The sequence below is a fragment of the Salvia splendens genome, chromosome 19, assembly GCF_004379255.2.
Source record: "Salvia splendens isolate huo1 chromosome 19, SspV2, whole genome shotgun sequence".
NCBI lineage: Eukaryota > Viridiplantae > Streptophyta > Magnoliopsida > Lamiales > Lamiaceae > Salvia > Salvia splendens.
The window spans coordinates 7,429,309-7,491,549 of NC_056050.1; the positions used below are offsets into that span (position 1 = coordinate 7,429,309).

At 37.2% G+C, this 62,241-nt stretch overlaps 3 protein-coding genes across 6 annotated transcripts; all 3 read right to left on the reverse strand.

Annotated features, from left to right (window-relative positions):
- Positions 1-22,146: 22,146 nt before the first annotated feature.
- Positions 22,147-24,910, reverse strand: LOC121778596 (lipoate-protein ligase LplJ-like). 3 transcript variants are annotated; one of them, XM_042175965.1, is made up of 4 exons: positions 24,525-24,910; positions 23,919-24,157; positions 23,630-23,687; positions 22,147-22,544 (listed from the first exon to the last, which is right to left on the reverse strand). In XM_042175965.1, the coding sequence occupies exons 1-4, from the start codon at positions 24,701-24,703 to the stop codon at positions 22,271-22,273; spliced, it is 750 nt and encodes a 249-aa protein (XP_042031899.1). In that variant the 5' UTR covers positions 24,704-24,910; the 3' UTR covers positions 22,147-22,270. The 3 variants fall into 3 exon arrangements, with proteins under 3 accessions (XP_042031899.1, XP_042031898.1, XP_042031900.1); XM_042175964.1 differs by having other exon boundaries at positions 22,147-22,549; positions 23,539-23,687; XM_042175966.1 differs by having other exon boundaries at positions 22,347-22,544; positions 23,539-23,687.
- Positions 24,911-27,566: 2,656 nt separating this feature from the next.
- Positions 27,567-28,013, reverse strand: LOC121778952 (zinc-finger homeodomain protein 9-like). The gene has a single exon (XM_042176329.1). It carries the CDS (start codon positions 28,011-28,013, stop codon positions 27,567-27,569), a length of 447 nt encoding a protein of 148 aa, XP_042032263.1.
- A 6,092-nt stretch (positions 28,014-34,105) lies between these two features.
- Positions 34,106-45,512, reverse strand: LOC121779549. 2 transcript variants are annotated; one of them, XM_042176892.1, is made up of 5 exons: positions 43,743-43,855; positions 43,136-43,237; positions 42,946-43,047; positions 42,733-42,822; positions 34,106-34,221 (listed from the first exon to the last, which is right to left on the reverse strand). In XM_042176892.1, exons 1-5 carry the CDS (start codon positions 43,824-43,826, stop codon positions 34,174-34,176), a joined length of 426 nt encoding a protein of 141 aa, XP_042032826.1. In that variant the 5' UTR covers positions 43,827-43,855; the 3' UTR covers positions 34,106-34,173. The 2 variants fall into 2 exon arrangements, 1 of the variants encoding a protein (XP_042032826.1); XR_006045844.1 differs by lacking the exons at positions 34,106-34,221; positions 42,733-42,822 and having other exon boundaries at positions 42,869-43,047; positions 43,729-45,512.
- Between the last annotated feature and the right edge of the window lie 16,729 nt (positions 45,513-62,241).

The following is a 62,241-nucleotide window of genomic DNA, read 5'->3' on the forward strand; positions in this document are numbered from 1 at the left end:
ATTAAAATTCATTTTATACTATTTAAACCTAATTTATAAGAAATTAAAAAAGTAAAGTAATATATATTTTTTTAAATAATATTAAAAATAATAATATTATTTCTTAATGGGTTACCCGTATCCGACCCGCATCCGACCCGAACCCAACCCAAATTATCGGGTTCTTAATGGGTCAACCCGATAAGGACACGGATCCAATAAGACTTGACCCAAACCCAATAATTTAGTGCGGATTCGTGTCGGATTATCGTGTCGTGTCGAAAATTGCCAGCCCTATATAGGAGGCTCACGCAGAAAATTCACACTTCTTCGCCCACCCGCGCAGGAGCATCTTCAGATCAGAGGGATCTTTCATCCATCCGATCACCAGTTCGGGATCATATTCAGTTTGATCCCGTTTCTCCTAGTCTGATGGAGAACGAAAAAGGTAACAACGACCCACCACCCCCTCCTCCCACTAATGCTGAGCTTCTACGACAGCTGGAGGAGTTGCGCCAACAGGTCAATCGTGGACCACCTGTGCCTGTGCAAAATCAGTATGTATACTAAGGAGTGGCAAACCCAACTGTCCATAACAACATCGCGACCAACACTTTTGAGCTGAAAAGAGGACTGATCCAGATGGCGGAAAACATTGCTTTTAGGAGCAAATCCACAGATGACCCTAACAAGCATATCACCAAGTTCATTCAGATCTGCAACATAACGAAGTTGAATGGAGTGACAGATGAACAGATTCGACTGAGGTTGTTTCCTTCTCCCTGGAGGATTCAACAAAGGACTGGTTGGAGAGTTTGGAGCCGAGTTCTATTAGAACATGGGATGCTATGGTGGAAAAGTTTTTAGAAAAGTTCTATCCCCCGAGTGAGGCTATTAAGAGGCAACATGAGATCATTGCCTTTCAGATGAACCCTGCAGAGAATATTAGAGAAGCATGGGGGAGGTTCAAAGCCTTGATGAAACGGTGTCCCAACCATAGGTTAACCCCGACAGTGCAAGTCATTACATTCTTCAAAGGGTGCGTGCCTGAAGCACAACAGGAGTTGAATTTGAGCTCAGGTGGAAATCTTCTCAAGAAAGGAGTGAATGAGGCTATGGAAGTGATTGAGGAGCTCACCTATAATGATGAAGGATGGAGTAATGAGAGGAGCAAGGTGCATAGGGTGGCTTCCACTACAGATCATGATCAAATAAGCACCTTATCCAACAAGTTGGATGCTCTTACAATGAAATTTGACTGCATGGTGATGGGGCAGCCCTCTCAAGGACCCTAAAGAGGTGTAGAAGATGTGAACTACGCGCAACAAGGGGGCAACAATAGGTACTATAATAACCCCCACCCCAACTATCAGGGTGGAGGTTATAATCAGTACGGGAACATGGGGCATCCCAACATCTCTTATGGGAACCCCAATAATGCTCTGCAACCACCTCAGGGGTTCACAGTTACTGATGGAATGGTTAATGGTCAAAAGAAGATGACCACATAGGACATACTCAAGTCCTTCATGATTCAAACTAACAAGGTCATGGAACAAAACAACCAAAGGATGGAGAAAGTTGAATCAGACGTGCAAGGAATGGCCACTCATCTGAAGAATATTGACATATAGGTCAGCCAGATTTCCCGAACTGTGAGTGCTAATACTCAACCGGGAAAGTTTCCATCAAATACTATCATCAATTCCAAGGACTGCAAAGCTATACATCTGAGGAGTGGAACAAGCTATGAGGGACCTCCAATGCCATCCGAAAATGAAGATAGAGTAGCAGAAAAGAGAGCTGAAGAGAAGGAATTGGTCGAAGAAAATGAGACTGTGCAGATTTCTACTCCACCTAAGGAGAACACGGCTATACATTCACCTACACCACCTACAGCTCATAGTCCAGCTGAAGTGAGGATCCCTTATCCTCAACGTGTTCAGAAGAAGAAGACAGATGCTCAGTTTTCAAGGTTCTTAGACATCTTAAGGAAGGTTAACTTGAATATCCCATTGGTGGAGGCACTTCAAGAAATGCCTACATATGCAAAGTTCCTAAAAGATGTGCTCTCCAAGAAGAAGAGGTGGACTGACTATGAGACGGTGAACATATCTGAAAACTGTAGTGCCATAATTCAGAAAAAGCTACCGGCCAAGCTTAAAGATCCTGGCAGTTTCAACTTCTCATGCGTCATTGGAAATGACAGACAGACAAATGCACTTTGTGATCTTGGGGCGAGCATAAATTTGATGCCATTATCGTTTTTCAGAAAGATGAAGATCGGCACTCTCAAGCCGACAACAATCACACTGCAGATGACAGATAGAACCATCACCTATCCTAAAGGAATTGTTGAGGACGTTCTTGTGATGGTACACGACTTCATATTTCCCGTCGATTTTGTAGTGTTGGATATGGAAGAAGACGTGAATGTACCGTTTATCCTGGGGCGTCCATTCCTTGCAAAGGGAAAAACATTGATAGATATAGCAAAGGGAGAGCGCACTCTTCATATGGGCAAAAAATGCCACATCTTATCTATCTACAATGCTATGAAGAGTCGTGAGGAAGAGGAACTTGTTATGAAGAATGAGTGCAAAGTTGTGCATGTTGTAGAGGTCCAAAAGGCACAAGAAATTGAATCCACATTTGGGGATTTTTCTTTGCCGCAGTGGATGTTTGGTTCATGTGGTGGATCAAGTTCTAAAGAAGAGATTGCATTAAATCCTAAAGTGAAGGAGAAGAAAACAAAAGCTGAAAATTCACCCAAAGTGGAAACCAAAATTTCTGATGGAGCTCTGAAAAATACTTGGTGGAAGAAGAGATTGGCTAGATCATATGCTTCCAAGATTGACAGAAAGTCTAACACCACCAGTTATGGCGTGACATGATGCGGCTCATGGAGGACGTCGAGCCAACGACGATAACCAAAGGCACTGTAGGGGAGGTAACCCCCAGTAGGTAACTTTTAATTTTATCGTTTCAGTTTGTTTTTGGTGTGTTTTTTATTCCTTGCATACCATGTAAGTCTCCCTTCTCCACCAACTTTTCAAACTTATTCTTTGCATAGCTTTGAATAAGTTTGGGGGGATGATATGGTGGATAGGGACACTAAGAGGTACTTATCTTATTGCTTTATTTTTGCTTTAGATTGATTAGTTGTCTTTTGTTACTTTTTTATTTTGTTTAGGATAGAATTGCTTTGTCTTGAATTGAACTTTTTTTTTGGTAGTAATTGGGGTGAAGACTAGTTTTCTATGATAAAAGAACCATCCATTTTGATCTATCACTTGACCATTGACTTGAGAGTTTGAGTAATAGGGTGCATAAGCAACGAATTGCTTGTTTGCCTTGATTCATGCTATTTACCCAAGTGAGATTTTTGAGCCTTCAATTCTTTCATGTGTGTTTCATCATCAATTGTGCATAAGTTTCTAGAACTTGCTCTTGGTCTTCTTGAGTCTACATAGTGACCTTAAAGATAGGGGAAGACGTTAGGCCATCGTTGTTAGCCTCATTTTTACCCAAACACTAACCTTAATATATAACATCCTTGATAGCCAAATTTGAGCCTTAAGCCTTTTCTTTTATCAAGCTAATCAAGTGGGTTGGGAATCCTAGACTCTAATTTTATTGAGATATGAAAAGAAGAGTTGGGAGAGTATAATTGAAAAAAAAAGTTGGTTGAGTTTGTACTAAAAAAAGCGTGAACGAGAAAAAATAAAAAAAAAAGAAAAAAAGAGAAGAAAGAAAGAAAAAAATTGTATATAGAGAATAATTTGAGGTCTTTGGAAGTTGGGAAGAAATTAGACAAAGTCTAGTTATTATCGAGAAGTGTTTTGAGAATGGTTGAAGTTAAAAGTTGATTGTTGTGATTTCTTGGGATTTTATGTTTTGGGAATTTCAGTCACTTTAGCCAAATATTTCCTCACCTTACCAAAGAGCCTACATTATAACCTAAATAAAAGACCGTTCGGACTCTTGATTTATTGTCACACGAGGTAGCGGAGAGGTTAGACATTGAGCAAGCTTATGGTAAACCATGCATTTTTGCTTGATTTGAGTGACTACTTGATATCTTATACACTTTTTAGTGAGGTGAATATACACACATATATACATCCCGAGTGAAGCATGGATCCAAGGTGATATACGAGTTAGTAGTAAAAGTGCATTCGACGGCTTAACTTGATGGAATTTGTATTGTGATATGTTTTTTTTCATTCCGTATTCTTTGAGAAGATGATGATGTCTAAAACTCCTTTAAATCCAAGTCTTCTTTTAGTTCTTTTTCTTCATTGCTCGAGGACTAGCAATTATGTAAGTTTGGGGGAGTTGACATACTTGGATTTTACATGGTTTTAGAGGGTGGTTTTTATGAATTTGATCATATATCGTATATTATTAGGCGTTTTTATATCTACTTCTCTATTATGTTGGTATGTTGACCATTTTTGTTAAGAATGTGTATAAAAATGTGCAAAATAGGTGGATGTGCAGCAATCTTAGTTTAAGACAATTTTACTGGAGATTTTGAATTCCAATCAACCTTCAATGCATATTATTCTCTTCGTCTTCGAAAGAGCTTTGCGTGGGTATCTTAAACACCTCAATCGGAGCTCTGTAGAAGAAGTTATGGCCGTTTTACAAACACTGCGCTGTCCAGAAAATCTCACGCGGCCGGGTGAATTGTTACCCTCTAATTCCACCCGGCCGTGTGTCGCAAATTGAGCGCTGGAAGGTCAGAAACTGGTCGAAAATCATCACCCGGCCGGGTGATTTTTACCCTTTATAATTCCACCCGGCCGGGTACGTTGTTTTGGCATATTTTTATGCCAAAACGCGATTTTTGATGGGGATTAAAAGGAGAAAAAGCCTAGGGTTCAGATGATTCTACACCCACCGCCAAACACACATTCTCTCTCTTTCCGAAGAACTCTTGGAAGAAGATTGAAGATTCAAGTTTCAATTCCTCCGCCAACTGTAATTCGTATCATGAATTCCATTGTTTTTCTTAGTTTTGGTTTGTTTTCTACCATGAACATGAGTAGCTAAGCACCTTTCATGTAGAATTCTTGGTGAAGATGCATTGATTCATAGTTTTAATCCAATTGACTTCGGTTTATCTTGCTCTTGCAATTGTTTGAATTATTCTTGTGCTTTTTCCTATCAATTACTTGATCCCCAACTGGGAGTGTTAGGGTTTCTTAGAGTAATCGGGAGATGAAATATTTAATCTTGAAAGAGGAATAATTCACACCTTAATTCAATAGAACTCGGGAGAGTTGAGATTTTGAGTGGGATCATTAATCTAATCAAACTGTTAGGAGTTAGGTCTAAGAATTAGAAGGGGACTTCAATTATTACACATAATCTACGGATTTCTCACCTCGGGAGGGGGTTTAATCTACAATCGTGATTGATTCACCAATTCTGGAGACTTTAAATGGTAAATCTATTTCAATTGGGTTAGACTATGAGTTGCTCATCGGATCCCGGAATTCTGCATATTTCTCCATCATCTTATACAACTAGCTTAATTGTTTTCTTGTTTAAGTGTTTTAGTTTAATCTTTGAATTTATATGCTTTTAGTAGTTGTTAGTTTCAAAACCCAAAATTTCCCGATTGTTTGAATAGTAGTTGAAATTTGTTTGTGGTACTTAGGTTTACACTTAATTGTCTCTGTGGGATACGATATACTCTTGCTTGCTAAATGCTACAATAACCCCGTACACTTGCGGGTATTAATTGGGTAAAATAAAGTTGAGTCACTTCTTCCTTGCGCTGCAGCTATTGTTATTCTCTGTCCTCTGCAACTTTTTGTTCCCATGTATTTCAGCCTTCCCTATCATTTAATTTTCGAATATTCAACCTTCATTAGAATTAGTTAGGTGAGGGCTGGTGATGGTTCTCGAGAATTTTGAAAATTTTAAAAGTAGAAAAAAAGATAGAAATTTTTTTCGGTAAGGGCTTAAGCCCTCCCCCACCTCTTATCGGGTCCGCCCCTCGATTAGATGATATGCCTCTCTCTTGTAAAATATACTCCCTCCGTCCCCAAAGAATATGTACTTTGGGTTCGACATGAGTTTTAATGTACAATTGGTAAAGTAAAAGAGAGGTAGAGAGAAAAAGTAATTAAAGTGCATATTTTCGTGGGACGGACTAAAAAGGAAAGAGTGCATATTTTTGTGGGACGGAGGGAGTAGTATAAATTTTGATATTGAAAAAATTAGCAAAAATTTAGATATAATGAATATATAAAAAAGATACCTAGAATATATATGCAGAGTGTGAAATATCTATAATATATTATAAAAGAGTAAAGTTTTAGAAAATGAGAAGAATGTTTATATAAAATGTAGATATTGTATATAAAAACAAAAGAGTAGAAAGTTTTAGATTATGGGAAAAATATATCTCTATATATATGTGAGTATGTTAGTGATGTAAATCAAATAATGATAATTCTACTCAAAGATTTCTCCTGATATTTATATGAAAATCATCTATTAATTAATTATTGAAGTTTAATTAAAAAGAAAAGAAAAAGATTAGGTGTTGCAATGTGCGTCGAATGCCTAGAAGAGTAATCCAAACACAAGGTCAATTCTAAATTTGATTTCCTCCAATTTTCTATTCCAACATTTTAAACGATCGATCACACACACATGTGCTCTCTTTGCAGATTAATGGGGAGATTCGTTTCAGCATAGGAAACCTACTAAAATTGGGAATTTGAGGCTGCTTTGAGTTTTTCTCTTTTGAAGCAAATTATGCAAAGGGCCCATCATTTATGTGAAAAAGGAAAGAAGCCCAATGTTCAAAAGTGGAGTGACCTACTTGTAAATGGAGGAAATAAGAATATAAAAAGGGGAGTAAGAGAGAGCAGACAGACCTTTTTGAGAGAGAAAACTGCAGAGACTACAAGGAGCAATTGAGGAGAGGAGAGAATCTGGAGGAATTCAACGTGAGAAAGAGAGAAGGAAAGGAGATAATTCCAGCCATCATCTACTCCAAATTTACTCTATGGTTTCTAGGGTTTTATCTCCATTTATCATTGTTCTTGGTTTAATTATGTTAGGCTAAGAATCTTGTGTTACTCCAAACACGTAGTATGACATTTTGATTTCGTGATTTATTCTATGCTCGTTTTTATCTCATGTTCGTTATTACTACTTATTTGATTGAATGAATTTATTACTTTAGGTGCATCTTTAGTGATAATTATATAGTCTTGATTTAATGCCTCTTTAGCTTGAATTAAGATGGATTGTGGTGGTAATGAATTATCAATTGGAATTGTTTAGATGACAACTTGATAATGGATGTTGATCTTAATTGCAATTGTACTTTGAATCTCGCGCTTCCGTAGGGTTCTTAAGATTATTGAATTTAGTTTAAAGAGTAAGTGTTTATCTATTCTTTGACTAGTTGATGCTTAGCATGTTTAGTGCTTGCAGGTTGAATAATTTAAAATTGTCCCGAACGTATGAGATAGAATTGAATGCATAGGATTAATCCGTGTCTTGTTTACAAGTGTTTGGAGTAGCAATTATCTCACTTGTGTTCATTTGAATTCAACTTTATTTTTCATTATTTTCAGAAAACAAACTTCAAACAAAACCCTTCATCTTTACTGTTATTTTTATTTATTTGGAGTTAAACGAACTTACCTTCCCTGTGGATCGACACTTTAAATTACTACACACGAAGCTGTACTCTTGTAGTGAAGTGGTAATATTAGGGATAATTTTGTGAACTTGAGTGCATATCTATTCTGATTTAAAAAGACCTAAAATTACACATCAAGTTTTGGCGCCGTTGCCGGGGAGGGCAATAGGTTGTTTAACTTTCTGTTTTATTTTTATTTTTATTTTTATTTAATCTTTTTAATTTTATTTTATAGGTACTTAATTCGTGTTTTTACGGGTGATAGCCATCAATCACGTTTGGACTCGAAGACGAAGGAGTGTTTTATTTGTGGTGGTATCTTTCTAACTCCTTGTGTTTTTTTGTTTTTTTATTTTATTTTATTTATTTATTTATTATTTTTTTTTGCTAGTACACATTCAAGCACACACTTTTTCTAAGACTAACCCCGAAGTTATCGAGATGTCTCGCTTTCTGTAGAATTGGTATATTTGAGTTGTGCTTGGTTTCTTTTCTGTTGTGTAGGTGTTCTAAAAAATTGAAAACAAAAAAATAAAAAAAATAGTGGATGCGAACCAGATCTAAGGGTACACCACAATTTGGGTTATTGATACATCATAGAAGTGGACAGAATTCAGCTGTGGTTGATACACATCAGGACTATCACAGTCTAGTGAGAGAAAATCCACTTCTTGAAACAAATTTTGAGAGTAGTAGCAGTGAGTCAGAAGCTGAGTCAATGGCCGAAAACAATAACAATGCTCCTCATGTAGAAAAGTTCGGCAATACTGTCAGATCGGGAGTTGATCACCCGGGAAATTTCGCCTATGCTACGGATAACATAAGCATCCCACCTCACTTCATTAGCTTGGTGAATGGTGGCACCTTGTTCCATGGTCGTGAAGACGAAGAGCCCATAAGCCACCTCAATGCATTCTATGAGTTTACCATGAACCACAGACCTGCGAATGTGCCACATGATAATATCAAGAGAGCTCTCTTTCCTTTTTTGTTGAGAGACAAAGCATGAGAGTGGTACGACTCACTTCCGGGGTACAATGTGGCGACCTTTGAAGATCTGAAATCCAAGTTTTTCCTGGAATATAATTCACCAATGAAGATCGAGAGATTGAGGGATGCCATCATATCTTTTCGGTAGTAAGATGATAAATTTTTTGCTGAAGCATGGAAAAGGTTTACTGAGATGTTGAGAAAGTGTCCCAGCCATGGTCTTGCTCCTGACCGTGATCTTGTCAAATTTTACCAAGGCTTAAACAATGAAAGCATGAGACTTATAAATGCAAGTACTGGTGGAGATCTTGATACTAAGACACATGAGGAAGTGAGGACCTTGTTTCAAAAACTAGCAGATAATCAAAGAAACTAGTACAATCCAAGGAGAATGGTTGTGAATAAAGGAAATACCTTCGGAGCTTTAGTAGAATCTGAAAGAATGACAGTGGTTGAGGCACAACTAGCTAATATTAGCACCCAAATGACATCGGTGGTTAAAGCAGTATCTTCCGTATAGCTGAACCCATAACCTAAAGTTGTTGCAATGGTTAAATGTGGACTCTGTCAAGGTGGACATCACACAGATCAATATCAAATGGTCCAATCCCAAGAAACAGTTGAAGATGTGAATTACATAGGCAATAACAGCCAAGGTTTTAGCCAAGGGGGTCAGTTCAACAGAAATCATCAGAACTGGAAGCCTCAACAACAAGGGAATTGGAACCAAGCTGGGTCAAGTAACAATGGTGGGAACCAATGGCGAAACAACTCCCAACGCCCTGGTTTTGATAAGAAACCGTCACTAGAAGATCAGATGGGACAGATATTCTCTTTCATGTCAAAGAGTCAAAAAGAGAATGAGTTCTTCAAAGAGAAAACAATTGAGAAATTTGGACAGCTCGAGGCTTCTATGAGGAATTTGGAAACACAAATAGGGCAGCTTGCTACAGGTTCTCATACAAGAACTCCCGGCACCATTCCAAGTGATACAGTGCCCAACCCCAAGGGAAATGAACATTGCAAAGCAGTCACCCTGAGAAGTGAAAGAAATTTGGATTCAATGCCTTTAATGGACGACCAAGGTACTTTCGACATTTTGCACGCAGGGGCGGATGAGATGTTAGGCTTGCATTCATCGCACGCAGGGGCGAACGAGGCATGTAAGGGAAGTCCCGCGTTGGTGCAGGATGCCCAGCATGGTCAAGAACAGGCTGCATCCGACAGCAAGGAATAAGGCGATGAATCTCAGTTAAATGGAAGACTTACAGCAGGAGAGAAAGACAAAAATGTCAATGAGACAGAACCTAAGAAGAGCAAGCCCAGTATTCCTAACTACATTCCACTGCCTCCATATCCATTCACGAGAAAGAAGCGAGTGCGGCAAGAAAGGAGTTTGAGTGGATGATGAACGTGATTAGAAAGGTGAATGTAGTAGACATCTAATTGGTGGATCTTTTCACCAATTTCCCGAGATTCTCAAAGTTCTTCAAAGACATGATGGCGAACAAGGAGAAACTTCAGGATGAGGGGATTGTTGCATTGAGCACGAATTGCTCACAGCTGATATCTGGAATCATGCCGACGAAGAGAAGAGATCTAGGAGGTTGCATCATACCATGTGAAATTGGTAACACGATTTTCACAAAGTGTTTATTGGACCAAGGTTCAGGGATCTCACTGATGGCATTGAAAACTACTCGTGCCATTGGTTTGGAAGAAAGAATGGAGCCTATCGACATCGCTCTACAATTGGCTGATCACTCCATAGTGAAGCCCACTGGAATTGTTGAGGATGTCTTGGTTAAAATCGATAAGTTCATGTAACACCCCGAAAAATTTGCGACTTTTGTTTTTATTAGTGTGGATGTTGAATTGGAATTTCTTTTATGGAAATTGATTTTCTATGTGATTGAGTTAATTATGAGGAATTAGTTGTTGTGAGTTATGTGGAATAATACGAATTATGTTCCAATGTGTAAATTAAATTAAATGGGATCATGCGTATTTTTCTAGCCATTTTATTTGATATTTTTCGGCCCTCCTAATTATTTGAAATAGTATTTTCTGTCTTGGATTTAATTAATTGTTTTGGGATAATTATCCAAATTAAATCCAAACCAAATTATCCCTATGTTATTCTACATAATTTCCGATCCCTTGCCCATTTCTTAGTTTTTTTTTTAAATCTCCTATTAATTAGGAGGATAAATTATTTTGTAGATTTAATCGGCACCTTACTTATTTCCTTCCTTGAATTAAAAAGTCAATTAAATCTCTCCATATCCTATTTTAATTAGGATTTGACTCTTTCCTTCATTAAGATCTCATAAATTTTCGCTCCTTATGCCTTTCAATTACCTTGTGGGATTAATTTAATTGTTACCTATTTTATAGGAGCCTTTTTCCACAAGAAATTACCAAATTTAAATCCTATTCCTATTTAATTTGGAGATTTAAATATTTCCTTTGACTACTCCCTATTTTACACCCCCCCTTCCTACTTGGAGAACTCTTGAATTATTTTGTTACCTTATTTATGAGATGCTCAATATCTTTTTACCCATTTTTGTGAGTATATTTCTCTCCAAGTAATACCATAATTTTCGAAAAATTCCCCCCACACTACATGCCTATTTCTTTTAATTTTGGAGCTTATTCATTGACCTCTATTTTATTCTTCCACAATTTTAATTGTTTAATTAAGTGTGGGAATAATTATTGAATATAAATTAAGAAAAACTCTAACCCTAATCTTCACTCAACACGCATCCCTCTCATCTCCCACACGTTTTTCTCCTCCCCTCCTCTCTCTCAAGTGATCCAAATCAATCCTTCATTGTTGCTTCGATTTGGAGTTGGAAACTCAAGATCCTTTGAGGAATCGCACCAATTGTCTTTTCTACCGATTATTTTCAAGAGAAAGGTATAATTTTTGATCAACCTTTCCCCTTCTTATCATTGAATCCATGATTCTTGAACCCCTCATGCATATAGTGAGTGGAGAATCGTAAATCTAAGAATTTAATGGTTGGAAAGGATGGTTGCACATGAATGGTGTGTGTGTGTGCGTGTATGTACGTGTGTGTGAGTGTGTGGATGAATCGTTGTGAATGTTATGTGCGAATAGGAAAGGATGGTTGTAATCTCGTTTTTGAAGCATGACTATGTGTTGGAAGCATGAATATGTAGTGTGAATGTATGATAGACAAACTAGGGTTTGTGAATGTTGAGCATGAAAACTGTTGCGTTCGGACAGTAGGTTCCGACGAGTTTTTGACCAATTAAACTATATTATTTCGACATGAATTTTTAACTGGATGAAGTTTCAGATTTCTTCTGTGTTGTGTCAAAATTTCAGCTTCAATTGATGACGGACAAATTTATAACGAATTTTTCAATTTAACTGCGCAGTCCTGCCAGAAATTGTGTTTCGTCTAGTGAGTTTCGTTTTTGTTTTGACCGATCAAAGGATATGATTTTTGTGTGGAATTTTAACTGGACAAACCTTTATGTGTCTACTGTGTGTTTACCAAATTTTAGCTTCATATGAGATCGGTTGGAATTTTAATGATTTTTACAAAAATACTGCGCTGTTCTGCCAGATCCTAGTTTTGTTGAAACAGGCTTTGTTGACAAGCTTTGAATGCATTACATGATACATGTGTGAATAAGGAACGTATCCTATGATGTGGTTATGTGTTACACGTTGATGTATGCTAGAGCGTTCGTTTTGTTTATGTTGGTGAACGTTTGTGATGGGCAATATAAGAAAACGATGAAAGGAACGATAGGGCATGCATGATAAATGTGTTGATGGAAAAACTGATTGTGTTATGGTGTTGACAAGGGTTGTTGTGCGTACGTGGGTACAAAGAGCAAGGGTTGCATTAAAGTTGTGAATTGTGTTATATAAGCAAGCGAGGTGGGCTTTCTTTTACTAAACTCTTTTATTCTTTCAAAAGTATGATATGTGTTATAAGGGTAGTTTAAAGTGTTATGCCATGCCATGATTGTTTTGATGTTGAGATTGTTGTCTGATGCCTAGTTCGTTTGAGCTTGCTCCGTTAAGCTATAGGGCTGTGTTAAACGAATTCGGGTCTGAGTAGGGCCACAAACCCTATCAGGCTGTGTACACTGGTGGGATCGTGATCCTTGCTAGTCGGTCGGTCTCGTGGGCGAATAGTGTGGCCACACTTTCGTCGCACTATGGTATGAGGATGTGAATGGTTGATTGTTGAGAAAGTGGGGAGATTGTTTTGTCTGGCCAGACTATGAAACTATTTTTGTGATACTCGATGATATTTCTCTTCTAAATGTAAAACTCGAGTTCACTATGGTATGGATGACATACTTTTTATCAAATGTTTTCGGCATGAGCCCATTGAGTATATTAAGTACTTAGCCCTGCATATGTTTTCCCTATTGTGCAGGTTGAGCGATGATGTTGCGGCGGATGTTGAGTCGAGCCTTAAAATTTTCCTGATGCGTCGTGTCTTTATATATGGGCGTCATCCTATGACTCTCTCTAGATACTTGATTTCCGCTGCCTTGTTTGAAATTGCTTTCTTTCTAAAAGTCTTCCGTTTTTTCCCCATACTATGTTATGACATTAATTACCTTGAGACATTAATCCGCTGCTTAACTATTCGATAGACTAAAATATTTCTTTTGGAATTTAATTGAGTTTTCATATTAAATTTTGTCCTTTATTGTTTCCCCCATTTCTTCCCAGCTTCTTAGTTCTCCCTAGTCGCGAGTTTCCCGTCTTTACTATCCTTAGTAAGGGCGGTCGTGACAGTTCATCATTCCCGTTGATTTTATTGAGCTCGACATGCCAGAAGATAAAGAAGTGCCAATTTTGTTTTGCAAAGATTGCAAAGCCATTGTGCAACTTACTTGAGAAGGATGCCAAGTTCGTCTTTGATGATGCATGCCTTGGGCATTTGAGCTGTTGAAAAAGAAGCTGGTCGAAGCACCCATAATAATCGCACCAGACTGGTCGAAGCCATTTAAGTTGATGTGTGACGCTTCTGACTATGCAGTGGGGGTCGTGTTAGGCCAGAGAAAGGATAAGATCCTTCACGCTATATACTACGCCAGCAAAGTACTCAATGATGCACAGTTGAATTACACAGTGCGGAGAAGGAAATGCTAGCAGTAATATTTACTTTTGAGAAGTTTCGTGCTTACTTATTAGGCATGAGGGTGGTGGTCTACAAAGACCATTCGGCTATTAAGTATTTGATGAACAAGAGGGACGCCAAACCTCGTTTGGTGAGATGGATCTTACTATTGCAAGAGTTTGATGTTGAGATTAAAGACAAGAAAGAATCTGAAAATGTGGTAGCTGACCATCTTTCAAGATTGGAAGGATTGCAAGAGACGCAAGAGGAAAAAAAAAGTCATCAATGAGAAATTTCCTGATGAGCAAGTGTTGCAAGTAACAACTCGGGAAACATACATGTCATGGTTTGCTAGCTTGGCAAATTACCTTGTCACGGATATCACACCAGAAGGGCTCTCTTCAAACCAAAAGAAAAAGTTTTTGAGTGACACCCGCATGTATGTATGGGAAAATCCTTTTCTCTTTCGTATTGACAGCGATGGAGTAATTCAGAGATGTGTGGGAGAGCATGAACACAATCAGATTTTGTCCGCTTGCCATGATTCTGCGTATGGCGGCCACTTTGGAGCACATCGCACTGCATTTAAAGTGCTCCAATCCGGATTCTTTTGGCCATCGATCTTCAAGGATGCAAAGGCCTATGTTGAGAGATGTGATAGTTGCCAAATAACAGGCAATATCTCGTGGAGGAATGAAATGCCAATGAACAACATCCACGAGCTAGAACTCTTTGATGTGTGGGGAATAGACTTTATGGGACCATTTCCCAAGTCTAATGGGCAACAGTACATTCTTGTAGCTGTTGATTATGTATCTAAGTGGGTAGAGGCAGTTGCCTCAGCAACCAATGATGCCAAAGTTGTCTTGAAGTTCATCAAGAAACATATCTTTAACCACTTCGGGACACCACGGGCTATCATCAGTGACGGAGGAACACATTTCTGCAATAAGCTTTTTGCAAACCTCCTTAGCAAATACGGTGTTCAGCATAAAGTTGCTACCCCGCACCATTCCCAAACTAGTGTCCAAGTGGAAGTTTCGAATCGTGAGATCAAGAGGGTGTTAGAGAAGGTAGTTCAGCCGTCTCGCAAAGATTGGGCGGAAAAGTTAGATGATGCATTGTGGGCATATCGAACGGTTTACAAGACTCCAATTGGAACTTCACCATACAAGATGGTTTTTGGAAAAGCTTGTCACTTGCCGGTTGAACTTGAGCATAAAGCTTATTGGGCTCTGCAAAAGCTTAACTTAGACTATGAGGCTGCAGCCAAGAAGAGAATGTTCGATATGAATGAGATTGATGAGTTTAGGCTACAAGCTTATGAGAGTGTTGATCTCTACAAGGAACGTGCCAAGAAGATACATGATGCAGCTATTAAGCCTCGTCAATTTCATGAAGGACAGCTGGTTCTTTTGTACAACTCTAAGCTAAACCTCTTCCCGAGAAAACTCAAGTCAAGATGGTGGGGTCCCTATGTGGTGCACAAGGTTTACCCCTATGGTGCTGTTGACATTCAAGACCCGAAAAATGACAATTTGTGGAAGGTTAATGGCCAACGATTGAAGGCCTATGTTGGTGGTGAAAGTGGTAAGGAAGCAAGAGAGGTGGTCACACTAGAGAGTCCGAAAGTGTAGACCGATGATGAAGAAGGTCGAGCCAACGACTATAAAAAAAGGCGCTGATTGGGAGGCAACCCAAGTCTTTTATTGTTCTTTTATTTTTGCTTTCATATATTGGGGGTTTTGTTTGCTCAATTCTTTCCCTCAATATTTATTTTGAATTGAGCATTTTTTTTGTTTTTTTTTTGTGTAGGAGTGAAGATGAAGGTCGTATCTCTGCTGTTGGAAAAAAGAGTCGCCCAACCCACCCACCCATGAGCTTCACAATGACAAGGGAGTATCTTTATACCTACCTTATATTTGTCTTCTACCTTGGGGACAATGTAGAATTTAAGTTTGGGGGAGGGTTGGAATTCTGAATTTTGTGTACATGTTAGAATGATTTCCTATGGATTGTTACTTGCTCATACTTGTTGGGAGTCACTAAGTGAACTTAGCTTTTCCTGTGAACTTGTTCTATGAACTTAGTTGTCAGTTACTTGCTTCTGGAGAACAAGGAGTCTTACTTGTTAATTTAGGAAAGAGTAGTGTTCTTTGGTGTCCGATTTCTTGAGCTAAGGAGAGAGAACTATTTCGGTTTTGAAAAATGAGTTAAAAAAATCTATATGGTTAATTTGCATAATTTGAGTAGGACTTGACTATATTTTGTTGATGACGATGCACAAAAATGATCTAGGCGTTAGGACTAAAAGCTTCATTGCCAAAATATCACATGCCTGACCCTACATGAACCCCTAGCGAGCCAGTTTGAGCCTTATAGCCTAATTTCTTTGTTAAAATTTTGAAGTCACTATACTAGCCTACATGATATATCCTTTTGTTAGCCCTTCTTTTCAGTCATTGTCACTAAAATTGAGGTGCTAGCACATCTTTGGGTAGTTGCTGTTGGTGGCAAGAAAAAAAGTCATAAGTTTAGATGCTTGTTATGTAATATCCAATTTATGCTTGAGAAATAAAGTGCAAAGTTGCTGAGTGAAAAAAAAGAAAAAAAAGAGGCAGCCTGTTCATAGAGAAAAAGCCAAGGCAAAAAAAAGAGAAAAAAAACTCAAATTAGTGTTCGAAAGAAAGAAAGAAAAGTAGCTTGATTTGTTATGTTGAAAAATCTTAAGTTTGGGGGTGGTGAGCTGTGGAAATTTCATGCTTAATTATTATGAAGCTTTGGGAGATGTTGTCCTATGTGATGTGCTAGTATTCTTGATTTTGGTAGAATGAGCTAATAACCAAATTCGATATCCCACCTTAACCAAAAGCCCCATTACATTCACAAATAAAGACCTTTTGATTTGTGCAAAGGTATTGACATTTTGTTGATGAGTTCTGCTTTGAGTTTTGTGGAAAGACCAAATAGATTTAAAATAGAGAATAGCCGAATGAACTTCTTTTGACGATTTAGCAATGATGGTTTGAGACACTAGAGTCATTGCTTGGACTTGGATTGCTTGTTGGATAACTAGATCTTAGGGAGCTGGTTTGTGTTCATACTTTCATTCTAAGTCATGTTCAAAGGAGAATATGGAGTTAGCTTAGGTAATCTCTTGACTTGTGAGAGTTTTTATGATATGAATTTGGGGATTTCATGAGTCTTAAACCTTTGTGCTTGATTGCTTATTTTGCTCAAAGATGAGCAAAACTTAAGTTTGGGGGTATTTGATGTAAATCAAATAATGCTAATTCTACTCAAAGTTTTCTCCTGATTTTTATATGAAAATAATCTATTAATTAATTATTGAAGTTTAATTAAAAAGAAAAGAAAAAAGATTAGGTGTTGCAATGTGCATCGAATGCCTAGAAGAGTAATCTAAACACAAGGTCAATTCCAAATTTGATTTCCTCCAATTTTCCATTCTAACATTTAAACGATCGATCACACACACATGTGCTCTCTTTGCAGATTAATGGGGAGATTCGTTTCAGCATAGGAAACCTACTGAAATTGGGAATTTGAGGCTGCTTTGAGTTTTTCTCTTTTGAAGAAAATTATGCAAGGGGCCCATCAATTATGTGAAAAAGGAAAGAAGCCCAATGTTCAAAAGTGGCGTGACCTACTTGTAAATGGAGGAAATAAGAATATAAAAAGCGGAGTAAGAGAGAGCAGACAGATTTTTTTGAGGGAGAAAGCTGCAGAGACTACAAGGAGCAATTGAGGAGAAGAGAGATTCTGGAGGAATTCAACGTGAGAAAGAGAGAAGGAAAGGAGAAAATTCCAGCCATCATCTACTCTAAATTTACTCCATGGTTTCTAGGGTTTTATCTCCATTTATCATTGTTCTTGGTTTAATTATGTTAGGCTAAGAATCTTGTGTTACTCCAAACACGTAGTATGACGTTTTGATTTCGTGATTTATTCTATGCTTGTTTTTATCTCATGTTCGTTATTACTACTTATTTGATTGAATGAATTTATTACTTTAGGTGCATCTTTAGTGATAATTCTATAGTCTTGATTTAATGCCTCTTTAGCTTGAATTGAGATGGATTGTGGTGGTAATGAATTATCAATTGGAATTGTTTAGATGACAACTTGATAATGGATGTTGATCTTAATTGCAATTGTACTTTGAATCTCGCACTTCCGTAGGGTTCTTAAGATTATTGAATTTGGTTTAAAGAGTAAGTGTTTAGCTATTCTTTGACTAGTTGATGCTTAGCATGTTTAGTGATTGCAGGTTGAATAATTTAAAATTGTCCCGAACGTATGAGATAGAATTGAATGCATAGGATTAATCCGTGTCTTGTTTACAAGTGTTTGGAGTAGCAATTGTCTCACTTGTGTTCATTTGAATTCACCTTTATTTTTCATTATTTTCAGAAAACAAACTTCAAACAAAAACCTTCATCTTTACTGTTATTTTTATTTATTTGGAGTTAAACGAACTTACCTTCCCTGTGGATCGACACCTTAAATTACTACACACGAAGTTGTACTCTCGCAGTGAAGTGGTAATATTAGGGATAATTTTGTGAACTTGAGTGCATATCTATTCTGATTTAAAAAGACCAAAATTACACATCAGTTAGTATTATTATTTTGCAAGTTAGAGAAATTATTTTTACTTTGTGTCTTGAAATTTCTAAGTAATTATAGATATAATTGATTTATTATTCTTTTAGATACTTTTATATCCTATGTATTCAATATTCAAATTTCATAGTTATTATTTAATGAATAGTAAACTAAAAATATACACATTAAAGACACTTAAGATGAATAAAAAGATTAATGAAGCTGAAGAATAATATTTACATAGGGACCTAGAAATTAGAATTAACAAAGATGCACCCATAATTTGCTAATTTGAAAAGATTAGTGATCTTGAATTATGTACTACTCCATCTAATTGTAAAATATTGAGAAAATTAAACAATATTTTATTAAAATTAAGTAAACAAATTTAATAAGTACTACCTTGCATAACTAAGTAAAATTTAATTTAGGAAGCTCTAAATTGGATGTTTGTCTTAAAATAAATTGATTATAAGTTACACTAAGATTATAAAAAGATAAAGTTTATTATGCATATAATTCTAAAATATAAATACAACACAAATTTCAAATAAATCTTAAATATATTGAAAAACACAATATATCAAATTCTAATTTGATACATGCAGGTGTCCCATGCTTCTTTATCACTATTCGTTTTTCTTCTCACCTCGTACGATAGATGCTTGTATAATGTTAATAATCTAATTATAAAGATTTAAAGTAATACAAAATTATCAATTTGATAATCTTAATACATACTATGGTGAAATAGATAATTAAACTATATTTTATATTTTCAATCTTCAGTTAATGGATGATTATTATATTAATACCTCACTTTATATGTTGAATGTTGTTTTATACTGATAATATTTTTAAATTATAATTCTAACCATTTTGAAACTGTTATACATAATTTAATTTATTATCAGGTTTATTATCAAACATAACATTAGTTTATAATATTATTTGTGAATTTACTCAATTTTTCATTATATTATATAAGGCAAAATTGTTGTTGTAACTATTTATATTATGTTTATGGCATATAGATATTACTTAATTTTTTAAAAATTTAGATTAATATAAAAATAAATTAATTATGTGCATAGCACGGTGTTATACTTGTTGTTTTTAACTGCCAACAATAGTAACAATATGTCATTTGTCATACTTTAAAAAAAAACTGTAAAATAAAATAATGTGGTTTAAATAGCAATATGTCATGTCATTAATTATGTTGTTTGAATTTTTCACTAAAGTTGTTGTCGTTTTTTATTCTCCATAATTAAATAAATTATCATTCATATGTATAATTAAGTAATTCATCAATATTTATTTATTTAATAATTAATTAAAATAAATTAATTATTTATTACTCCGTTAGTGTTTTATGTGATAAATAAACTCACCAGAAATAATGATTCAATATTAGTACGAAATAAAATTTTTTTTACAAATATCAGAAACTTCTTAGAAATTTTGCAAATTAAGTCATCTTTATAAAGTATGTTTTGACTTTATAAATTATTCTTAATTACTTTGTTTGTCGTTTCTTTCCATTCATTTATTTACTGCTATTTTTTTAGATTTTGGATTTTGTACATTTACTATGTAATTATTTTATTTAAAATTTTGCATGATGTAGTATTATTTATCTCACATTTCAAAGCGAATATGCTTTTGAGTTTATGATAATTGATATTTATATAACCAGTAATTCAAACAACTTTAAGACTTAAATTATCAATAAGTTGTAGTATGAATTAGTAGTATGCAAAACCTTCACACTATGGTGAGTTAATATAGTGATAACTAAGATTTTCATATGAAACAAAAATTTATATTTATTGTTATCGTATTATTTTTTGTTAATATTTATATTTATTTATTGCCCACAACTTTAACATTTTGAACATTACAAATTTTGAGACTAATTATTTCATATGTATGGTATTTTACTATTGAACGATATATATTGTTAAGGTATGGCTGCTCCCTTTAATAAATCCAATAATAATCTAATTAATATATGTGCTTTTATTATTTGTATTGTAAACTTATCTAATTTTATTATTTGTATTTGTATATGTCACCATAGTGTTTAGTTGTTTAATAAAGTGTTATTAAATATTTTTTTTATTTTTAAAGTTCGTATAACTATATCGTTTCTCGTATTTGTTGATGGGTACACTATGGTGACACCGTGATACCATAGTTAAAATGACAATCAAAACAAGCAATATGCGATACATAGACAAACAATCTGTAAAACATAGGCAAGCAATCTGCGATATGAAATAAGAGCACTACGGTGACATCATAGTTAAAATGACAACCTAGGCAAACAACTCAGCATATGATTCCAAGCAATCTGTGATATGAAAGCAAAGATAATCAAGCAATCTACGATACATAGGCAAGCAAGCCTGCCACGTGGCAGGCTAAGGTTGAATCTGCTTCTAAATCTAAGGGTTCTCATTGGTAATACATGGTCATTTTAAAAGTGGTTGTCATCTTAATACAATCCTATTTGTTGATTAATCAATATGATATTAACTCGAGAAAAATAAAATAGATCGTGCAATGCACGGGTGTGATACTAGTTAGAATAAATCCCAACTAGCTAGGTTTATGTACAACATAAACTTGATCAGAACATCACACTGGGGACAATATGTACTCCGAAAATGCCAAGACACGATTATATACATTAACAATAGATCTTCTCGTTGACTAATCACCAATACCCAAGATGACATGGTACTAGGTTGCAAAAACTCGCACATATTGATATTTAAAAAAGTACTATATGACCAACACTGTGATTAATATTACTTAAATTGATTAAGATATAAATAACTACTGAGATCTCATATTTGGTATAATCAAGCAAAAAGTACATATCAAATTGTGATTCATTCATACTTATACCACTCTCAAGTGTCTCATCGAAGTTAATAAGTGATTTTGGATCAACACTAGCAGCCTTTCACTTTAGATTATGCACATCTTTCTAAGTTGAGAATGTCATTTACTTTTGTCTACAATGTAACAATTGAAAGATCTCTAGTAACCATAAGTCCACCGATTAGGCAAGCTTTTAACAACACTGTTTTTCGTCCAATAAAAATGTGCAACAATGGTCATATTAAAAGTCCACGTAGAATATATAATTTTTTTACACACCCTTATAATTTACCTTTTTTATTAAAAAAAAGAGGATTATTATTATTCCTCACCTACCCATATGATAACTCAAATCCCTAACTCATATTAAAAAAGAAACTTATTCATGTTCCACCATTTTAACACATTATTTGCCCTTGATGTGATACTCTCCTCCTTAAAACTCTACCTTACATTATACTTTTAAAATCTGTTTCTTCACCAAGCTTGCACACTCTTGGTGGACGGAGGGAGCACATAGTTCATGATTGGTTGTTTGACAGATACAGTGAGAAAAAAATCTGAGTTTGGGCTTCATTGGAGATAATATACCATTAGGCTAGGGGCAAGAATACAAAGGTTATAAACATAGTCATCTCCCTAAAAGTAACATTGTCACGTAAACATTCACGAGAATAAGGACACAATTGGTAAAATAAGAGAGATGAGGAGAATAGTAGTTAAAATAGTGCTAGATGGATTGTGAAGCCCACACTATTATTAGTGTTTAATGGTGGGCCTCAATGGTATAAATTGCAAATAAATTGATGTACATGAGTAATGAGTTTGTAAGAACATTCCATAAATAGAAATGAGATATTTTTATGGAACGGATGAAAATGTCCTTATTTTTATGAGACGGAGGGGAGTATTTTTTTTATATTTAGAGTCTAATATATTTGTTCGCCAATACAAAAAGATAGATGATATTTGAGTAATAGACCTAGGCAATCTTGCTTGTTGGACAAGTGGAAGATATGGCTGCCATATATGAGATCTGAGACACAGTACCTACGAGCTCCATAGAGGCTTCTTCTCCAAGTTCCTGCCGAGTCAATATCCGACTGGACGGCTCAAATTGAGAGGAAGAATTCTGGATATCGTCTGCATCGAGTGATCTCAATGCAAAATGCGAAGCAACGGAATCCATGGTTCCATCAATGAAATCTGACCTTGACATATATTCCTTCAAGCGGCATATAAACTCCGCGTGATTCCTAGCCTTTTCACAAAGAACAATACAAATTTACTCAAAAATTTTTTACAGCATAGCATTTGTAGATAAGTTGCAAACTAAGACAGCAGCAGGGTTAGACTATTCCTACATCAGTGCAATTAGCAAATGATATAGCAACAGAGGCAAAAAGGAAAACTGCATAAACAATCTTTCATTCAACTTTATTAATAACATTACAGTAATTGGAACATGCCTCAACTTAATAGATTGGGTGTGAACCAAACATTGATGTTGTAGATTTTCCCAAAAACACATTTTGGTCCTTGACATTAAGTTTGTTAGCTTTTGGTCCCAAACATTATGTTTTTGTCCTCATTAACGGTTCGTCAAAACTTAATAGTTAACTGAATTTTGACTTGATTGATGAGTTAAAATATGGACCAAAAGCTAACCCACTTAAAATGTGTAGGACCAAATAGGTTTCTTGTGCAATGTACGGGACCAATTTTGGACTTTACAGAACCGTTAAATATGGACTAAATATTGTTTACGACCAAAAGCTAACACACATACTGTGTCGGACCAAAAAGTTTTTTTGAGCAAATGCCTAGGACCAATTTGAACATTAGTTTTTATCAGTATATCCAACCACCTTTACTCTTAGACTATACACAAATCCCATAGCAAAAGACAAAATTCTTCATGCATAGCTAGAAGCCTAGGGGTGGGTCAATGTAACCTCCTTTACTCTTGTAGCCTACTCGAACTACTAACCAGTAACCACTAAATAAAGTCATAAATTTCTAAGGGACAATACATAAACTAGTTTTTGAAAATCTAATATAATTCTATAGGAAACATACTCATTTCTACAGTTCTACATAGTATGCAAAAATAGCCAAGGGAATTATGAGTGGCATAAATCATTAATAAAGATCTACAGAGATTACAGTGATTCGAAGATTCCAAGAAAGTCTAAAATGGAACAGCTTTGTTAGGGGATAAATGGAAAATGTTGTAAAGTATAACCCCACCTGTCGATATTCAGGAACTCGTGTTGGCATTTTGAGATAACCCATGTTACTGATTTCATAATCCCATAAAAAAGAAGTATGGTGAACCCACCTATTTTTGGTAATAGACTGAGCATTTCCACCAAACTTGTGGTTGCCAATCACGTAATCTGTTAAAAAGGAGCATATCAAGTTCATATCTAAGTTAATGCTGCTGAGAGATACATTGATGTAAACAAAAAGACCACAGGCTTGAACCCGTCTAATATTAAAATAATGTACAGTGTATAAATCGAACTGTATAAATCCACCAAGTAACTTCTCATTCGAGATAAATAACATCTAGTTATAGAGGACTGCAGGGACAATGATAAGATAGAGGCGGTATAATATGTACATACCGTTCTCTCGAAGGCTAAACTCCCCAATTCCTTGAAACATGTTCTTATATATTAGGCTGCTCCATGACATGATCGGCCGAGGATATGATTGTAAACCTGAAATAGCATCCTTGTTGCATATAAACGTTACGAAAATAGTGCCCTGATCAACAATAACAGTACCGCCTCCTGTAAACCTTCGGATAACTGGAATTTCATCTCTTAGAACAGCATCAGTTTCAAGAAGTTCCTTAGCTTTTCTATCAAAATATTTTTGCCACATATCAATTTGGTTGCACAGATTCTAGCTCCACGATGATTTGATAAAGCTTAAAACTTCAACACTCGAATACACAATCAAGACACAGAGGAGCACAATAATGAAAGACAATCATCAGCAGTTAACCATTATCATAATTTTTAAATCCTCTCCCCAAATAAACACATGCCCTAAGAACTATCATACAAAAGGCAATTATAATTAAGTGACATCGAGACGGAATTAATTGGGGAATATAAAGTTCTGATTGAGCACAAACCTAAAATTTCAACAATTTTTTGAGATTTGAGTCGATCTACGAAGTAAGAAAAAAGTGAATTGAAGTATAAGGTTTTGTGATTTCTGACCCTGAAACACCCATGACGATGGTGGGGCGGGTGGTTCCGTCGTTGATGATGCACCAGTTTTGAGAGGAAGTTCGAAGCAGCCTCTCTTCCAAGTGCAGCTGCTGCAAAATGGGCATTCCTTTTACCCGGAGAAGATTGATTATCGGCAGCCCAGCTTTTCTTGCCTGAGATGCCGCCATCGCTAAAATTAAACAGTCGGAAAAGCCGACGCCGGGGTCAAATTCAAAGCCGTGACATTGGTGGGGGTGGGACTGTCACTGGGTGGGGCATAGGGCGGCGCCGTTGAGCAGGAATCGGCGGTGAAATTGGACGGAGGAAGATCTCGAATCAATAGGCAGTAGTGGAATTGTTAATGTTACTGAGAAGCAGGATTCGATTGGGCCGGTTCTGGACCATATCCCCTATTTTCATTGGATCCATAAAAATGAGGTGTAATTTTAGAAATTTTAATTAAATAAATAAGTGATTTGATTCGTTTTACAAACTAAAAAATTTACTACAAGATATGTGAAAGGACACTATAATCATTTCAAACGAGTTAAAAATAAAAATATTAAATTGTGGTATGATTTTGGACCTGGATTGCATGTGCTTTTGCTCCCTCCATCCCATGTTACTTGTGGCGTTTTTTTTCTACACGGAATTTAAGAAAATTATATTTACTGAGTTAAATAGAGTAGATGAGAAAATATAGTAAGCAAAAGAAGAGAGACTAAAGTAAAAGAAAGAATAAAGTAGGCGAGATTAGATGTTTTATTTTTAGTTAAAAAGGAAATGACTCAAGTAACTTGGGATAACCCAACATGAAATACGACTCAAGTAACTTGAGTCGTAGGGAGTATTATGATTTGAGGTTTGAGTGAAATGCTAACAGACTAACACCAAAAAAGTGAATTTTGGTATGTTATATTCTTTTTGCCCACTCAAGAGGTTCACATTCTTTAGTGACATGAGATTTTTAGAGGAATTGTTAGGTAGAATAAATATAAAGAAAAAAGTAGTTGAATATTTTAATAAGGAGAGAGGTGAGAGAGATTTATTTTCAAATATAGAAAGTGAACATCTTGAGTGAAACAAAAAAAGAAAAGAAAAAGTGAACATCTTGAATGAGGGGGAGTATATGGGTTCGAAATAGAGCTGGATTGTGGATGGCATATGATTCGTCATGAATTTGGATCCAAAATGATGTACTCCCTCTATCCCATAAAGTTTGTCTAATTTTATCATTTTCGTTCGTCCCATAAAATTTGTCTCAATTGGAATATTTTCAAAAGTAGACATTAATACACCTCTCACTCTCCTTAATGTGGAACCTTATTTCACTACACCCCTCCATTTAATACAAAGTCAAACAATTTTTTGAAACACGGGTCAAGTCAAATTGAGACAAACTTTGTAGGACGGAGAGAGCATTTTCAAATTCAAAATAAATTTTAAATAAACTAAAATTCGGTCCAATGAATCCAATTTTACAAATATTTTTATGAAACTCGAGAGATGAGTATCTACACATGAACATAGCAATTATTAACACAAAGTCAATTATTATAACAAGAATGTTTTAAATTAAGTGTGAGTACATGAGAATCTTAGGAGCTTTTAGGAATTGAAAATCTTATGACTTGTAATAGGGTGAAGACTACAATCAACAATTCTAACGGGAGTTTGGTGACATATGTTATCGTCCTAGTAAAGCATACGTCGTAAATTGAATAATGGATTCATAATACTATGAATTATAGTATCAAGATGCAATGGAATCTATATTCAGGAATTCCCTTTCGCTACTTGAACTTTAGATGAAAAGTAGTCTATATCTTTCTCATAGTATACCTGACATTTCTTATGCCGTTGAAATAATTGGTCAATTCACACACCAACAACATGCGAATCATATGGATGTAGTAGCTTTGAGGATCATAGACATTTCGAAGTTCACGCATATACCGATGCATATTGAACAAATAAGCCAACTTAATGCTATTTTGACTCAAGTTTTAATCTTCAGAAGAATTTTTACAGATCATTTGCAAATATAATTAGCAAGTTGAGCAATGTATATCCTGTTACTCAAATTAATGGGGAGTGTGAAAAACAGGAAATTATGAAAGGAAATCAATTATATAAGGGGGGAGGAGATCAGACAATATGTGTAAACTATAAACAAAAATAGATTAATTGACTTTCCTAAATTTGATGTATTACAAACTTCATAGTACTAAAGAAATAAAGACACTAAATTAATATTAGGGCTGGAAATTTGGGTGGGTTGGGTTGTTAATGGGTTAACCCGATATCGACCCGATCCAATATGGTCAAACCCTAACCCAATTCGAAATTATTGGATTCTTGTTAGGTCTCAATACATCAACTTCGTGCTCCGTGTCATGTTAAAAAATGTAAGTCCTACCATAATACCATTAATGTTAGTAAGTGACAATATAATTTAGCTTAACTTGATAATGACCTGAATATGATATTACATGATAAATTATGATATTACACAATTAAAACATACCCCCGCGGTACCTTAGTAGTGAAGGCAGTAATTATAACATGATTAAAACTTTATCACGATTTAAATCGACATAATAAAATTATCCTATAACAATAAATTTTTAAATAATTAAAATAATACTACTTTTATTTTTTCACAAATAACCCCAAGCCAACCCAAAATCACTAGGTTCTTATGGGGTTGACCCGTTTAAAATCCAAATCCAGTAAGACTGGACTCAAATTCATATCAGGTTTTCGTGTCATATAAAAAATTCAGAGTCCTAATCAAAGCTTTTTCCCAAATCTCTTCTACTTGCCTCTTTACTATTCAATACTAAGTGCATTCATTGTTCATTTTGAAGGTTCTATAATTGGGTTTTCGGTTGACGACACTAAATGTGCAAGTAATAGTTAGGCTAGGATGCCAACACATAAATGGAAATTGACATTGTATGCATCTAGAACATTACATCCCCAGTGACACATACATAAAAGAAAAAAAAAAGGGTTTTGTTCCAAAAAAAATGAAAAAAAAAAATGTTATTATGATGTGTAGTGATGATCATCAGTGAGAGAAGAAGCATTTCCAGTTGAAGCAGAAAGAGAGGGAGAGTTTTTGTGATTGTGCATCCAAACTTTAAAGACTTTCCTAGTAATCCCAAGGCCTCTGCAAAACCTCTCGATCTCGTCTTCCTCCTCTTTCCTCTGCAACTTCCACCCCAGATTGTCCGCAAAGCTCAGCATTTTCTCCTTCTGCTCCTCCGTGAACTTGGTCCGGAACCTCTTCTTGCCCGGCGAGTTCCCCGCAGATCCGCCGCAGTCTATCATCTCCGCGGCCGCGTGATGCGTGGAGACTTTGCGGTGGAAGTTGCGGTGGCAGCCGCATGCGCCGCAGTTGAGGGAAGTGTGTTGTGATGTGAATTCGCCGCAGCCGTCGGTGGCATAGCTGCCGAGGCTGGCTGCATGGTTCCTTAGGCATTCTTTATACATTTCGTTACTGTTTTCGCCTTCCATTTCTCTCTTGCTTTTTCTTGCTTGAGATATTGTAAATATAATGATTTGGATGAATGAATACAACGTGGTAGCAATGAATTATACTGTGCTTTGTTGACCTTATACAAACGTATGTATTTACCTAGATAGGTTGGTGTGGGGATGTTTGGGTTACATTTTCTATTTTAATAGCCCTACCTTTTAGGGAGTTCGAATATCAAAACAAAACTCAATCTTAATGTCAATTCGTATAATCAAGATCAGAAGGTCATTTTTATATAACACGGTTATTATTTTCAGATCGTTTCTAGTTCATTTTTAAATTTTGGTTTGAGGGTCATTTTTAGATCGTTTTAGTTATCTCTGTACTTTTTAAATTTAAATTTTCACATATTTAATTATGTAGTTTGATGTTAAGATTGAGTTTTGCATATATCACAATTTATGGTAGAATTTTCCATGTTGTCTCCTAAAACACAAATACCAGGTAGGAGCATTTAAATATCGTTGATTTATATTATTCTGAAATAAAAATAAATAGAAAAATTGATTGAAACTTAAATGAATTGAAAACGCCCTAACTGAGAAATTATTCATATGTTTTTGCAAAGCGAAGTGTCATCAATATCCGTTTCTATAAACACTTTACATTAACCACTTCTTTTTAATGAGTTTATGAAAGTAGTATGTTATACATTTAAGTATTTTATGTGAAGGATAATAGAGACATGTAAGTATTTTAGATTGATCCCTATGTAAAATGAACACTTCTCATGTGGTAAATTGTTTATTACTCCACCCGCCACGACAAACGGACAATAGACAGCAAGATTTTGCATTTCCTATTTATTGAAAAATTTATGTTTTAAAATATCATATCTTATTTATTATCAATATGTGAATGTACACAACTTAAGGGTACATTACAGCCAGCATTTTCATACCTGTCTCTATTGAAAGTTTCAATGTCATTCTTAGTTACTACTTTGGTGTACTAAAACTGATATGAAAACATTAATTAAAAACAAACTAAAAATCAACTTGTTCAATGGTATGTCGGTTTACCTCCTATAATTGATGTGGGAGGTACCAATACATATGGTATTACTAGATCACAATTATGGCCGTAATATGCAACCAATCAATACTTTGTGAGTCTAAGTTCATAAGTTCTGTTTAACTACTATATTATAAACAAATAACTATCAAACTCGACTTCAAAACTAAATCCTCCTAAGATAATTTTGTCGCATGGTATTAGTCATTTTTATGGCAAACCAATTATAAAATAGCAATTATAATAATAATTTCTCCCTCTCCTTTGGACATGACACATGAACAAATGATTGAGAATTGGTTCAAAACCAATGTATCTACGGTAATTGCCATTAATTATTAGAAGGCATCAAATTGTCCCAGTTCATGAACACAAATATTCTCCACTATTTAATTTTACTTCTCTGCCTCATTACCTATGGATTACCATGCACACATAATTTAATAAATCACATTCAAAACGAAAATAGATATGATTAATTTATTTATCATTCCAATTTTGTATGATAATCATGCACAGATACGATGGCCCATAAACAGTATGGGCATAACTAATGATGATATTAGATCACATGCAAAAACTATTATACAATAATATCCACACCCCACTCTTCCTTATCTTAGGTGAAATATGTCTGTTAAAATTGGTTACAATCTTCAAACAAAGAGAAGGCTTTTTATAATGTGTTTCACACATTAATTATTGACAAATAATGGTGTGGTGTAGTGGAGATTTTGATGTATTGGAGAATTGTGGGAAGACCATTGCTTGTTTCCTTTTATGCGCTCATTACTATTTAAAGTTGGGTTAGGGTTGAACTGGAGTGATTAAATTTCAAAGTGAAGTGTATAGTCTTTCAAGGTGTCGTTTGGTTGCCATGACTGATTATCATATGATAATTCGTCTAAAATTGAGAGGTGGTTATGACTAATACAAATTTAATCCTGATCTGGCAAAGCGAGCCGCCCCCAAGTGTTCTGATATCTAAGCATGGCACACTTCTAAGCCATTTCTCCAACTTGCTTTCCCCAGATGATACGAGTAAACTCGTATCCAGAGATAACTGCTAGAGATCGTGAAGAAGATGTTGCTTCGTTCGCGGAATCCTCCCGTCGAGCAGCCAACTATCGTTCAACTAGGGTTTTTGATAAAGTAAATTGCAGAAAAAGTAAAAGCCGATAAAAAGATAAAGATAAATGTATTTCTTCAAAAAATGGATGATTCAAAAGATAACAAAGGCTCCTATTTATAATACTCCCTAATAACCTAACTTAGTGATCAAGAAATAGGAAAGATACGCTAAATATTTAAGGAGGAATTTAAGTCTAGTTCATTTTCAAGACAAATGGAGTTCACAATTGCTTCTCCCAATAAAATTAAGTCTATATTTTACATTTAATAATTTTATTAACATTAATTAATTATAATTATCATTTTAAGAATAAAATATTTCAAAATTTTTGTGCTATGAGTGGAAGCTTGGTTTGGCAGGTGATGGCAGAAGGGATGGAATCACACGGTGATAGCAAATATGGGGAAATGTAACAAATGAGAAAGAAGAAATTTTATTAACATTAATTAATTATAATTATCATTTTAAGAATAAAATATTTCAATTTTTTTTGCTATGAGTGGAAGCTTTGGTTTGGCAGGTGATGGCAGAAGGGATGGAATCATACGGTGATAGCAAATATGGGGAAATGTAACAAATGAGAAAGAAGAAAGTAGTAAGAATTAGAGTTTCTAATATTTGCGAGCACCATAAATTGTGCTAGCAAATTTTCGAGCACAATTTATTGTTGCTAGCAAAACATCGACCAAATTGCAAGCACAATTAGTTTACTCGCATGATGTCAGTGATTGCGACCAAACATATTTTTGCTAGCACCGTGTGGTCGCAAAATTAGCAAGCATAATTAATTTGCTCGAAGTAGTTGTCGCAAAATTATTTGCAACCATCTATTTTGCATTTTGGTCGAAATTCTTCCAGAAATTGCAAGCACAACATGTGCTTGAAAATATGTGCTTGCAAACAAGTGTTTTTTTGTAGTGAATCAATAATATATGAAATAATAGAGATATGGAAATATTCCATAGATATACTCGTATCAACTTCTTTGGCATGCTTCAACTTAACAATAACATATCTTCACTATACCTAAAATGATTATTTAATTTTAAAATAATTTTCGCTGGATATGAATATAAAATGAATTAATACAGGTAAAGTTTAATACTTGAACGATTATGGTTTTAATTATTATGCATCAAACCATTGTTTGTTTGTAGAACAAATAAAAAAAGCATTCGTCTCATTACACGATGGATACATAAGAGCAAATTACAAGAAAACATTCATGCATCTCACAAACTATTAAATCGAAAACTAGCATAATTAATATACAATTTTCGGGTCATGCAATCAACATATAGTCCAAAGACCACTAAAATAACATAATTGTCTAATTGTGTCCACAAATTTATATTCAATAATAATTACTCTCTCCGTTCCACAAAAGTATGGACATTTGGGACGGCACGGGATTAATGCACAATTGGTAAAATGAGAGAGAGATAGAAGGAAAAAGTAATTATAGCATTGTTAGTGGAGAATGAAACCCACTTTATTAGAGAGAAAGAAGTTACCAAAAATAGAAGAGGATATTTCTATGGGACATCCCAAAATGGAAAATGTCATTATTTTTATAAGATTGGAATGAGTTTTTCTATTTTATACATTTCCTAAGAAGGGTCGTACATCACAGATAAAATTTTAGACTACACTTAGAGTGTCCACAATGGTGGCCTTCAAAGGCCACCATTCGTGGCTCTCTTGTGGCCTTCACAATGGTAAAGGCCACGAAATGTATAAAAACAATAGGGCCACGAAATGTGGCCCTCTCCAAAAAATAAAATTAATTTGTTTGCTTTTGTAATAATATTTTTTAATTTATGTCTAATAAATTTTATTAGTCTTTAAATTTATGATATTTATAAATTTAATTAAAATAAAATAATTTGGATTGTAAACAAAAAAAATTCACAACCTAAAAAAAATGTAACAATAATTTCGTTGTATTATATTGAAATAGGAAAATTATACAACGAAAGTGATCTAGTAGGTATTCGTCGAACATGTCAGCTGGCCCGGCATATGCAAGCTGTCTAATTGCCATGGTACACTTCTGGTATGTCGATAAGCCGGGTCGGCCGGAGGCATCATATCGCAAGTTGAAGCACCTGAACCGCTGCGCCAAACACGTCGCTATATGGACGAAGAGACGTTGCGACATTCTGAATCGCCGACGGAAAATTTCTGCTGGATAACGGGCGTTCTCGTTGAAGTAGTCCTCCATCAACCGGCGGTCAGCCCCGGTATGATCACGATCGAAAAATCGCCGATGATAGAATGGCCGAGGGACTGCCGCCGCCGCCGCCTCAGCCGCGGCCTCCGCCGCATCTTCCGCCTCGTCGGCTTCATGTTGCACCGCTGCAACAAGGTTTTGGAACTCCAGATCTACCGCTTGTTGGAATTGTTCATCGTCGGAATCCAATATTTGGTACCACAAAATATTTGGATATTACGATCCTATTAATTCCATAATATAAAATCTATATCAAAAGTAGATAATTGGATATCCAAATAGTTATAAAATTTGGCACCTTCACAAACTACCCGCTGCACAGCACACACGATACACACCCACTGCACTACACTGTACACACACTACACACCGATTGCACTGCAATGTACACACACAGCACACCGATTGCACCTGCACACACATTGCACACACACTGCACAATTTCTTCAAATTCAACTTATCCCTATTTTCTAAACAACAATTTTTTCAATAATCAAGTTTAGCCTGAAATGGAAAGGATATTGGAGTGTATGGAATTTCTAATTAGACTAGTTGGCTTCACAAGAAGTAGAGAATGAAATAGAAAGGTTTGTGATTAATTGTACATCAGATGTGATCACTCCAATACTATTTAGATAATTAGATCCAACTAGTTTAGTGTTCAGAAAACATAGCAAAGCAATAAGGCGCAAATCATCGAAAAAGAAGCTTATTTCGCTTTAGAAGAACTGGGATTTGCACCAATCTCTGGCTCATGTTAACACATATAGGAGGAACATGTAGAAAGCTTTCTATTTTTAGGTAATATGCCAAAAAATGAAAGAGTTTCCATTTTTAAGAAACGGGGGAAGTATAAAACTGGCACTTTCACACACTACACACACCACACACCCATTGCACTGCACACACTACACAATTTCTTCAACTTCAACTTTACCCTATTTTCAATAATCAATTGCATCGGAAATATTTCTAAAAGGAGGTAAGCTTTCAAAGGCATTCTACACTTGGTGCTACTGTAAAATCATAGGGTTTAAGAAGCTCAGCCCCGCACTTCATCAGAAATTTCTTCAATCTGAGGCACCAGCATCACTCATGTTTCTGCTGAGAGAATGAAGTCCTATCTCTAAGCAGTTCAAAATTCAAAAAAAAAAAAGAGAACAAGATGCAGAAAATGTGAAGAGGGGTTGCTTTATAAGTGACAGATAAGCATGCATGCAGCAACAACATAGAGAGAATCTTTTACATTTCATTGTCTAGCAAACAAAAGTTGTTGCAATTTTAGGAAAAACGCCATTAATAAGAGAGAGAAACTCAAAAACATATTTTTAAGAGTAAGGCCAATTTTTCATGCATGTGTTCAAAACCTGCCTCGTGTAGAACCGAACACAGTGTAAACTGAAAGACACATTCAAACGAAACAAGAGACTATCTCTTACAAGAAAGTGAAATGCAACAAACATTTAGGTGCAACAACTGGCAATCTCAATATTTTAGCTTTCGCGCATGGTCATGTATAATTTAGACAAGAAGTGCACCGGAATGATTACATTTCTCTATTAACTTCCAGCTTATTTAATACATTCGATTTCGCTTTTCAGTTGTATATTTAACAATATTACCACAGAAATATAAATTCCGCAGAGCGATACCAGGAGAAAATGCACGACCAAACAGTATTCTCAAGCATATAACAAGTCCCTTCTGCTTCTTTTTTCTGAGTTTATTTTCATTATCACAACATAGGACAATCATCTTCAGCTGATCTACGGGAGATTATTAGCTGTGAGAAAGCAAAAATTAACATTATTAGATTTTAATTAAATAATGGGATAAACAAGACAGACTATAAACAGATTGAAAAAAAATATGAGCTGTAAGCAGAGCCACCTCACTCACAATAAAGCAGGGCAGAAAAGTGACTATGCATAACATATAATTAAAATCTCTCAAGATGGATAATTCTGCTAATCTCTGGAGTTTAGAAATTCTGAAAAAATAAAACTAGAAGGAGAAAAGGAAATCAGCAGTTTTTGAGAGTTTATGTCTTATTTAGACTCAAACATTAAACACCTTACTCGGAAATGATTATATTTCATGATGTATCAAACCCATAAAAGCAACCATTATGCAATTACATTATTTTGCTATCTATTATTGGCTAGACTCAAAATTTTTGTTTTCTCTGTTTTGTAGAACGCAAGGATACATTCAGGAGAAACGGCAATCTTCTCAATCATATAAATGAAACAGCGGACAATCTTCACTAGGTTTCGCTACAAGTTGGTGCATCAAATCAAAAAGTCTTATGCCTCAAAACAAATTACCTCGCCGCCTTGACTGGTCTCAGGTGAGGTGGCGGAGGCATGTGAACTAGTTTGAGCCATCAGCAATGGAATATGATGAGGGAAGAGTTGCGGCGGCGAGATCCACCAGTTATTATGGTGGCGCTCGGGATAATGGATGCCTCATTTTCTGCAGTACGAACTGTTGACTCTGTTGAGAATCATCAGTCGTCACAATGGAGATTAATTTTATAGACTAAAGTTCTACATTTTTCCTAAACAATACTCCTTGTGTCCTCTAATGCTTGTCTCACTTTCACCAATATGAGTTTTAAGAAATATAATAGAAGGTGAGTTGAAAAAGTTGTCCATAGTGAGCAATTTCTTTGAGCACGGGATTTAAGAAATGATATTTATTGAATTAAGTGGAGAGAATAAATTATGAAAGAGGAAAAAATAAAAAGATAAAGAGAGAATAAAGTAATAAAGAAAGAATAAAATAAAATAGGGAATAAAGTAAGAGAGATAAAAGTGTTGCTTTTTGCCAAAAAAAAAGGAAATCAATCACTTATGATGGGACAACCCAAAATGGAAAGTTGCTCTCTTATAGTGGGACGGAGGAAGTACTGATTTTATAATAAAATTAATAAAATGTGAGATAGAGTTAGATAGTGGAATGTGAGATCCACTACCAAAAGTGGTAAAAATGAAGTGGGACAGCTAATATGGGACGAACCAAAATGAAAAACTCGAACCCATAATGGGGTACGGAGGGAGTATGTTTTACCGTTACTTTTTAAATTAATTAAGTTGATTAGGTTAATTAGATTATAATTAAGTCATTAATTTGGTCGAACATGTTAGACCTCTAGTTTTAACGGAAAAACTTAAGTTCGGACCAAAACATTTTGTTTGGCACCACACCTAATGTATAGGACCAAAAACTTTTTTGTTATCGGGCTAAAGTGACAATCTTTTTCGATTTCTTGTTATCGTTCCTATTCGGTCATAATTCTATTTGAACTACTAGCATTAGGTTTAGTTCTTCTTTACTCTGACAGGCCAAGCATAATAAAATGTAAAACGGAAATTGCTTCACTTGTCTTATTAGGAAACAAAGTACTCCCGCAAAAGATTTTATGCAATTTTTTGTTAAGTGGTGAGATAATAAATTAGAGATAAATGTATTTATACTTTTAGTAATGGAAATGGATGTGCTCCAACTTATTGCTACAACTCCCTACTCCTAAACACACGTGGAAAATGCGAGCATGGATTTTAAAGTGCTTATTTTGTTAAAATCGTGGGTGAGGTCATATATTTTTTCTAGATATGGTCGTCTCATTGGCCTAAAACACATTTATTGTTTGGCAGTATTGTTAGGAGCACAGGGCGGACCGAGAGGTTTGTTAATAGTGCAATGGGGGGCGCAACATGAATCGGGGTGCACAAATTGTTCGACTATAGCAAAACACATGAACACTTCATGAAAGAGAGAGAAATGTTTGATTTATTATGTAGGATTCAATGCCGTCATGGATCGTAAGATTTTTCGAATATTGAAAGACAATTAATTGGAGGTGAAAATCATAGTATGAAATAATCTTTAGTTTCAAAAGGTAAGGTATTAATTAGTGGAATGACGCTATTAACTAGGTTTTTTTTAGAATATTAAAAGGAACATTAGTTAGGTGTAATAACAATAAATATGAACTTATCTTCTTTCTTTCCTAGCTCACTAACCGCCTCCCCCGGTGCCCGTGCCCTAGCCACCCTGCTCGCCCCGGTTGCTTGGTTAGATGGCATTGTTTGAGTGCAAATTTTTCCCACTTTATGAGAATTCTTGGTCACTTGTCTCAAAGCACAACCCAAATATTTTTTTTAGTATGTTGTGGATATAGTCCTCGGCATATCAGTTGAAGGCATAAGGTGAGATAAGAATCCTTGATCACTGGGTGGAAATTTATCTTTGATATTTGACATTTTAACATCCATGATGGTGGAATTATTGGATTTTGGGGGATCAATTCTTTTTTTGGTAAAGGACTTTAATTGAATTCCATTTTAATGAAGAGCATTACTTGTATTCCGCCTCAGGGAGTGACGCATAACATGAATTATTGGATTTTGGGGGATCAATTCTTTTTTTGGTAAAGGACTTTAATTGAATTCCATTTTAATGAAGAGCATTACTTGTATTCCGCCTCAGGGAGTGACGCATAAGTGTTATGCGTCACTAACAGAAAGGCGCATAATAATTATGCGTCGTTAGTTATTGACGCATAATCATTATGCGTCGCTAATAAACGACGCATAAGGGTTATGCGTCGTTAGATATTGACGCATAACCATTGTGCGTCGTTCCTAACGACGCATAACCCTTATGCGTCGTTTATTAGCGACGCATAACTCTTATGCGTCTTTATTTAGCGACGCATAATTCTTATGCATCGTTCGTTGAGTTTTAAACCGGGCAGAAGGCAGAACCAGCCAGAAACGAACGAGCAGAAGCAGAGGACGAAACCAAACGACGAAATCAAGCGATTTCCGACGAATCCGAGCAAAATCCGGTGAATTTCCACCATTTTGCAACCATATTCCGGTAATTGTTCTTCAATTTGGCTAAATACATCCTTTAATGTTTAATTTGGGCAGGTTTTCCGTAATTTAGTAAAAGTAGGGTTTTTGATTAAATTGATGGATTTTTGGTATATTTTTGTTATTTTGTTGCATATAATTAGAGATTATGATGAAATTATGGGTTATGATGAAATTGATGGAATTTTTGGTCGACTTTCCGTAATTTGTGTATTTCATATGGATTTAATTTAGCAAAATTAGGGTTTATGATGAAATTGTTGGATTTGTTGGTCGATTTTCCGTAATTTGGGTATTTCATACGCATATAATTGAATGAGTAGAAGCAATTGATTAAGTTTTTGTAATTGTGCCCCTTTTGGTGGGCGATTTTATGTAATTTGGGTATTTCATATGCATATATTGCGCCCCTAAGTTGCAATTTAGTTAGCTTGTTGAGTTGTTATGAAAAAAAATTGAATCACGGGTGAATGTTTTGAAGTAGATGGCATCTACAAGTTCCGAACAACAGTTATGCTATGGACCTGAGGATCCATCACTACTGTTTCATCAGAACGAACATATTTCAGGCTCCTTGTTGGCGAATGGCACAGCAAATGTGTTGAGAAGTCGTAGGACGTAGAGTAAGGTGTGGGCATTGCCAATACATGAAAATGTGATGTATTGGCTAGATGTATGGGGGTTCAGTGGCGTGGTTGAATGTGGAAGGCCGATGAGGATGAACAATGAGCTAATAACGACCTTGATCGAGCGCTGGAGGCCTGAGACACACTGTTTCCACCTTCCAGTTGGTGAAGTTACTGTAACCTTACAGGATGTGCAAAGCCTGTGGGGTTTGAGAGCAGACGGTCGTGTTTTCACTGGCCGTGACTACCCTGTTGGATTTGAAGATTGGTCCAGCAAGTGTAGAGATTTGTTGGGATGGATACCTGATGCAGAAACCGAAACGAAGCACAGTGGTTTGTTGATGACGTCTCTGATCCACCAAGCGACGATGCCGTTGGGTGATGGGCTGCCTGAGTATGCATACATTCAAAGAGCACGTATACATGCTCTGATCTTGTTAGGGGGGCTTATTTGCAAGGTCCCCTTTATGTGGTTAAATGCCTTAGACGATCTGGAAGATGTGGCTAATATCAGTTGGGGTAGTGCTGCTTTAGCATACCTGTATCATTATTTGTGCGAGACTTCTATAGGCAGACAGAGAAGAGATGTGGGTGGACCTATGGTTCTCTTGCAGCTGTGGGCCTGGGAAAGAATGCTTACATTGAGGCCAGCCTTCTTGATATCGCCTATGCACACGCCGTAAACCCCGTGTGGAGCCAAGTAATGTTTTTGCTTAAATTAACTCACATAATTATGTATTTTGTTGATAACTTTTGACATTAATATTATGTATAGGTGGCACGGAGTTACTGAAATTGGAAATGCCTTTTTATAACTGATTAACACACCAAATCTGTCTTGAACATCAGCTATTATTGAGAAGACCTTGAAATCGGCACATTGTCGCAAATGATGTCGAATCAACAGAGCTATCATTGGGGATGAAAAGTTAGCATGATCTCTATTAGCCCGATGGCCTACACAAGTATGTCGATCCTTCCACTTCCTAACTTCCCACATATCGTCATGCGACCTTTGTGTAACTGAAACCTCCCACTTACATTCCCTCCCCTTTTCAGCGTCGGTGGTGCTGATGATGCCTGCCCCTGTTACTGTCGTTCCTGCTGGAAATTTGCATACAGCATGCCACCTTCTTAATTTGCTCTCGACAACCTTAAACTGTTTTTCATTCCACAAACTCCACATAGTTATAGCAGTCTTCACGTGTAGCTTGGAATCAAATTTTGTTCCCAACATAATCCGATGCGGCTCATTCTCATTCCAATACAAAAGGCTGTGTTCATTACCACCCACATCATCCGATACTCCAGAAGGACGACTTGGTAATTCACGAAAGAATCTAAACCCACTAGGATTGTATTCCGGAAGTGGTTGTTCACCTTGCATAACAGGTTTACATGGTACTATCTCATCATCAGAACTAGCACCGACATCATCAGCACCATCACCATCACTGACATCGGGGTCTGGCTCTATCTCAGATAGTGGCCTTGGCTCATCAAGATCATCTGCAACATCTACCTCATCATTCAATCCAACACCAACATCAGCAACATCTACAACATCTCTCTGCTCATTCATACTACGATCAAAGCTCATTTGATCCACCCTCGCAGATGATCCAACACCACAGTCAAAACTCATTTGTTCAAACCTCGCAGATGCTCCAATACCATAATCAACAACTGGTGGGATTTCTGCACTCCTCACCGGTGAATACTCAACAAATAATTCAATACACCCACTTGAATTTTGAGCATTGTTGAACATAAACATTACACTTTCATCATTGCAAATCACAGAACATGTATAACTCATACCGGAAGCATAGACTATACATTATCTCCAAAATAATTCAATTGTGTGTTGGTTCATATCTATTCCCATCGCATCACAGATCATTGCTACCAACCCAGAATAGGAAACACCTGAATTTAATATGATGGAGCTCCTCGCACGAGGTGGTTCATAACCAATACCCATATGTGGTAGTTGAACTACTCTACCACCCCAATACAAACTCACAAATACTTGCATGATTTCTGCATAAAAAACATTTAAAACAACGACAATTAGAGACATTTTTCCTACAAGCCCTAATTTGTATAAATTGGGTAAAACTAACAAATGAAAGCACAATAAACATGAATAATGATGAATGTAGCTAAATTGATTAACAAATTACCGGATCTTATGGAGAAATCGCCGGGAATCGCCTGAAAACGCCGGAAATCGCCGAGAGAGGAAATGAAAGTGTGTGAAAGTGCGTTTTGTGAGCTGCGTCTTCCTGTAGGGGGTTAAAAGTCGCCTTAACGACGCATAACCATTATGCGTTGTTCTTTAATGACGCATAACCCTTATGCGTCGTTAAGCGACGCATAATCCTTGTGCGTCTTAAAGAACGACGCATAAGGGTTGTGCGTTTCATTAAGAACGACGCACAACTATTATGCGTCACTCCCTCAATTAGAATGAATCTATTCTCCTTCATTAAATTGGAATTCCATTACTTTTTAAGCATAAAAGAAGAAAGACTTCGATTTTGGGACTGAATGTTTTTATAAATTTATAATACTAGCTAGCATCATTCGACCTCTGGCCGAACTCCTCTTGAAGTAATTTATGGCCATCATGTTCAAACTTTGGTACAGTTCATTTAAAGGGCACGGTTGTCGCTAGCACTCACTCAAATAACAAATAAGTAGCGGTATCATTTAAGAGCATCCACAATGGTGGCTAGCGGACCGGCTAGCCGATTCCCGGCGCTGGCCGGTCCGCTAGCGGAACCATTGCAGGCGGTGAGCGGCAAATCGGTGAGAAAATCGGCGAGCGCGCGCCGATTTTCGGGCGCTGGCCGATGCGCTCGCCAATCGGTTGGCTGCCATTGCAGGCTCCCAATCGGCGAGCGATCGGCCAGCTCAAATTTTTGTTTTTATTTTTCAAAACACGATATACGCGATCTGTATGTCTATATTTCGATCTCAATTTTGAACCAGAAATCGATCATAAGAAGAGGCTGAAGATGAAGAGTCGCGTCTCTTCATTTTCAAATTATTGCAAATTAGTCCTTCAACTTTCGGAAATTACGTTTCCGGATGAATTTTCTGTACAACAACTTTAATGGAAATAAAAAATTAAGCTTTGTGCTGCCCCCGAACCCCCATCTAATCATAACGAATTCAAATAAGTGTACACTCCGCACTTCCAACTTATTTGATGTCTCATTATGATCATATTGATCAATCTAGTTAATCCAATTACACTAAAAATATTCAACAATTTGCATGTCATTTTCATTCGCATTACTTGTTTTAATTGAAGAGTTGTGAGCGCAGAGGACTGCACGTCGTTAGATTTTTTTTGAATTAATGTACTTTTTTTAATTAATGTAGTTTTTTAAATTTCAATAATATTATTGAGTTTTCCCGTATCTTTGTCGTAAATTTAATTCCGTATTTTGTGTGATTGTTAATTATTTGTTTTTATAATTTTGTTTATTGTAGCTATGATATGGCTATGCTATTGCTTGTCCAGTTGCTTATCCTGATGATGTGGCAGGAGGAGTTTTTAGTGCTGCTGATATGACAGGAGGAGTTTGTGGCTAGGCTATGCTGAGCTATTTCTATTGGAGATGCTCTAAAGAGGGCACAACAAAACAGTGAATGACAACTCCAAATAATACAAAACAGCATGATATTCATTTTTAAGTGGGCAATAAAGTCCTCCAACACTGCAGCAGCCTTATTACATCTTAAATTGGAGCTTCAGGAGCTTTACCATTCATTTGCTATGCCATGTTTTCCATATGAAGGATACGATCACACCATAAAGTTGGTTACGAATTTTCTTTTCAACCTCGTGTCGTCGAAAGAGCTTCAATTTGTACCGGAGTTGATTTCACATGTATGGATCAACCGTGTGGCATGATAATAGGTTAATGGTGTGGATTTTCAGGAACAATTTCCTCACTTCAATGGTTCAGCCCTTGAGGACAAGGCTAGGGATTTTTTTTGGGTGGGGGTGGGCATTTACTATGAGGCAGGTTCTAAAGTATTCACATATGAGGGAAAGAAAAGAAAAGGCAACAAACATACAGAATCTAACAGAAATATTTTATTGCACTGTTTTAGTTAGTGAGAAAAGTTTAAAGTTAGGAGGAAATAAAACTTAATTATGGATTAGGATGTGTCTTAGTTGGTACTGAGAACAGTTCTAACTATAATGACTTGGACATGAATTCCTGGCACTTTTGACTCTAAGTGTAGTAGTGTACTTTGCAAACGAAGATCTGGCTTAGATTTTCTCAAATATTCCTGTTACCAGGAAATATGTGCCATTAGCAAGACGAACTGATGAAGATAGGTTGGAGAAAAAGATGTAAAAAAGGATTTTGTACCAGTAATATGGGTAGAGGAACCTAAATGCCGCATCCATGACGTATTTAGTTGGGCTAACGTATTTAGTAATGTAAGCTGCAAATGATCTAGAAGCAGCCACCATGAAAGAGTATAATTACAAGCACTTGGTGCACAACAATTTACTGATAGGGAGCACTTACTGGGGGTAGTAATTCAGTGATCGAGTCCTCTCAAATTATTTTAATCTTTTTGGCTCAGTCCAGTTTTTCACTGAACCAACAAAAACTCACACTCCTACAATCACCTTAAACATATAACTTTTTGATAATTGGAAAAAACCTTTATAGATATTGAAAAAGATATATCGAGATGACTTTAACTCTGACCTCCAAAATATCAAATGAAAAACAGATAACAAGGCCAGACCTTCCACACTTCCTTTTTGGTTTTGTTTAGATACTTCAACAGATCGGGCATCATCTTGTGAAGACACAGGCTTACATTTAGAACCAGTATCTGCTAAGACCATAATGTTAGGGGTTAAATACTTGAATACAGAGAATACCATTATAACCATTGAGTTTATTATATAAAAGACCATAAAGTAGTGTTTAGAATATATAAAGGATCATTTATTACAACAATATCTTCTTTTAGATCTTCAGGAACCACAGTCTTTCTCCTGCTTTTCTTCACAGGAGATATCTTCGTCAAAGACCATTGACCTTTTTCAGAGCAGCTCTGTATTCCAGTTGGATGCTATCATGTTAGTTGGTTGGTCAAAATCATTGAGTAAAGTTCTTAGAATCTATAAAAGGTTGGTGATTACCATGATATCTTCGTTTAAGTCTTCAGCATCAACAGCCTTTTTCCTGCTTTTCTTCACAGGAGATCCCTTCATCAAAGACCCTTTCCCTTTTCCAGAGCGTCTCTGTATTCCATCAATATGCTATCATATCATGTTTGCAGGTTGGTTTTTGATTTAGAGTTAGTGGCAAAATTTATCAATCATGGCTAACGAGAAAAGGACCATAATTGATTAGCAAGGATATCGGAGAGAATTGTAACTACCACATGAATAAAAATGATTTCATCTTACCGGACAGTGGTTTCCTAGGTTAGTAAGAGCACTATTATCTCATTGCATTATTATTTATTACATTTACTGCACAAATATTAACAGGGTGGACAAATTAAATGTGGACATGTGGCATAATGGATATTGATCTAAAAGATAACTGCTTGTCTTTTGTCCGCTTATAGGAGATCTATACCAATCCAATAATTTTTAATTAAAACACTTAAAGATACATGCGTGTATTACTGTATTCAGAATCCGATTAAGAGACATCATATTTACTACTTAAAGACCAAAAATGAAAAAAAAATTTAGTTACTGAAATCAAGGTCATTAATTATTACCTTGACAAAGATACCTGTAAGTTGAACCTCGTCCTCCGACAAAACAATTGTTTCTTCACTAGTAGGCTATAAAGCTTTATTGGCAGAGGCTTCTTCATTACTTTTGGACGTTTTCTTCATTTTACTAGGCCTTGGAGAAATGGAATCGCTGATATTTTTGCTTACAGGTTTGGTCAACAAATCCTTCAACGTTTTGGTTTTTGCTGGATAATTAATGTTCTTCAATAAACAACCAGAAAGGATCATAGCCCTCCTCTGCTTTCTGTAGAGAACGTGGTCTTCGAATTATTTTTCACCCAATATGCAATTCTTCTGGTTTTTGTTCCTGTTGCCCGTGCATTGCTTTGCCTGCTTCATCAGGATCCTCAAAACAATGAGATGTCATCCCTTGATTTTCATAGTACAGTTTGTTTTTGGAATTTTGAGTTCCATTGCCCTCAATTAAATCAGCTTCTGTTTCTAATCCAGATTTGCCTGGAGTATCTTCTGAGTCCTGCAAAATTAAAAAAACATTGGTGGCAAAAGCAGGTCATCACATTTGCAAAATTAAGATAGAATTACCTGATTCTCTCTTCTCAAATTATTAAGAAGGACCTTAACAAGCACCAATGACAACTTATCATTGTCCACATTATTATGAATGATCGTCATCATAATTTTCTCCATACTTATGAAAACTTCATGAGGATGCTTGAACTAATAAATATAAAACCAAACCGAAACTTCGTAAGGATGCCGGGTTCTAAGATTCAATCGGAACTATCAATAAATTCTTTCCCAGTCCAAAAAACATGAACTTAAAAAGTAAAGAGGGTGAACAGTTCTGATCTGGTTCAATATTTCGTCAGTGCCATAGCTTTTTTTGGACGTTTTTCTAGTATCAGAAAGAAATAAAGATATACACTGCCTAAAGAATCTTATTTACTCTGCATTTTCTATCATCTCTGGGAAGTAGTACTAGTATCTGGAGTTTAGAACTTCTGATAAATTAAAACTAGAAGGAGAAAAGGAAATCAACAGTTTTTGAGAGTTTCATGCCATATTGAGAGAATTTCACATGCTATCAAACACTAAAAACCTTACTTGAAATCTATTGTCAGTCCGACTATTGATGTATCAAACCCATAAAAGCAACCATTCTTCGAGCAATTACATTATTTTGCTGGCTAGATTCAAAAAGCAACAATGAAAACGGACAATCTTCACTAGGTTTCGCTACAAGTTGGTGCATCAAATCAAAAATTCTTATGCCTCAAAACAAATTGACTGGTCTCAGGTGACGTGGCGGCGGCATGTGAACAATGGAATAAGATGAGGGAAGGGTTGCGGCGGCGAGATCCACTGGCGCTCGGGATAATGGATGCCTCATTTTCTGTAGTACCAACTGTTGAGACTCCGCTAACCTTTCAAATTTGGATTAAATTTGCACTTTTTCTCTTCTTTTTCTTATTGTTTTTCTCGTTGATCGACCAAATTACCACTCAAATTTGAAACCAAATTCTGAAAATTCAATCCTAATTTATGCCGTTCCACTTCAAAGTCCAAACACGCCTCGCCTCCACTCTCTTCCCTTACTCTAGGCCCGCCTCCACCCTCATCCTCCCTCTTCCACGAGCGCCTCCACTCTTCGCCCCCTCCGCCTCTGCCTCCACCCTCCTCTTCCCACTGCTTCTTCGCCACTTCCTCTTCACGTCGCCTCTCCTCTCAAGTCTCAACTCCCCTTTTTCCTCTCTTATAAAGATTTTCATGCCAACTCTAACATTGTCAAATTCCTCTTTAATTTCTTTTTCGAATAATACATTTTGTACTTGATAAAAGATGGTGCTTTATTGTTCAGAGCATTAGCAATGGGGCGCCCTAAGGCGCGCCCTATGCACCACCACGTCATCATTTTTATCCTCTTACCCTCTCACCTGCAGTGGGGCGTCCTAAGGGACGCCTTAAGGCGCGCCCTATATGTTTTACTATTATTTAGTTAATTAATTTAAATGTTTTACTATGTCGAATAGGCCTATGGACTTGCTCAGCCGCCGCTGCCGCCTCCTCCTCCTCGCGCTGCATTGCCGCATAGCATACCGCCATGGCCTCTTCAACGGTTGCATCTAATGCTTCTGACGTCGAACTACCGGACTCAGACGAACTAGAACTATTGATGTTGTCGCCGAGATTCATTTTGGTTGGATGTTGAGAGAGAATATGTAAAGAGATAGTCGATATGTTCGTATGTACAAATGAATGAGAAACGAGATTTAAATAGAAAATTAAAAACGCGTGCCATCGTCCACGACCATCGTCCGCGTAGCCCACAGTGGGGCGGACGATGGCGCGACCGATGGCCTATCGTCCGCGGCCATCGTCCGCGTAGGCCGCAATAGGGCGGACGATGGCGCGGACGATGGACATCGTCCGCGCTATACTCCGCGCCCTTAGTATAGGGCGCTACGATCATCCGCGGCCTATGTCACGTACCCGCAATGGGGCGGACGATAGCGGGCGCGGACGATGCGCGCCATCGGGCGTGCCATCGTCCGCCCCATTGCAGATGGCCTAATATCCTAATTCAACATAAAATCCACCAATAGAAACAATTCCAATACATGGAAACTTTGAATCTACCGAAACATCGATCGCCTGAAAGATTGATCCTAAAAAATAGGCAAGATTGATTTAGGAAAACTTTTGGCATATCTCGACGCAAACAATGTGCAATCTCTTTGATCTCTTCTACTCTGTTGGTATATGGATGTAGTCGTTTATATAACTTAGAACTTTAAGTATTATTTTAATAATAAAATAATTGGATGTGAAATATTATTATTATTGTGTTGGATGATAACACTAAGAAATAAAGTATATAATGATGTAGTAGTTATTTTTTTAGTAACTTGAAAATTTAAAAACTATTTAATAATAAAATAAATGGATGTGAATGTCTATGATTATTTCTTTTGATGGAATAACTAAGAAATTAAGTATATACACATGTAGTCATTTTTTTAATTTAAAAAATAATTAATAATAAAATAATTGGATGAGAAATATATTATTATTTTGTTGGATGATAACACTAAAAAATTAAGTATATATGTATGTAATCATTTTTATAACATGGAATTATAATAAATATTTAATAATAAAATAATTTGATGTGAATGACTATGATTATTTCATTTGATGGTACATAAAGAAATTAAGTATATATGCATGTAGTAAATTTTATAAAATCATTTAATATAAAAAATTGGATGTGAATGTCTATGATTAAATTTTTAGATAATAACACGAAGAAATTAAGTATGTATGCATGTAGTTGTTTTTATAACTTAGAACTATAAGAATTATTTAATAGTAGAATAACTAGATGTGGAATATATTAGTATTATTTCGTTGGATGATAACACTGTGAAATTAATTATATAAACATGTAGTCATTTTTATAACTTGAAATTTTAAAAATTACTAATAGTAAAATAATTGGATGTGAAGACTAGCTATGATTATTTTGTTTGATGGTAACACAAAGATATTAAGTATATATACGTGTAGTTAATTTTATAATTTAGACAGTATAAATTTATTTAATAATAAAATTATTGGATGTGAATGACTATGATTAAATTGTTGGATTATAACACGTAGAAATTAAGTATATAGGCATGTAGTCATTTACAAAATACTAATATTATTTCTTTGGATGATAATTGATTACACTAAAAATTAAACTAAAAATTTTGTATATGTATGATGCATTCATTTTTTATATGTAGAAAGATTATGCAATTAATGTATGTTATAAATGGAATTGATTGCTAAATCGTTTCCTAATTGTATAAATATTGATTATGGTAAGCTTAATTTTCCTAAGAGAAATGATTTATAGACATAATGTCCATGCCATAATGGGGACTTTATAGTAATTGTATACCAGATTTTATTTTTAGTTAAATTAATATTTTGTATATTTACTTTACTATCCTTTACATTAAATTGTACTAGTATATTAATTAGATTTAATTAAGGGGTAATTTGTTAACACGGGACCCGTATATTTTTGATGGTCAATCTTCATTTTGTTTCTCTACTTTTATTGCATTTATTTATGGGTATATATTTAAATATAAAATATTAGTATAAATTGGTTGTCTTTATATATTAACATACGTGAGTTTCTAATCAAATTAGTCTTTATAAATTTTAGTGAAAATAGTTTAATAAAAAATATTTTTAGAGCATCCACAGCGGAGAGCACAATGCTGTCCGTCCGTCCGTGCCATCGGCACGACATCGTTGTCTTCCGTTGCGCTCTTGCCTCTGGCGCGGCGCTGCTCGATGCATCGAGCACGTCCGTGCTAGAGAGCAGCCGACGTGGCGCGTTCTGATTGGCCAACGGCATTTCGGTTGTAAATTTAAATTTTTTTAAAAAAATTGAAAATAATACCAAAAAATTAAAAAATATTTTCACAATCCCAAAAAAATGGCCATTTTTTTACCATTATTCTGTATTTATTTTATTTTATTTTTATTTTTTTATCCCCAAAATATCTATAAATACACACATTCATCATCCATTTTTCACATCAAATCATCTCTCATTCATATTTTTTCATACAACTTATCTACACCTTCATCTCTCACTCAAACCCTCAAATGGATTTCACCCATCTCATTGCGAAAGCGGAGCGCGAAGAACAAGAATACTATGAACAACATCGTGCCGTCTATGAAGCCTATGTCGTAGCGAATACCCCCGCCCCTCCTCCTCAACCGACTAGATCAACTCGCCGCTACATCCATCGTGACCGGGAGGGAGCTAACGAAAGGCTCGTTGCCGACTATTTTTCCGACCAGCCGCGGTTTCCGAAAGATTACTTTCGGCACCGTTTTCGCATGTCAAAACGCTTGTTTATGCGTATTGTCAATACATTGTCCACCCGTGTTGAATACTTTCAAACAAATACAGACGCAGCCGGTCGGCAAAGTCTCTCGGCGTTGCAGAAGTGTACGTGTGACATCCGACAACTTGCTAATGGGCAAGCGGCTGACCTCTTCGACGAGTATTTGCATGTCGGTGAGTACACTGCAAACCTTTGCCTTAAAAATTTTTTGCGAGGGCGTTCGTTTAGCTTTCGGGGATGAATTCATTCGAGCACCCACCACCGATGATTGCCAACGGTTGCTTCGTCTTCACGAAACAGTCCATGTTTTTCCAGGATGCTTGGCAGCATTGACTGCATGCATTGGAGGTGGAATAATTGTCCGACTGCTTGGAGGGAGCAACACTTAAGCGGCCACAAAGGCGGCGGCCCAACACTTATCCTTGAAGCGGTCGCCGACTACCGCCTATGGATTTGGCATGCATATTTCGGTGTTGCCGGATCCAACAACTACTTGAACGTGCTCTATTATTCACCACTCTTCAATGATGTGTTGAATGGTGTAGCACCGGCGGTCACCGTCAACTGAAATGCATACCACATGGGTTACTATCTCGCCGATGGTATCTACCCAAGGTGGTCGACTTTCGTGAAGACGCTTAGCAACCCGCAAGACCCGAGACATGTTCTTTTTGCGCAGCATCAAGAGTCCGCTCGGAAAGACGTCGAAAGAGCTTTTGGGGTCCTTCAAGCCCGATTCAACATTGTGAAGGCCCCGTCTCGACTGTGGTACGTGAAAAATATCGCCGACATCATGTACACGTGTATTATCTTGCACAACAAGATTATAGCAGACGAAGGACCGAGGGCTGCTAGCTTTTACGACGAGGATGAAGCCGGAAGCTCAACCGCGAGGTCTCCCCCACGCCGAGGTGTGCATATGATGGTGGGTGAGAGGATCGAAACAAGACACACAATGCGCGATACCCGAACCCACGTTGAGCTACAAGAAGACCTAATCAAACACATTTGGGCGAAATTCGGCCACGAGTAGTGGTTTTTTTTATTTAAGAATTTAATTATGTATTTTTTAATTTTTAGGATTATAATTATGTACTTTTTAAATTTTAAGATTTTAATTATGTAATTTTTATTTTTTAGGATTCTAATTATGTAATTTTTATTTTTTTTGTAGTTTTAATATTATTTCGGTTATTTTTAATAAATTTGAATATTGTGAAAATGTTTTTATTTAAATTGAATAATAGAATGGTGGGACCCTTGAGCTTGTACTTGCGGAAGAGCACGGATGTGACATCCATGACCCAAAACATGCATCATATATGCATATTTGTGCATTTTATTATGTTTCGCACATTTTATTATCCTTCAAATTACAGAGACATTAAATGGACATCATCTAGGGTAGCTTTTTTTTCTATTTTGTTACTGAAAAATTAATATAGATTATAAGTTGATTTCACCATGAAATAGTTAATTTGATTCATGCGTGCTCTAAATATGCACATATGTAATAATTACTTTGGAATTTGATATTCCATACACGTACACGTCTAATACATATATTTGTATTTCATTAAAATTATAGAAAGTGTTTTCTTTTAGTACACATTGATTTTATTATTTTTATATTTATTTTAGAGTTGTACATTGTGGATAAGACAAATTAGCTAGCACACGTGTTCCCCTATAGCTACAGTAGTTGTCATCTTAAAATTCATCAAACAACAAGTGTCATCTAATTAGATAATGTAAAATTAGTTAACTTTTATTTATTTGTTTTGTTTGAGTTCTCAAATTATTAAGTCGGCAAAAACCGAGACTTCTTCATACTACTACGATATATATACTCTATAGCAATACAGGGGAAAAAAAACTTGGAAGAAAAATAAAGGAAGGAAAATTGTCTATCATAAGCAGATGTGTATAAATCACACTTTTAGTTTTACATGTGGTATGTGGTTGATTGATATATGTTAAATTGGAGTGAATTATTGGATTATATGGTGTGAAATTGATATGAATATTTGATTGCTGAATTGAACAAGTTTGTTTTGATATATTGGATAATTTGATGGAATATGGTATGAATATGTAATTGGTGCAGTGAATATGATGTTATAAATGAATTATATGATAGAAATATGTAATTGATGTTTTACATATGGTATTGAAAGTACATGAATCATGTGATTAAAGAGGATCTGTGACAACCTTGTACTGGATCTGAAATTTTAGAGGGACCTATGAGTCCAATTACAGAGAGGCCTTCGGGTCAAATACAGAGGACCTATGAGTCCAATTACAGAGGGACCTTCGGGTCATAGAGGAATCCCGGGCAGATACCAGGCTTGACTGTTACAGAATAATAAACTGAATAGAGTGGCATATGCATATGAATATGCAATGGTTTGTTTTTAAATTATGTTACATATTGTTTCTGATTATATGTATTGATAAAAGAATATGCTTGATGTTTGTATCATGTGAGATTAAAGGTGGAAATTTATATATACGAGTTGTGGCTCATATAAACCACTAAAATTTTCAGGAATAAGATAGCAGTAAAGTTTTGACTGGCGTGGGTCATAGGAACTCCACGTGTTATCAGGTTCGGCGGCTGACGCATATTGGCAACCTTCTCCTCCTCATCATTTTGCATGTAGATAAATGTATAGTATATAGAGTGGTGAGAGGGTTCCACTACTTTACTGGCGAATAAGTGAACATTGTGAAAGAAATTGCAAGACGGAGTAAATCTCAGAACTGAAGGGTAGAATGGAGATTTCTACGAAGGTTCTAGAAGATTATGTCCGTGTCTATAAAAGGAAGGATGCATGCATTCTGGAGGGATCTTCGGAGGTGGAGACCTCACTAACAGTCTGCAGCTAGTTCACTTTTCTATACACTTGGGTTCTTCGAGGGAAATTCAGGGGGTTTCGCACTTGGGTTCACTTTCTGCTTTCTCGTATTTTCAAGCTGTGGTGTAACACCGTCCTGTTGAGGGCGAAGAAACAAGTTCCCGTTTAATTTCTCGCATTTTGTGGTTTCCACCGAGCTTCGCTGTTCGAAGCTCGGCATTCTGTTTTATCGACTATTCCCGTGTTTTATGCAAGTTTAATTTTCTGTTATGTCGATAATGTTGATTTCTATTTTTGCCGTTGTGATTTTCTGGAGTTTGAGCTAGCTTACTTGTTTTGGATGCGTTTCGCAATTGTTTACGGAAACTGAGCAGAGTAATGGCTGGATCGGAGTGATCGGAGTTTGTTGGTGAATGAATCGGAGGTTTGAATTTGGTTTTGTAGCTTGATTGTGGAAACGTTTAAATTCGGAGTTGATCGGAGTAGATCTGTTAGATCGGAAGTTATGGAGTGGAATCTAGTTGTTGTTGGTTTTGGATTGCTTGGATCCGAAGTGGATTAAGCGTTCGACGTGAGATCTGAGTAGAGTTGGTTTATTTTGATGCCTAGTCTTCGAGTTTTCATTTCGCTTCGTCTAGTATATGTAGATCTGCGTTATTTCCGGCTTGTCGTAAGTTTCCGATGACCAAACTTTTACATTCTGTTCGAATCTGGGTATGTGCTCTGTTTACTCCATCTTCGTGTTTAAATCCGTTGAAGAAAAGCATGTCGTTGTTAGTTATTTTCTCAGTCAGTTATTTGCAGCTTTTCTACCGTACTCGCTATTTCTAGGTCATGGTCCCCACTGTTAGTTGTTTCCTGTCTAGCTAAATTAGGTAGTCGTTTACCCGGTCTAGGAAGTGAATTTAATATATCGAAGTCTTGATGATGTTTGGTCTCAGCATGTTTTACAGCTTTCTAGGTCTAGTGTTTACATTTCCTGCCTAGGTCTAGTAGTAGTTATATCTCAACCCTGTTTGTGTGGCAGTAGCCGCCTTTGTCAAGAGTCTCTAAATGATTTCTTACGTATCCCTCTTCTTGGGATCGACCCCTACTTCTCTATACTAATCCATAGTATTCGGGTTGAGGGATCTTTGAAGGGGAGGTTAGTGTGTACAACGACAGAGTATTCCGTGTTCCCTTGAGTTCCTAGACCAAGTGATCTAGTGGATTCATAGGTCTTGGTATCTCGACCCAGCGTAGCACATCGCATTTTTACTGAAAACACACTCGCTCCTCTACATTACTTCCTGCATTTCAAATGGCGCCGTTGCCGGGGATGGATGGCACATTTTGTGATTGTTTTTAGAGGTTTTTGGCGTACATAGTTTTGATTTTTTTTCTTTTATTTTCGGTTTATGAGCAGAGGCTCGCGGATTGGATTCTGGAGTAACTCATCTAGGTGGAGGGACGATAGATTTATTTGGCAGATCAAAGATACAGCATCCACTGTCACCACCAGATCAGGGTTGTCTACAGGAGATCCATTTCCGTTCGATTCGGAAAGTGAAGAGGATTGGAGTTCATCCGGAAGGGAGGATCCCAAGTCACCACCAGAGTCGGAAATAGAGTCAGAAAAAGAGGAAGTAGTCATGGCGCAAGTAGTAGAACCAGATCCAGAGATCGGTTCGTTAATCGCCCATTTAGATGGAGAACCAGCTCAAGCTATAGTGATGAATCCACGCCAGAGGACTATTGAGATCAAGACAAACGTACTCGGCATCTTGCCAACGTTCTCTGGGCGTAGAAATGAGTGTCCGTACGAGTTCTTAAATGAATTCAGTAAGTTGTGTGGTATTCAGAAGAGGCCGAATGATGCAACAGAGGAGGATTATCGCCTATGTGCAATTTCGTTTGCCTTGAAGGGGGGAAGCCAACACGTGGTTATTGAGGTTGCCCCCGGATTCTATCCGCACATGGAGGGATTTCAAGTTAGAATTCTTAGATTATTTCTTCCCATCCAACAAGACGAATGCACTGAAAAAAGAAATATTAGAGTGTAAGCAGGATTACGACGAATCTTTGAGTCAGTATTGGTCGAGATTCAAGGGGTTGTTGGATGCATGCCCGAATCACCGAATGATAGAGGCAGAGACCTACTCTCTGTTTTACGAAGGGGTGACTCCTGAGTCGAAGGACTTAATGAATTCCTCGAGTGGGGGGAATTTCACAAGAAAGAGGGGAAGTGAAGCAAGAGAAATCCTGGGGAAGTTGATCGACGCTAAGAAGGCGTACGATAACCCTAGGAATGCAGTGAGGAGAGGATCGGTGAATGCCGTAAGAGAGCAAGAAGATGATAAAGTAGAAGCAAGGATTGACAGGCTCGAGAAGGCTCTTTTGAACGCGATTGAAAAGACAATTCCACTAGCTTCACAAGGGAAGGAGAAATCTCCTGGTTCATGTTATGTGTGACTTGGGTGCATCCATAAATGTGTTACCACTGTCTATATACAAGAAGTTAGTAGGGGCATGCATGGTGGACACAAAAGTTGTGATCCAATTGGCAGACAGGTCATGCATTTGTTCTGAATGAGTGCTTGAAAACGTGATAGTGAAGGTACATGGTTTCTTGTACCCAGCTGATTTTCATGTGATTAAAATGAGTGATAGTGAGTCTGCAGAGTCTGGATGAGTACTTTTAGGGAGACATTTCCTACGTACCGCTAAGACTATCATTGATGTCTTTGATGGCACCATCTGCCTTGATTACAATGGGGAGAAATATACATTCAGCATCGATAAGGCGATGAAGAAACCTCTTGATGTTGAAAATTTGCATGCTATTGATGTTATTAACCCCTTGGTCCAGGAGTATCTTGAGACCGAATTAATGCAGGTACAGATCGAGAATTCCGAGATGAGTCAGGTGAAGCCATGAAGTTGGTGTGAAGCCATGAAGACGAGTAAGTTATCAGATGAAGAACTAGCTGAAGCGATTCTGGAATTCTGCATGAACCCGGAGCTAGCTAGATCAAGGAGGACACCTTATGTGGCGAGCATGGAAAATTCTACTGAGTCTACGAAGGGAATAACAACTGAGTCGACAGAGAAAAATCCCTTACCCCAGGAAAAGGATGTCCCCAAGAAATAGTTGAAAACACTTCCACCTGGGCTCAAGTATGCGTATCTAGAGGAGAATGAAAATTTCCCGGTGATTATTAACAGCAGCTTGACCGAGGGACAAGAAGAGGAATTGTTGAAGGTAATTCGGAGGAACAAGAAGGCTATTGGGTGGACACTATCTGACTTGGTAGGAATCAATCCAGAACTGTGCATGCATCATATTAGGCTAGAAGAAGGAGCAAAAGCCTGTAGGGACCTGCAACGCAAGTTGAATCCGAACATGAGGGAAGAGGTGCTGAAGGAAGTATTAAAGCTACTGTCCCTAGGTATCATTTATTCCATACCAGACAGTGAATGGGTTAGTCCAGTACATATGGTACCAAAGAAGTCGGGAATACCGGTGGTCAAGAACGATAAGAATGAGTTGGTCCACACTCGACTTGTTACTGGGTGGAGGATGTGTATTGACTACCGGAAGCTGAACGAGACTACTAAGAATGATCACTTCCCGTTACCTTTCATTGACCAGATGTTGGAGAGGTTGGCGGGCAAGTAATATTTCTGTTTCCTGGACGGATATAGTGGGTATTTTCAAATCTATGTGGATCCCGAGGTCCAGGAGAAGACAACTTTCACGTGTCCCTTTGGAACGTATGCTTACAGAAGAATGCCGTTTGGTCTGTGCAATGCGCTAGACACTTTTCAGCGGTGTATGATGAGTATCTTCTCGGACCTCCTGGAGGATTGCATCGAGATTTTTATGGACGACTTCACTGTGTACGGGAATTCATTTGACTCATGTTTGGCAAGTTTGGATATAGTGCTGAGGAGGTGCCAGGAAAAGCATTTGGTTTTGAATTTCGAGAAATGCCACTTTATGGTCCCTGAGGGAATTGTCCTAGGGCATGTTGTATTAGAAAGAGGCATACAGGTAGATCAAGCAAAAATCGATGTTATCTCAAAACTGCCTTACCCGACGAATCAGAAAGAAGTGAGAGGATTCCTAGGGCACGCAGGATTCTATAGGAGGTTTATAAAGGATTTCGCAAGGATTGCTCAACCACTCACTCACTTGTTGCGTAACGATGTTGATTTTGTATTCGATAAGGAGTGCAAGAAAGCTTTTCAGTTGTTGAAGGATAGATTAGTTTCTGTTCCCATTATCAGAGCACCAGATTGGAGTTTGCCGTTTGAAATAATGTGCGACGCAATTGACTACGCAGTGGGAGCAGTCCTAGGTCAAAGAGTGGATGAGAAAAGCTACGTGATTTTCTATGCTTCGAAAACGCTCAATCAAGCCCAGAAGAACTACGACACCACTGAAAAGGAGATGCGGCGGTAGTGTACTCATTTGAGAAGTTTCGCCCGTACTTGCTGGGGTCGAAGGTGATCGTTTTCACAGACCACGCAGCTATTAAGTACCTGCTAGCAAAGAAAGAGTCTAAACCGAGGTTAATCCGTTGGGTGTTACTTTTACAATAATTTGATTGGGAGGTCAAAGACAAGAATGGGACTGAGAACAAGGTGGCTGACCACCTGAGTCGTATTTTTCAAGGTGAGACCGACGAAGCTATACCTGATGCGTTTCCAGAAGAGAATCTATACTAGGTAGGGAAATTTCCTAGACCTATCAGTTGGGAAAAGATCATGGTGTTAACAGGTCCAGGAGATTCTGAGAAGGGAAAATGTCATCTAAACGATGAGCCATGGTTCGCAGACCTGGCAAATTACTTGGTCACTGGAGAGGTGCCCAGTTTGCAGGAAATTTCCCGGGCCCAGAAGCTGAAGCTCAAGAGCGAAGCCCAATATTATTTCTGGGACGACCCGTATTTGTGGAGAATGGGAGCTGACCAGGTAATCCAGAGGTGTATCCCAGAGTGGGAACAGAGGGATGTGCTGAATCATTGCCATGCCCTAGCTTGTGGAGGTCATTTTGGACCTAGGAGAACTGCAAGGAAAGTGTTAGATAGTGGTTTTTACTAGCCTACATTGCATAAGGATGCTTTCGAGTTTTGTCAGAACTGTGAGAGGTGCCAACAGACAGGGGGAATCTCCAGGAGAGACGAAATGCCACAAGTCCCAGTGATTGTCTATGAGATCTTCGATGTCTGGGGAATGGACTTCATGGGTCCATTTCCGTCTTCATACGGGAATACATACATACTTGTGGCAGTTGATTATGTTTCGAAATGGATAGAGGTCAAGGCGACCACATCTTGTGAAGCTAAAGAGGCAGCGAAATTTCTTAGAGCTAACATCTTTAACAGGTACGGAGTGCCCAGAGCTATAATATCTGACAATGGGACGCATTTCCGTAACCGGACTATTAAAGCTCTAATGAGAAAGTACGGAGTTCACCACCGCCTTTCCACACTGTACCATCCTCAAACAAATGGGCAAGCGGAGGTCTCCAACAGGGAGATAAAGGCGATACTGGAGAAGACGGTTAATCCGTCTAGGAAGGACTGGAGCAAGAGGCTTGGAGATGCACTATGGGCTTACAGGACAGCATACAAGACGCCTATTGGGATGTCACCCTACAGGCTTGTGTTTGGCAAAATGTGCCACTTGCCAGTGGGAGTAGTACACCGAGCATATTGGGCGGTCAAGGAGATCAACATGAGACCCCAATCCTGCGAAGAAGAGAGAAAATTGCAGCTACAGGAGTTGGAGGAGCTAAGGCTGGAGTCATATGAATCGGCAATGTGGTACAAAGAAAAGACGAGACTCTGGTATGACAAGAATCTCCGGACCAAGGAACTGCAAGTTGGGCAGAAAGTTCTCCTGTTCCAATCCCGGCTCAAGTTAATGCCTGGTAAGCTGAAGTCCAAATGGATTGGACCGTACACTGTTGTGAGTCTTCATGCAAATGGAGCTGTAGAGATCGAGGGAAGTGCTTCAAACTCTACCCCTTTTCTTGTCAATGGTCATAGGGTGAAGGTATTTAGGGATAACTCGGAGATATGTGTAGTGGACGAAGTGCCGCTACGCGCACTCCCTGATATCGCCTAACCGGTCTGGGAAGGAAGAGTTCTCAGAGAATTCCTGGGTCAGGTGACTAAGAAGGTTTTATATATACCTTGACCTAGGGAATCTTGAGGGAACTTGGAAACAAAATTTGTAAATATTTAATCGCTTTCTTTAAATCAAGGAAACCCAAACAAATCAGAAAAAAATAATCTTCCAAAAATATTTTTCGGAATACCAGACTCCTTAGGGGAATTTTTATACTGTCATATCCTTGACCCGGGAGTCTGGCGTTTCATTTTTAGTTTGACGTTTTTCTAAGTATGATATTGCAGAGATATTCACATGAGGTCAGAAATCAAGATGGTTAGAGAGGAGATTTTGGCCCTACGGGGTAAAGGAAAGGACAGTGTCGATGTTGAGAAAGTACGAAAAGAAGTCGCAGGAGTGAGAACGGAGGTAGACGAGATGAGAATGGAAGTCGGGAAGGTCAGAGAGGAGGTCGTGGCCCTCAAGGGACGTCTTATCGACCTTGTGGCAGCGTCGATAAGGCACACTGATAGGTTGGCAGAAGGCGTCTCACTGATGATGATAATGACGAAGTGGCTCAAGGGGAAGTTTCCCGGGACGCCGGAATATCTTCCTGGCCCTGGCAGCGTTTCTAAATCACCAGGGCAAGGAAGTTTATCTCTCCAGAAGCCTCCCCAGGCGACGAAGCCTCTAATTGCCCCGTCCGCGACTAAGCCCTTGACCGTAAGAAAGGCAATGCCGGGACAGCGTGACGAGATGACAGAGATGCCGGATTCGCCGGCAAAGAAGAAAGCTAAAGTGACCCAACCGTCCGCCCCGCTCAAGGCTGGCTCCCGCGGGGGCCAGACCCCGAATTGATTCCCCCCAAACCAAGTAACTTTTACTCTTCCATTTCTTTTAGTTTTTCGCTTTCTGTTTGTGTTTATCTATGCCAGCATGCTCTGTTCTGTATATATGTGTTGCACCTTCCCACACTTAGCCCAATCATTGGTCTAAGTGTGAGAAGGGGTTGTTATGTTTTTGCATGTTTGGTTTTGTTTGTGTGCTTTCTCCCATTTAGCCCGGTGTCCGGTCTAAGTGTGAGAAGTTTGTTTTGTTCGTCCTTAACTATTTCCCCACTTCACTAGGATAGCTTGGGGACAAGCTTGAGTGAAGCGGGAGGGGAAAGGAGTAAGTGCAGTAAGTTTGTCTTAGTATCTCTAGGCTTTTATGTTTGCGTGTTGCATGAGCTAGTGGAAATAATAAGGCAAGTTTCCCTTAGTAAGAGCGATTGAAGAAAGGATACACGTCAACTTTGATGCCTTTTTCCTTAATAAACTAAAAGCGGTCTGAATGAAGTAAGGACGATAGAAAATGCCCTAGATAACCTAGCTGTGCAGCCCTACTATAAGAGTGAGTTATAAGCCTAAACACTTTGAGCTAACATGTAAAAATTGGGCTGCCACTTGATGCTTAGGGAGTAGAGTATAAAAGAGGAAAAAATGAGTTATGGAGGAATAAGCTGGACGAAGTCCAGAAAAAGGAGGTATAAGCTGGACGAAGTCCAGGGGATGAATAAAATAACAAATCGGAGGTATAAGCTGGACGAAGTCCAGGGGGAAAATAGAAAAAAGAGGGAAAAAGAAGATTAATTACCTAAGGGCAGGAAGTAAAAATTACCTGACCCAGGAATGAAAAAAATATATAGAAAAAAGGGAGACCATAGAAAGGAGAAACTCTCATAACCCGACGCATCAATGGTGTAACTTTAACTTTGGAGCGTTTCGATCCTAACCTCCCTGGTGAGGCATGAGTGATCGAGTGAACCTAACCGCTGGGAAATCAATAGGCTATCTTGACGAACTGACAGACCGTTTAGGTAAAAGAAGGAAGGGGGAGGAATTGAAGACTGTAGACGATCAGAGAGAACTTAAGCTTGTGGGGACAGTCGCCTAAAAGTTGAAGCTAGTGCATGCTTATCTGTTGTGTTTTGTTTCTCTTTGTGTGATGTTTTCTTTTATGAGTCTGTAGTTGTCTAGGTCTAGGAGTCTGTTTTTGTGTTAGTGTCTTGTTTGTAGAGTCGTTCTTGGGGACCGTGCGCTGAAATTTGCCTTATTCATTTTTCTTGTCTTTCATGCTTGAGGACAAGCATGGTTTAAGTGTGAGCAGTTTGATAAGGCTAATTTCATGCATAGGTCTAGGGGATAAATTCGTGAATTTGCTGGGTCTAACACATGTCTTAAGCCAGGTGTATAGAAGAAATTCACCAGGTCCAGGAAAAGAAGGAGACAATCACACGCCCGAGGAAACTGGCGAATAAGTAAACATTGTGAAAGAAATTGCAAGACGGAGTAAATCTCAGAACTGAAGGGTAGAATGGAGATTTCTACGAAAGTTCTAGAAGATTATGTCCGTGTCTATAAAAGGAAGGATGCATGCATTCTGGAGGGATCTTCGGAGGTGGAGACCTCACTAACAGTCTGCAGCTAGTTCACTTTTCTATACACTTGGGTTCTTCGAGGGAAATTCAGGGGGTTTCGCACTTGGGTTCACTTTCTGCTTTCTCGTATTTTCAAGCTGTGGTGTAATACCGTCCTGTTGAGGGCGAAGAAACAAGTTCCCGTTTAATTTCTCACATTTTGTGGTTTCCACCGAGCTTCGCTGTTCGAAGCTCGACATTCTGTTTTATCGACTATTCCCGTGTTTTATGCAAGTTTAATTTTCTGTTATGTCGATAATGTTGATTTCTGTTTTTGCAGTTGTGATTTTCTGGAGTTTGAGCTAGCTTACTTGTTTTGGATGCGTTTCACAATTGTTTACGGAAACTGAGCAGAGTAATGGCTGGATCAGAGTGATCGGAGTTTGTTGGTGAATGAATCGGAGGTTTGAATTTGGTTTTGTAGCTTGATTGTGGAAACGTTTAAATTCGGAGTTGATTGGAGTAGATCTGTTAGATCGGAAGTTATGGAGTGGAATCTAGTTGTTGTTGGTTTCGGATTGCTTGGATCCGAAGTGGATTAAGCGTTCGACGTGAGATCTGAGCAGAGTTAGTTTATTTTGATGCCTAGTCTTCGAGTTTTCATTTCGCTTCGTCTAGTATATGTAGATCTGCATTATTTCCGGCTTGTCGTAAGTTTCCGATGACCAAACTTTTACATTCTGTTCGAATCTGGGTATGTGCTCTGTTTACTCCATCTTCGTGTTTAAATCCGTTGAAGAAAAGCATGCCGTTGTTAGTTATTTTCTCAGTCAGTTATTTGCTGCTTTTCTGCCGTACTCGCTATTTCTAGGTCATGGTCCCCACTGTTAGTTGTTTCTTGTCAAGCTAAATTAGGTAGTCGTTTACACGGTCTAGGAAGTGAATTTAATATATCGAAGTCTTGATGATGTTTGGTCTCAGCATGTTTACAGCTTTCTAGGTCTAGTGTTTACATTTCCTGCCTAGGTCTAGTAGTAGTTATATCTCAACCCTGTTTGCGTGGCAGCAGCCGCCTTTGTCAAGAGTCTCTAAATGCTTTCTTACGTATCCATCTTCGTGGGATCGACCTCTGCTTCTCTATACTAATCCATAGTATTCGGGTTGAGGGATCTTTGAAGGGGAGGTTAGTGTGTACAGCGACATTGTATTCCGTGTTCCCTTGAGTTCCTAGACTAAGTGATCTACTGGATTCATAGGTCTTGGTATCTCGACCCAGCGTAGCACATCGCATTTTTACTGAAAACACACTCGCTCCTATACATTACTTCCTGCACTTCAGTATGCAATTGTTTTCGAGTACTGATTTTCGATCAAGGTACCATCATTTGAAGATAGCTAAAGTGAATATTGCGGAGACACCATTTTTGTCACGACCGCACTTCCTAAGGATAGGAAGCACGGGAAATCGTGACTAGTGGGGGAAATAAGAAGCGGGGATGAAGGGGGAAACAATCAAACAATTCAAGGCAATACCACTTAACAGTCAAAGACGAAATTCCATTTTAAGTTAACCAACGTTTCAATCCCGAAGTCTACAACATGAAAGATAACAGAGTTCGACAATAAAGAAAATAACGGAGTCTCTTGGGACATTGAATAGCGGAAGCAATTTGAGAGTTAATCGGGGGAAAATATTTAATTAAATTCCGTAAGTTCTTTTGACGAGTGAATAATTTACCTAGGTATGAAATAATACTCTTTCAACGGTAAATAATTACGGAAATTAAAGTATGCGCGTAAATAATTTTTTTTAAAAAATTATTTTCGACGTTATGGAAAATACGAGGAGCCAACGGAGGAAAGAACGAGTGTAAGCGGCCGACCGGCGTCGCACGCGATGCCTTGGGCGGCCGCCGAATAACCGAAAGTACGCGAAAATCGAGAAAGAAAATTAAAAGATTTTAATTAGAGTGCATGCATTCTAATTATCGTCGTTACAGAGGTTTGATGTGAACTTTATGTGTTTTCCAAAAAGGTGGTTCGCACGCACGCTGAAAGTCGGAACGAGGAATTTTTATGGAAAACTTAAGCATTTGAGGTGGACTTTATTCTTTAACGTTTTTTTTAAATCAATATGTTTACGGTGTTATAAGGATGTTTCTATAAGTATGTCATGCCGTGTTTATGTTTTGAAACTTCCTATCTGATTGTCTACTAGAATAAAACTCTACTAGACTTTGATGGTTAACGAATTCGGGTC

Bases quoted from the DNA above. Each gene is read 5' to 3' on its own strand.
- LOC121778596 (XM_042175964.1), bottom strand. From the start codon at position 24,703: ATGGCGGCATCTCAGGCAAGAAAAGCTGGGCTGCCGATAATCAATCTT. The intron at 24,158-24,524 runs GTCAGAAATCAC...ATATTTTGATAG, and splicing joins ATCGTCATGGGTGTTTCAGG to AAAAGCTAAGGAACTTCTTG. The intron at 22,550-23,538 runs GTGGGGTTATAC...CTTTGTGAAAAG, and splicing joins GAGTTCCTGAATATCGACAG to GCTAGGAATCACGCGGAGTT.
- LOC121778952 (XM_042176329.1), bottom strand. From the start codon at position 28,013: ATGTATAAAGAATGCCTAAGGAACCATGCAGCCAGCCTCGGCAGCTAT.
- LOC121779549 (XM_042176892.1), bottom strand. From the start codon at position 43,826: ATGAAGAAGCCTCTGCCAATAAAGCTTTATAGCCTACTAGTGAAGAAA. The intron at 43,238-43,742 runs GTATCTTTGTCA...GATGGAATACAG, and splicing joins GGACGAGGTTCAACTTACAG to AGACGCTCTGGAAAAGGGAA. The intron at 42,823-42,945 runs GTAATAAATGAT...TGGTCTTAGCAG, and splicing joins ATCTAAAAGAAGATATTGTT to ATACTGGTTCTAAATGTAAG.